Source organism: Heteronotia binoei, chromosome 3 (assembly GCF_032191835.1).
Source record: "Heteronotia binoei isolate CCM8104 ecotype False Entrance Well chromosome 3, APGP_CSIRO_Hbin_v1, whole genome shotgun sequence".
NCBI classification, from domain to species: domain Eukaryota; kingdom Metazoa; phylum Chordata; class Lepidosauria; order Squamata; family Gekkonidae; genus Heteronotia; species Heteronotia binoei.
Window position 1 is genome coordinate 191,547,627 of NC_083225.1, and position 63,670 is coordinate 191,611,296.

The following is a 63,670-nucleotide window of genomic DNA, read 5'->3' on the forward strand; positions in this document are numbered from 1 at the left end:
TAACGCATTTCTCTGCATTCCTTGTACAAAAGAAAAAAATTCGCTTGCTTGCTTTCTCTGCCCCTTTTCTTTTGGACGATACATATGCTGTGCTTTTGGTCACATTTATTGTACTTCTTTCTTTGTACGTTTATTTTTATTATCCACCCCTCCACACAAGATGGTGCTAAAAGTCCTTTACGCCGCTTGTTTATACCTTCACTTGCTTTGCAAAAAAACCCCAGAAATAAATACCACAATCACCCGCTTTGCTCATCTGCTGTGTTTTTGTTGGGGAAATACATGATCCTCCATCGACTTGTCTGTACTCTGGCCTTCCGGAGGCAGATTCAAGGTGCCTAATTAATATTTTGTGGCCTGAGTTCGAATGAATATCACACACAAAGACACGCGGTGGCTCAGTGGTAGAGCATCTGCTTGGTAAGCAGAAGGTCCCAGGTTCAATCCCCGGCATCTCCAACTACAAACTGTCCAGGCAAATAGGCGTGAAAAACCTCCGCTTGAGACCCTGGAGAGCCGCTGCCAGTCTGAGTAGACAAGACTGACTTTGATGGACCCAGGGTCTGATTCAGTAGAAGGCAGCTTCATATGCTCATATGTTAAGGGGAGGGACAGTGGCTAAGTGGTAGAGCATCTGCTTGGTAAGCAGAAGGTCCCAGGTTCAATCTCCAGCATCTCCAACTAAAAAATGGGGAGGGACAGTGGCTCAGTGGTAGAGCATCTGCTTGGTAAGCAGAAGGTCCCAGGTTCAATCCCCGGCATCTCCAACTCAAAAGGGTCCAGGCAAGTAGGCGTGAAAAACCTCAGTTTGAGACCCCGGAGAGCCACTGCCAGTCTGAGTAGACAAGACTGACTTCGATGGACCCCGGAGGGTCTGATTCAGTAGAAGGCAGCTTCATATGTTTATATGTTCAAAGGGTCCAGGCAAATAGGCGTGAAAAACCTTAGCTTGAGACCCTGGAGAGCTGCTACCTGTCTGAGTAGACAAGACTGACTTCGATGGACCCAGGAGGGTCTGATTCAGTAGAAGGCAGCTTCATATGCTCATATGTCTCTCTAAATTGTAAAAGTGCCCTATCTCTCCGTGTGCTGCCCTCAATTTTTGCCATTAGTGTAATCAAATCAATATTAATGCATAGATAATCCATTGTGACAGCCTTGCGATCTTTGCCGGCGTAAAGACGGCCTCTCTTTCTTTCTTGTCTTGGATTATGAGAAATAAATGTTAAGGACAAATATCCACCTCCTGGGACTTTCTTTTTTAACTGTGTAGGCTACAAACACATCCCTGCAGATGGTAAGTTACGAGAGCCAGTTGGTGTGAGAGCCAGTTTGGTGTAGTGGTTCAGTGCGTGGACTCTTATCTGGGAGAACCGGGTTTGATTCCCCCCTCCTCCACTTGCACCTGCTGGAATGGCCTTGGGTCAGTCATAGCTGTGGCAGAGGTTGTCCTTGAAAGAGCAGCTGCTGTGAGTGCCCTCTCAGCCCCACCCACCTCACAGGGTGTCTGTTGCGGGGGAGGAAGATAAAGGAGATTGTGAGCCATTCAGAGTGGAGGGCGGGATATAAATCCAATATCTTCATCTTCTTCATCTAAGTTTGCAAGACAGGGCAGCCAACTGTGGGGAGGGAAATTTCTGGAGATTTGGGGTGGAGCCTAGGGTGGTGCAGAGTGGTAAAGCAGCAGTACTGCAGTACTGTGATCTGAACTCTCTGCTCACGACCTGAGTTCTGTCCCAGCGAAAGCTGGTTCAAGTAGCCGGCCCAAGGTTGACTCAGCCTTCCATCCTTCCGAAGTGGGTAAAATGAGTTCCCAGCTTGCTGGGGGGAAAGTGTAGAGGACTGGGGAAGGCAATGGCAAACCACCTCGTAAAAAATCTGCCATGAAAACGTCGTGAAAGCAACGTCACCCCAGAGTCGGAAACAACTGGTGCTTGCACAGGGGACCTTTCCTTCCCTAGGGAGGGCAGGGTTTCAGGAGGGGAGAGAATTTGGTGGCCATGTGATGTCACAGGAAAGCTGCCCTTCTCTCCAGGGGAACTGCTCTCTGAGGTCTGGAGATCAGTCATAATCGGCGGTTTTTTGTAGCAGGAACTTCTTTGCATATTAGGCCAACGCACCCGATGTAGCCAATCCTGGAGCTAACAGTGGGGTTGCCAAATCCAATTCAAGAAATATCTGGGGACTTTGGGGGTGGAGCCAGGAGACATTGGGGGTGGAGCCAGGAGTAAGGTTGTGATGAGCATAATTGAACTCCAAAGGGAGTTGTGGCCATTACATTTAAAGGGACTGCACACTTTTCAAGTGCCTTTCCTCCATTGGAAATAATGAAGGATAGGGTCGCCTTCTCTTGGGGGCTCATAGAATTGGACCCCCTGGTCCAGTCTTTTTGAAACTTGGAGGGTATTTTGGGGAGAGGCCCTGGGTGCTATGCTGCAAATTTGGTGCTGCTACCTCAAAAAACAACCCTCTCAGAACCCCAGGTACCCACAGATCAAGTCTCCATCAAACCCAATGGGAATTGGTCTCAATAGGGAATAATTGAGTGCCCAGCAGACATTCCCCCCCCCTTCCCTGCTTTCTGATAACTCTGAAGCGGGGGGAGGGCCTCCAAACCAGGGGATCCCCTGCCCCGCCTAGGAATTGGCAACCCTAGCTTCCAGTAGGCCCAGTACTAAGAGCCCTGTAAGCTCTTGGAGGATTGGCTACATCAGGGGTGTGTGGTCCAGGGGTGGAATTCTAGCAGAAGCTCCTTTGCATATTAGGCCACACCTCCCTGATGCAGCCAATCCTCCTGGAGCTTCCAGTAGGCCCTGTAGGAAGAGCCCTGTAAGCTCTTGGAGGATTGGCTACATCAGGGAGGTGGGCCCAGGGGTGGAATTCTGGCAGAAGCTCCTTTGCATATTAGGCCACACCTCCCTGATGTAGCCAGTCCTCTTAGAGCTTACAGTAGGCCCAGTACTGAGAGCCCTGGATGCTCCAGGAGGATTGGCTGCATCAGGGGTGTGTGGCCTAATATGCAAAGGAGTTCCTGCTACAAAAAAAATGCCCTGGTCATAATTCCAGGAGATCTTCAGGCTGCACCTGGGTCGCGTTGCCACCTCTGGAAATCGCTGGGTATTTGAGAGAGTGGAGCCAGGGGAGGGGAGAGTTTGGAGAGGGGAGGGGAGGGCATACTGTCAGACCCAGGGCCAAGGAAAAGACTAGTAGAGTTCAAGATCTTTATTCCAGCTTCATGGGCATACACAAGCATTGTCAGAACTGACAAGCCCGCCAGTTTTCCCAGCTTATAAACCTTTGCCCTGACCGTTATAATTCAAGCCAAAGCGTGCCAAGCTAAAGCAGGGGTTTTGCGCGGGGTTTCTATTAAGCTCTCATCACTACAGGCGTCGTTATCAGTTCTCGGGTCGCTTCTCCTCCTGTTTGCGGCCTTGGTTACGTAGCAACTAGCCAGCTCCCAGACGTACCATCCTCCCTCCAGATAAGCAACAAGCAGCAACTACATCAAAGCAGCATAGCTAGCATAAGCATAGTATTGTATAGCGGATACATATGACAAGAGGAACAAGAGGGAGTGACTCTTGATTTTCTGCCCCCCTTAAGGTCCCCTTCCCTGGGTTTGTTAGGATGTTTGCTGTAAAATTCTTGACCAATTGCGTTCAGTTGGGCTGAATTTTTGGGACAAGTATGCGCAAGGATGCAATTGACTATCTGGCCCCTCTTGGAGCAATACGGCGGCGCAGGCAACGTCGCTCGCGTCATATTGCACCACAACCCTTTTGTTTTCATCGGGGTGTATTAGGCAAGGCTCGGAGATAAACCAGGCTTTCAGTCCATCAAATGCTTTTTGACACCTCGGGAGGCTGGAACTACCCTTTGTGGCTTGCGGCCCCTTCCCCTTGGTTTTCAAAAGTTCTGTGAGGGGTAGGGTGACCTCGGCAAAGTTATTAATGAACCCCCTATAAAAATTTGCGAACCCGAGAAAACTCTGGAGCTGTTCGAGGGGGTTCCCAGTCCACCACTGCTTGTACCTTGGCTGGGTCCGTTCCCAGTCCCCCCCGTGGAGATGCGATAACCCAAAAAGTCGAGCTCCGTTTTGTGGCACTCGCACTTTTGACAGTTTGGCAAACAATTTATGCTTCTACAAAGTCTGTAGCACCTCCCTCACCAACTGGATATGTGAGGGCAGGTCTTGCGAATATATCAACATGTCATCCAGGTAGCAGACCACGTCCTTATAAAGGTACTTGTGTAACACCTCATTGATTAGGTTCATGAATACTCCCAGGGCACCTTTGAGGCCAAACGGCATGACCAAATACTCGTATTGACCCAGTGGTGTGTTAAAGGCAGTTTTCCACTCATCCCCTTCCTTGATGCGCACCCAGAAATAAGCGTCTCGGAGGTCAAGGTGAAAATTTTCCCTTGGGACACCTCCCCTAGGAGATCCCATATGAGGAGGATGGGGTTCGCATTACTCGTGGAGATCGCGTTCAAGCTGCGAAAGTCATAAACTGCCATCTTTTTTCTTCCTGAACAACACCGGGGCGGCGTGGGGGGATTTGGCGGGTCGTATGAACCCCCTGCGCAGGTTGAGTTCCAGGAATCTTTGTAGCTCCTCCCTCTCCCCCCGACTCATGGAGTATAGTTTGGCTTTGGGCAGTGCTCCCCCTTCACCAATTCAATGGCACTGTCAGTGGGTCTGTGAGGGGGGAGTTCCTCCGTCTCCTGGGAGTCGAATACCCCTTGCAAATCTTGATACTTGGGGTAGATTGGGTACTTCCACCTTGGTGACACAAAGTTTCTCGAGCTGGGGAGGGGTGTGTGGCCCCCATTCTTTGTTCCATCGGTGACTCTCGCACACCGGATCTGTAAATGGCGCTCCTGCGTCACTGGATGAGCGAGTCGTGAGGCTGAGGACAGCTGAGGACACCAAATTCCAAGTCTTCCTCAGCCTGTAAGCTCCTGGAGGATTGGCTACATCAAGGGGTGTGTGGCCTAATATGCAAAGGAAAGGTCCCCTGTGCAAGCACCAGTCGTTTCCGACTCTGGGGTGACGTTGCTTTCACAAAATTTTCACGGCAGACTTTTTACGGGGTGGTTTGCCATTGCCTTCCCCAGTCATCTACACTCCCCCACCCCCAGCAAGCTGGGTCCTCATTTGACCGACCTTGGAAGGATGGAAGGCTGAGTCAACCTTGGGCCGGCTACCTGAATCCAGCTTTTGCCGGAATCGAACTCTGGTCGCGAGCAGAGAGTTCAGACCACAGTACTGCAGTGCAGCTGTTTTACCACTCTGCGCCACGGGGCTGCTAATATGCAAAGGAGCTCCTGTTAAAAAAAGCCCTGGTATTAGGTCACACACCCCTGATGTAGCCAATCCTCCTGGAGTTTACAGTAGGCCCTGTACGAAGAGCCCTGGAAGCTCTTGGAGGATTGGCTGCATCAAGGGGGGGGGGGGGTGGCCTAATATTCAAAGGAGCTCCTGTTAAAAAAAAAACCCTGGTCTTCCCCAAGGCTCCACCCCAAATCTCCAGGATTTTCCCAGCCCTGAGCAGACAAACCTAGCGCATCACAGGCTCCGCCTTTCTTTAGCTCCGGCTGCCACAGCACTCCAGAATCCATCACTGGCTTAATGGGAACCAAACTGCTGAGCTGTCATGTTGCATTAAGCGAGCCCCGCTCACGCAGATGACTTCGCTTCTACGCACAATAATAAAAGGGTCTGCCGCACCAAGGAAGACTCCATTAGCCTCTGTCCCCCTCAGCGATTGAAAAGCTTCGAAAATACTGTGTGCGTGGGCTACCAGGGAACACTGGGTTGTGTAGGGGGAGTCGAATTTAAAATTTATTTTTTAAACAAAAAAACTTGCTTTCTGGCTGGAGAAAACTATCCGCATCCTGAGCTTTCATGCTCGTACACGTAACGGCTGGGATCCAGGTCAAACACAGAATCTTCTAGGAACAAATGTCTCATTGCATCAAAATGAGGTGGGAGATAAATATATGATAATGGACGCAGAAACGTTGCGGGGGTGGGGAGAAGCGTTTGATACGGACACCGAAACGAATTGAAATGGAGAGACAGTTTGGGGTAGAGAGGCAGTTTGGTGTAGTCCAGGGATGTCAAATTTGCGGCCCCAGGGGCTGAATCAGGCCCCCGGAGGCGCCTATCAGGCCCGTGAGCAACTGATTGTCATCTGCTTCCTTCTCGCTTCCTTCTGCATCACAGCTTGTTTTTCCAGGCTTGCTCAATCGCACAAGAGCTACAGAGCACAACCTCTATTTTCTCCATTGGCTGAGACTCCTCCCTTGGGGAGGAAGGGGGGAGGGAGAGCTTGCTTTGCCAGGCTCTCTCAATCCTACAGCAGAACTACTGAGCCAAGCCTCTCTTCCTTCTATTGGTCTCCTGGGGAAGGAAGGAAAGAGCCAGAGCTTCCTTTGCCCAGTTCCTTGGATCGCATGGGAGAAATACAAAGAAGTCACCTTTAAGACCAATGAGTGCTAATGTTTTAAGCATGTTTTATTTTAAGCTTTTTTTAAAAAAAAATGATATTCACCGGTGTCCTTTATACAGTTTATATCTCTGCTACCTGACATTACGTTTTATGAGACACCCGGCCCGGCCCAACAAAGTCTCATTTATGTCAAATGCGGCCCTCATAACAAATGAATTTGATACTTCTGGTGTAGTGGTTAAGTGCGGGGACTCTTATCTGGGAGAACCGGGTTTGATTCCCCCCTCCTCCACTTGCACCTGCTGGTGTGACCTTGGGTCAGACCCAAGTTCTCTCACAGATGATCTGTTCAAGAGCAGTTTTGTCAGAGCTTTCTTAGTTCCACCTACCTCACAGGGTGTCTGTTGTGGGACGGGAGGGAGGGGGGAGGGGGAAAGAAGGGAGGGAAGGAGGGAGGGAAGGAGGAAGGGAGGGCGGGGAAAGGAAGGAGGGAGGGAGGGAGGGGGAAAGAAGGGAGGGAGGGAGGAAGAAAGGGAGGGAAGGAGGAAGGGAGGGAGGGGGAAGGAAGGAGGGAGGGAGGGGGAAGGGAGGGAAGAAGGGAGGGGAAGGAACGGAGGGAAGGAGGAAGGGAGGGGGAGGGAGGGGGAAGGAAGGAGGGAGGGAGGGAAGGCGGGAGGGGGAAGGGAGGGAGGGATGAAGGGAGGGAGGGGGAAGGAAGGGAGGGAGGGAAGGCGGGAGGGGGAAGGGAGGGAGGGGGAAGGGAGGGAGGGAAGAAGGGAGGGGGAAGGAAGGGACGGAAGGAGGGAGGGAGGGGGAGGGAAGGAGGGAGGCGGGAGGGAGGGGAGTAGAAGGAAATCAACTTTAAATGCATTCTCCAAGCTGCTGGCTGGCTTAGCTTGGAGATGTGATTTCAAGAGAGAAATGTCTTCTCCAAGCTGGCCAACAGGGCAGTGGAAGCTTCAAGAGCCACACAATATATGTGAAAGAGCCACATGTGGCTCCTGAGCTGCAGTTCCCCCCCCGCCTTATACTCTATTGAGGTGCCTCCCCCATCTCTGCTCTCCGCTGCCTCCACCCCCCAATGTCCAGGAATTTCCCAGCTCAGAGTTGGCAACCGTCCTGGAGCAGCCTTGCCGCTGTGGAACGAATGACGGCCTCTGTTTTGCTTGCAGGACCCCTGAGGAAACTGTCGGTGCTGCATCCCAGGAACCCGTCTCCGTAGGCCAAGACCAGCCTACAGCAGCAAACCCCCGGCTTTCTGCTCCGGAGCCAGCCGCCGAGACGAGCCCGTCGCCTGCGCAGAACACGCCCAGCCTTATTGGAATAGAGTTACAATAATAAAAATCAGTAGACCTGACTGGTGCTGGATCTTTGGGTGACTTTCAGTTGCTGCTGAGATTCCTCTTCAAGCCTTTGTGGTCTTTTTTTCCCCCACCCCTCCCTCCTTCCCTCCCGCTCCTCACCCCACCTCCTCACCCCACCATCCAGGATCTAGAACGGATTGATGACTCTCAATCCTCATTTCTAGAGTTGCCAGATCCAATTCAAGAAATATCTGAGGACGTGGGGGGGGGGGCGGGGGTGGAGCCAGGAGACGTTGGGGGTGGAGCCAGGAGACATCGGGGGTGGAACCGGGAGCAAGGTTGTGACCAAGGCGCTTTTTGTAGCAGGAAGTCCTTTGAATAATAGGCCACACCCCTCTCATGTAGCCAATCCTCCAAGAGCTTCCAGGGCTCTTCGTACTGGGCCCACTGTAAGCTCCAGGAGGATTGGCTACATCAGGGAGGTGTGGCCTAATATGCAAAGGAGCTTCTGCTAGAATTCCACTCCTGGTCCACACACCCCTGACGTAGCCAATCCTCCAAGAGCTTACAGGGCTCTTAGTGCAGGGCCTACTGTAAGCTCCAGGAGGATTGGCTGCATCAGGGGGTGTGGCCTAATATGCAAAGGAGCTTCTGCTAGAATTCCACCCCTGGGCCACACACCCCTGATGTAGCCAATCCTCCAAGAGCTTCCAGGGCTCTTCTTACAGGGTCTACTGTAAGCTCCAGGAGGATTGGCTACATCAGAGAGGTGTGGCCTAATATGCAAAGGAGCTTCTGCTAGAATCCCACCCCTAGGCCACACACCCCGATGTAGCCAATCCTCTTGGAGCTTCCAGGGCTCTTAGTACTGGGCCTACTGTTAGCTCCAGGAGGATGCGCTACATCAGGGGTGTGTAGCCTAATATGCAAAGAAGTTCCTGCTACCAAAAAAACCTCTGGTTGTGATAAGCTTAACTGAACTCCAAAGGGAGTTCCAGCTGTCAAATTTAAATGCCTTTCCTCCACTGGAAGTAGTGAAGGATACAGACACTTTTTGGGGCTCCATTATCCTCCCAAGCAGCCATGTCATCCTGAGGAACTAATCTTTGTAGTCTGGAGACGAGCTGCAATTCCAGGAGATCCCCAAGTCCCAACTGGAGGCTGGCCTCCCTCCCTGCGAGTTTAAACTCCAGGGTTCTGTTCTATAAGCACAATGATCTCACCCTTCTTCTGAGGACATCACCATAGTAGCACAATCTTCTATATCTTCTCCCCCCACAACAGGCACCCGGTGAGGTAGTTCGGGCTGAGAGAGCCCTCACAGAAGCTGCCCTTTCAAGGACAACCTCTGCCAGAGCACTGGCTGACCCAAGGCCATTCCAGCAGGTGCAAGTGGAGGAGTGGGGAATCAAACCCGGTTCTCCCAGATAAGAGAGCTCTGGCTGACCCAAGGCCATTCCAGCAGGTGCAAGTGGAGGAGTGGGGAATCAAACCCGGTTCTCCCAGATAAGAAAGCTCTGGCTGATCCAAGGCCATTCCAGCAGCTGCAAGTGGAGGGGTGGGGAATCAAACCCAGTTCTCCCAGAGAAGAGAGCTCTGGCTGACCCAAGGCCATTCCAGCAGATGCAAGTGGAGGAGTGGGGAATCAAACCCGGTTCTCCCAGATAAGAGAGCTCTGGCTGACCCAAGGCCATTCCAGCAGCTGCAAGTGGAGGAGTGGGGAAACAAACCCGGTTCTCCCAGATAAAAGAGCTATGGCTGACCCAAGGCCATTCCAGCAGGTGCAAGTGGAGGAGCGGGGGAATCAAACCCAGTTCTCCCAGAGAAGAGAGCTCTGGCTGACCCAAGGCCATTCCAGCAGGTGCAAGTGGAGGAGCGGGGGAATCAAACCCGGTTCTCCCAGAGAAGAGAGCTCTGGCTGACCCAAGGCCATTCCAGCAGCTGCAAGTGGAGGAGTGGGGAATCAAACCCAGTTCTCACAGATAAGAGAGCTGTGGCTGACCCAAGGCCATTCCAGCAGGTGCAAGTGGAGGAGCGGGGGAATCAAACTCAGTTCTCCCAGAGAAGAGAGCTCTGGCTGACCCAAGGCCATTCCAGCAGGTGCAAGTAGAGGAGCGGGGGAATCAAACCCGGTTCTCTCAGAGAAGAGAGCTCTGGCTGACCCAAGGCCATTCCAGCAGTTGCAAGTGGAGGAGTGGGGAACCAAACCCGGTTCTCCCAGAGAAGAGAGCTATGGCTGACCCAAGGCCATTCCAGCAGCTGCAAGTGGAGGAGTGGGGAAACAAACCCGGTTCTCCCAGATAAAAGAGCTATGGCTGACCCAAGGCCATTCCAGCAGGTGCAAGTGGAGGGGTGGGGAATCAAACCCGGTTCTCCCAGAGAAGAGAGCTCTGGCTGACCCAAGGCCATTCCAGCAGCTGCAAGTGGAGGAGTGGGGAATCAAACCCAGTTCTCACAGATAAGAGAGCTGTGGCTGACCCAAGGCCATTCCAGCAGGTGCAAGTGGAGGAGTGAGGAATCAAACCCGGTTATCCCAGATAAGAGAGCTGTGGCTGACCCAAGGCCATTCCAGCAGGTGCAAGTGGAGGAGTGGGAGAATCAAACCTGTTCTCCCAGATAAGAGAGCTATGGCTGACCCAGGGCCATTCCAGCAGCTGCAAGTGGAGGAGCAGGGAATCAAACCTGCTTCTCCCAGATAAGAGAGCTATGGCTGACCCAAGGCCATTCCAGCAGCTGCAGCTGCAGGTGGAGGAGTGGGGAATCAAACCCGGTTCTCCCAGATAAGAGAGCTCTGGCTGACCCAAGGCCATTCCAGCAGTTGCAAGTGGAGGAGTGGGGAATCAAACCCGGTTCTCTCAGAGAAGAGAGCTCTGGCTGACCCAAGGCCATTCCAGCAGTTGCAAGTGGAGGAGTGGGGAACCAAACCCGGTTCTCCCAGAGAAGAGAGCTATGGCTGACCCAAGGCCATTCCAGCAGCTGCAAGTGGAGGAGTGGGGAATCAAACCTGGTTCTTCCAGATAAGAGAGCTATGGCTGACCCAAGGCCATTCCAGCAGCTGCAAGTGGAGGAGTGGGGAATCAAACCCGGTTCTCCCAGATAAGAGAGCTGTGGCTGACCCAAGGCCATTCCAGCAGCTGCAAGTGGAGGAGTGGGGAATCAAACCTGGTTCTCCCAGATAAGAGAGCTCTGGCTGACCCAAGGCCATTCCAGCAGCTGCAAGTGGAGGAGTGGGGAGTCAAACCCGGTTCTCCCAAATAACAGTCCGCACACTTCACCACTGCACCAAACTGGCTCTCTGCTGAAACATGCTGGCTGAAACAAAAAGTCTTCATTGCCAGGTGGAAACAGAGATGGAAGCAGGACAGAGGGGCACTTCCATTCATTGGACTTTTTCTTTCCTTTGCCCTGCAATCTCAGTCCCCTCCTCCGCATTACTATTAATGACAGGAAAGTGCTTCGCATTTGGTGACCATCAACCTTTGTGACATATCTGGGTCAAAACTGGGTTTTCTCCCCCTCTTCTCTGAGCATGAATAATAGAAGTATCATCTTCCATTTTTAATGAGAGATGCATTATTTAAATAGATCCATTAATGATGCATAGCTGAATCAGCACCTGGGAGATGAATGTCTTGTCTGTCATTTTGTGAAAATGGAAATCTCAGAGTGCTTTTGTGTGTGAACGAGACAGAAGGGGTGGAGGCAGTTTGGACACAAGAAGCAGAATTGCCATGTCCAGGTGATTCAGTTTAAGAACATAAGAGAAGCCATTTTGGATCAGGCCAACGGCCCATCTTGTTCAACACTCTGTGTCACACAGGGGCCCAAACCCAGGGGTCATGAGGAGGTTCACCAGCAGAGCCAGAACTCCAAAAGCCTTCCCACTGTGCCCCCCAAGCACCAAGAAGACAGAGCATCACTGCCACAGACATAAGAACATAAGGGAAGCCATGTTGGATCAGGCCAATGGTCCATTCAGTCCAACACTCTGTGTCACACAGGGGCCAAAGACCCCCAGGTGCCATCAGGAGGTCCATCAGGGGGGCCAGGACACTATAAGCCCTCCCACTGTGCCCCCCCCCCAAGCACCAAGAATACACAGCATCTTTGCTTCAAATGTAAGAACATAGGAGAAATCTAGTACAACACTCTGTGTCACACTGTGGCCTAAACCCAGGTGCCATCAGGAGGTCCACCAGTAGGGACAGGACACTAGAAGCCCTCCCACTGTGCCCCCCCCCCAGCACCAAAAATACAGAGCATCACTGCTCCAGACATAAGAACATAAGGGAAGCCATGTTGGAGCAGGCCAATGGTCCAATCAGTCCAACACTCTGTGTCACACAGGGGCCAAAACTCAGGGGTCATCAGGAGGTTCACCAGCAGAGCCAGAACTCCAGAAGCCTTCCCACTATGCCCCCCCCAAGAAGACAGAGTATCACTGCCACAGACATAAGAACGTAAGAGAAGCCATGCTGGACCAGGCTAATGGCTCCTCCAGTCTAACACTCTGAGTCACATAGTGGCCAAAAAACCCAGGTGCCGTCAGGAGGTCCACCAGTGGGGCCAGAACTCCAGAAGTCCTCCCATTTTCCCCACCCAGAGCTGGCAACCCAATGTAGTGGTTATTAGGATGGTCAGCTCTGCATTGTAAAATCTTTGGAGATTTGGGGGTGGAGCCTTTGTGGTCAACGTTTGGGGAGGGGAGGGACGTAAGGTTGCCAGGTTTGTGTTGGAAAATACCTGGAGACTTTGGGGGTGGATCCAGGAGAGGGTGGGGTTTGGGGAGGGGAGGGGCCTCAGCAGGGTACAATGCCTTGGAGCCCACCCTTCCAAGAAGCCCTTTTCTCCAGGGGAGCTGGTCTCTGCCAGCTGGAGATCAGTGGTCAAATGGGAGGTCTCCAGGTCCCACCCGGAGGCTTATACAGCAACACTACAACGTCGCATATGATGGCATCTTCTCAAGAATTCACGAATACAAGGTATAAAGCGCAGAGAATAACTTTTCAAAAGCGCTTGGAGTTGATCATGTCCATTGCCGCCTTAAGACGCTTGGAGACTATTCACCCGACTCCGCGGGACAAAGAAAGGGCCAGCGTCAACCGTGTTGCAAATGCAGAGAGTCCTTGTTTTTCAGAAAAAACCTTTTTGATTTTAAGGGAAGCATTGAAATACGTGTTAGAACGATGCATTGTGTCGGTTACAGATAAGTGGAAAACGTCTCTCGGGTGAAGACACTTGAAACAGTATTGCAGGCTTTCCTCTTAGAGGCTGATGACTATCCACTATATATCAAACTTCTTTAACGGATGAAAGTGTAAAGAAACGTCTTAAAATCAAAAACTTTGTTTCTGAAAAACAAGAACTATCTGCATTTGCGACACGGTTGACACTGGCCCTTTATTTGTCCCGCGGAGTCGGGTGAATAGTCTTCAAGCGTCTTAAGTCGGCAATGGACATGATCAACTCCAAGCGCTTTTGAAAATTTATTCTCTGCACTTTACACCTTGTATTCATAAGAACATAAGAGAAGCCATGTTGGATCAGGTCAATGGCCCCTCCAGTCCAACACTCTGTGTCACATAAGAACATAAGAGCAGCCCTGTTGGATCAGGCCAGTGGCCCATCCAGTCCAACACTCTGTGTCACATAAGAACATAAGAGCAGCCATGTTGGATCAGGCCAATGGCCCATCCAGTCCAACACTCTGTGTCACATAAGAACATAAGAGCAGCCATGTTGGATCAGGCCAATGGCACATCCAGTCCAACACTCTGTGTCACATAAGAACATAAGAGAAGCCATGTTGGATCAGGCCAGTGGCCCATCCAGTCCAACACTATATGTCACACAGTGGTCAATATATGTGTGTGTGTGTATACACACACACACACACATACATATTTTTATCCAATCCCCTCTTAAAGCTGGCTATGCTTGTAGCCGCCGCCACCTCCTGTGGCAGTGAATTCCACATGTTATCACCCTTTAGGTGAAGAAGTACTTCCTTCTATCCGTTTTAACCTGACTGCTCAGCAATTTCATCGAATGCCTGCGAGTTCTTGTATTGTGAGGAAGGGAGAAAAGGACTTCTTTCTCTACTTTCTGCATCCCAGGCATAATCTTGTATCATGAATTCTTGATAGTATGCAATACTATGCGACGCTGTAGTCTAAAAATTAATTAATTGTATTTCTGAAGTCATTTTGAAGTCGTTTTCATGATTTATTCGTTATTTTCCACAGTTGTTTGTGTTGTGCAAGTTGCTTTGTCCTAGTAACTCTAGGCTTCTCCACCTGGAGAACCCTAGAAGGACCAATGGGGGTCTTGTGTCACAGAATTCCCCCCTCCTCAGCAGCCATTTTCTCCAGGGAGACTGACCTCTTGTTGCCTGGAGATGAGTTTTAAGGGCAGGAGATCTCCAGGCAGCACCTGGAGTTTGGCAGCCCGACTGCTGACAGATGCTTATCGTATTTCCTTTCTATGCTTCGTTTTGCATTTCACAGCAAGATGTGCTTTAAACAGCCAGAGAAGCGTCCTTCTGTTCTAGTCCCATTCTGGCACGTCAGCTTTGCCTTTTGGCTCGGCAGTTTCGCGGATTTTAGCTCTGATTCATTTCCTTAATAATCCTTTTCTCCACCCTAATCGGATCGGCTAACTCGATTTCTTTCTGCTGAGTAACTCAGACAGTGCCACTGCTGTCCGCTCTGCCCATCTCTCATGGAAACTGCCGGGAAAACAGAAAGCTGCCCATCCACAAAGGCGTGGCTGATGCAGACCTCTTCAGACCAGGGCTCATTTCATAGAACAAGAGGTACTGGAACTCATTGGCACAACACATTAGCGCAATTTGAATCTGCTATGCACCCCTGACATCACCGGAAAGTGCACTAAATTCTATCAGCTCAGCATCTACCTTAAAACGCTTCTTAAATTAGAATGATCGTAATAAAACCTGACTCCCTGGAGACCAAGTCCTATGAGGAAAGGCTGAAGCAGCTGGGGATGTTTAGCCTGGAGAGGAGGCGGCTGAGAGGTGATAGAATCACCATCTTCAAGGACTTGAAGGGCTCTCTTATAGAGGATGAGGGGTCTGGAGACCAAGTCCTATGAGGAAAGGTTGAAGGAGCTGGGGTTGTTTAGCCTGGAGAGGAGGCGGCTGAGAGGTGATAGGATCACCATCTTCAAGGACTTGAAGGGCTGTCTTATAGAGGATGAGGGGTCTGGAGACCAAGTCCTATGAGGAAAGGTTGAAGGAGCTGGGGATGTTTAGCCTGGAGAGGAGGCGGCTGAGAGGTGATAGGATCACCACCTTCAAGTCCTTGAAGGGCTGTCCTATAGAGGATGAGGGGTCTGGAGACCAAGTCCTATGAGGAAAGGCTGAAGCAGCTGGGGATGTTTAGCCTGGAGAGGAGGCGGCTGAGAGGTGATAGAATCACCATCTTCAAGGACTTGAAGGGCTGTCTTATAGAGGATGAGGGGTCTGGAGACCAAGTCCTATGAGGAAAGGTTGAAGGAGCTGGGGTTGTTTAGCCTGGAGAGGAGGCGGCTGAGAGGTGATAGGATCACCATCTTCAAGGACTTGAAGGGCTCTCTTATAGAGGATGAGGGGTCTGGAGACCAAGTCCTATGAGGAAAGGTTGAGCTGGGGATGTTTAGCCTGGAGAGGAGGTGGCTGAGAGGTGATAGGATCACCACCTTCAAGTCCTTGAAGAGCTGTCATCTAGAGGATGAGGGGTCTGGAGGTCAAGTCCTATGAGGAAAGGCGAAAGGAGCTGGGGATATTTAGCCTGGAGAGGAGGCGGCTGAGAGGTGATAGGATCACCATCTTCAAGTCCTTGTAGGGCTGTCATCTAGAGGATGAGGGGTCTGGAGGTCAAGTCCTATGAGGAAAGGCGAAAGGAGCTGGGGATGTTTAGACTGGAGAGGAGGCAGCTGAGAGGTGATAGGATCATCATCTTCAAGTCCTTGAAGGGCTGTCCTCTAGAGGATGGGGTGGAATTGTTTTCTGTGGCCCCAGAAGGTAGGACCGGAACCAACAGGTTGAAATTAAATCAAAAGAGTTTCCGGCTCAACATTAGGAAGAACTTCCTGACCGTTAGAGTGGTTCCTCAGTGGAACAGGCTTCCTCGGGAGGTGGTGGGCTCTCCTTCCTTGAGGTTTTCCAACAGAGGCTAGATGGCCACCTGACAGCAATGAGGATCCTGTGAATTTAGGGGGAGGTGTTTGTGTGTTTCCTGCATTGTGCAGGGGGTTGGACTAGATGACCCTGGAGGTCCCTTCCAACTCCATGATTCTGATTCTATATTTTTTTATTTGCTTTCCCCTCTGTGGCCACAGTGGTAGGATGTAGATTTCCATCCGTCTGCTTTAGATGTTTGGGTTACTTCCCTGCTTTTGGTGGAGGGAAAATATTAGAAAGTTGGTCAGACCTTAAAGTTCAGCAAAATTCTCACAGAGGGTTTGAACCGTGGAGCCCAGCAGCAAGTATTTTTTTTGGGGGGAGGGGTACAGAAAGAAAGAGCACAATAAAATTTAGAGGTTCTGGAGCTCTGCTCCGGGGTGCTCCTGCCCAAAATGAGGCCTGACCCAGACTAAGATCCCGACACCCAGCGACAGGACTTAAAAAAAAAAAAAGCAGCAACACAGTTCTAGCTGGCTTGTCATTAAGGGTGTGGCCTGATATGCAAATGAGTTCCTGTTGGGCTTTTTCTACAAAAAAGCCCTGTGTGAGATAATGGTGATGTCAAGGGATGTGGCCTGATATGTGAATGAGTTCCTGCTTGGCTTTTTCTACAAAAAAGCCTTGTGTGAAACAATGGTGATATCAAGGGGTGTGGCCTGATATGCAAATGAGTTTCTGCTACGCTTTTTCTACAAAAAAGCCCTGTGTGAAACAATGGTGATATCAAGGGATGTGGCCTGATATGCAAATGAGTTCCTGCTAGGCTTTTTCTACAAAAAAGCCCTGTGTGAAACAATGGTGATGTCAAGGGATGTGGCCTGATATGCAAATGAGTTCCTGCTAGGCTTTTTCTACAAAAAAAGCCCTGTGTGAAACAATGGTGATGTCAAGGGATGTGGCCTGATATGCAAATGAGTTCCTGCTAGGCTTTTTGTACTAAAAAGCCCTGTGTGAAACAATGGTGATGTCGAGGGGTGTGGCCTGATATGCAAATGAGTTCCTGCTAGGCTTTTTCTACAAAAAAGCCCTGTGTGAAACAATGGTGATGTCAAGGGATGTGGCCTGATATGCAAATGAGTTCCTGCTAGGCTTTTTGTACTAAAAAGCCCTGTGTGAAACAATGGTGATGTCGAGGGGTGTGGCCTGATATGCAAATGAGTTCCTGCTAGGCTTTTTCTACAAAAAAGCCCTGTGTGAAACAATGGTGATGTCAAGGGATGTGGCCTGATATGCAAATAAGTTCCTGCTAGGCTTTTTCTACCAAAAAAGCCCTTTGTGAAACAATGGTGATGTCAAGGGATGTGGCCTGATATGCAAATGAGTTCCTGCTAGGCTTTTTCTACAAAAAAGCCCTGTGTGAAACAATGGTGATGTCAAGGGATGTGGCCTGATATGCAAATGAGTTCCTGCAAGGCTTTTTCGACTAAAAAGCCCTGTGTGAAACAATGGTGATGTCGAGGGGTGTGGCCCAATATGCAAATGAGTTCCTGATGGGCTTTTTCTACAAAAAGCCCTGTGTGAAACAATGGTAATGTCAGAGGTGTGGCCTAATATGCAGATGAGTTCCTGCTGGGCTTTTTTTTTTTTTACAAAAAAAGCCCAGCCCAGCAATAAGATTTGCACAAACCCTACATTCACAAAATGTCAATATAAGGAATGAATGGCTGCAAACATAGATGCGATCAGTGCCACCTGATATTCACAATCTAACAAACACCAATGAGAGGCCTGCAAGATTTGACTTGGTGCATAAATTATAGAAGATGGGTAATAGTATATCAACAGGCTTTAGTTATTGTGCGGACCTATCATTGAAATGGGGCAAAAGACCAGAACTCAGATGCAGCCTGCCAAACTATTTCCCATCTCTCACAGGAACGGGAGCATTGTGCTTTCCAGGGAGATGTGACTGAGATCTTTGAACTCTCCCCATCTGAGAGCCAGTTTGGCGTAGTGGTTACATGCGCAGACTGTTATCTGGGAGAACCGGGTTTGATTCCCCCCTCCTCCACTTGGACCTGCTGGAATGGCCTTGGGTCAGCCAGAGCTCTCTTCTCTGGGAGAACCGGGTTTGATTCCCCACACCTTCACTTGCAGCTGCTGGAATGGCCTTGGGTCAGCCAGAGCTCTCTTATCTGGGAGAACCGGGTTTGATTCCCCACTCCTTCACTTGCAGCTGCTGGAATGGCCTTGGGTCAGCCATAGCTCTCTTCTCTGGGAGAACCGGGTTTGATTCCCCACTCCTTCACTTGCAGCTGCTGGAATGGCCTTGGGTCAGCCATAGCTCTCTTATCTGGGAGAACTGGGTTTGATTCCCCACTCCTCCACTTGCAGCTGCTGGAATGGCCTTGGGTCAGCCAGAGCTCTCTTCTCTGGGAGAACCGGGTTTGATTCCCCCCTCCTCCACTTGCAGCTGCTGGAATGGCCTTGGGTCAGCCATAGCCCTCCTATCTGGGAGAACCGGGTTTGATTCCCCACTCCTCCACTTGCAGCTGCTGGAATGGCCTTGGGTCAGCCAGACCTCTCTTATCTGGGAGAACCGGGTTTGATTCCCCACTCCTCCACTTGCAGCTGCTGGTATGGCCTTGGGTCAGCCAGAGCTCTCTTATCTGGGAGAACCAGGTTTGATTCCCCACTCCTCCCCTTGCAGCTTCTGGAATGTCCTTGGGTCAGTCATGGCTTTCACAGAGCTTTCCTTGAAAGGGCAGTTTCTGTCAGAGCTCTCTCAACCCCACCTACCTCACAGGGTGTCTGTTGTGGGGTGGGGGAAGGTAAAGGAGATTGTGGCCGCTCTGAAACTCTGAGATTCAGAGTGTAGGGCAGGGTATAAATCCAATATCTTTTCCCAGCTAGCCCTGGTGAATTAGACCCAGGGTCGTCTGGATCAGCATCCCGTTTCCCACAACAGGCATCCAGATGTTCTCAGAAGTGGTAATTAAATGGCAGAGCCCTGGCATCTTGCTGTTGGACAAGCCAAAGAGACTTCAGTTGGCAGAAGGCAGGCGCAACAGCAGCCTTCCCTCCTGAGCAGATGGCTGCCCACCGGCCCTAGGAGAGAAACTCCGTTGATGAAAGAAAGCTTTGATTCTCTCTGCCATGCGCCCACATTGATTCCCTGCCTGCCGAATGGGAGCCCGCTTACTAATGAGGGGGCTGGGAAAGGGAAACAGGACCAAAGATCCTGAGATCGATACTCATTCAAAAGGCCCCTCATTCATCTTCATCGACCCAGAGACTAGAGAAAGTGACCCATTTCTGCAAAGCCATGGAAAGCAGGAGGGGAATATATAGGGAGGGATGGGGAAAAGATTGCACGCCAGTTTGGCGTAGAGGTTAAGTGTGCAGACCCTTATCTGGGAGAACTGGGTTTGATTCCCCACTCTTCCACTTGCATCTGCTGGAACGGCCTTGAGTCAACCATAGCTCTCTTATCTGGGAGAACCGGGTTTGATTCCCCACTCCTCCACTTGCAGCTGCGGCAATGGCCTTGGGTCAGCCATAACTCTCTTATCTGGGAGAACTGGGTTTGATTCCCCACTCCTCCACTTGCAGCTGCTGGAATGGTCTTGGGTTAGCCATAGCTCTGTTATCTGGGAGAACTGGGTTTCATTCCCCACTCCTCCACTTGCAGCTGCTGGAACGGCGTTGGGTCAGCCATAGCTCTGCTATCTGGGAGAACCGGGTTTCATTCCCCACTCCTCCACTTGCAGCTGCTGAAACGGCCTTGGGTCAGCCATAGCTCTGTTATCTGGGAGAACTGGGTTTCATTCCCCACTCCTCCACTTGCAGCTGCTGGAATGGCCTTGGGTCAGCCATAGCTCTTTTATCTAGGAGAACTGGGTTTCATTCCCCACTCCTCCACTTGCAGCTGCTGGAATGGCGTTGGGTCAGCCATAGCTCTGTTATCTGGGAGAACCGGGTTTGATTCCCCACTCCTCCACTTGCACCTGCTGGAATGGCCTTGGGTCAGCCATAGCTTTGGCAGAGGTTGTCCTTGAAAGGGCAGCTGCTGTGAGAGCCCTCTCAGCTCCACCCACCTCACAGGGTGTCTGTTGTGGGGGAGGAAGATGAAAGAGATTGTGAGCCACTCTGAGATTTGGAGTGGATGGTGGGATATAAATTCAATTTTTAAAAAACTGATTAGGCGTCTTCAGCTCCCGAAGCACGGGACACATGTTTGAGACGGTAAAAACACAACTGTAGTGTATTTGGTCTCTCACAAAGAAGCATGCCCCGCAAGGCTTCATTTACAAAACACTGACTTATTTATTGACCCGTTTAGTGGACCATACGTTGAATGTGAGTCAACAGCGTGATGCAGTGGTTAAAAAAAAGGCAAATGCAATTTTGGACTGTATTTAGAGTAGTAATAGTATCCAGATCACGCGAAGTGATGGTATCGCTTTACTCTGCTCTGGTAAGACCTCGCCTGGAGTCTTCTGTTCAGTTTTGGGCACCACATTTGAAGAAGGATCTAGACAAGCTGGAAGGGGTCCAGAGGAGGGCGACGAAGATGGTGAGGGGTCTGGAGACCAAGTCCTATGAGGAAAGGTTGAAGGAGCTGGGCATGTTTAGCCTGGAGGTTGGCAACCCAGATTTCAGCCCGTGTGTAAATGCACACAATTGGAGGGTCGCTGTCTGTTACATCACTCACTTTGATCATAATGTAATGGGCTACAGGGGGGGGGTCCTATCTACGGCAGGCGGCAATATAAAGATGTTGAAGATCATTTCTCCCCCCTCATACTGGACTGTTCGGCCCAGAGGAAAAGAGAGCTGAAAAACTAGTGTGTGGAAACTGAGGAAATTCAAGACTCAGAAGCTGATGAAGGTTTGTTTTGAGGGGGGGGGACTAAATATGAGGAAAGGGTACACTGGGGAAAATGTCATGGGGGGGGGGGCTGGAGATCATAAGTTATGAAAGGAAGCCATCTTGTGGGGGAGATTTGACTACAACAGGAGTGGGCAAACTTGCTTAGCCTAAGAGCCACATAGAAGAAACATCAAATGTTCGAGAGCCGCGAGACACAAACATAGAGAAAGGTAGAGAAAGAAGTCCTTTTCTCCCTTTCTCACTATGCAAGAACTCGTGGGCATTCGATGAAATTGCTGAGCAGTTGGGTTAGAACAGATAAAAGGAAGTCCTTCTTCACCCAAAGGGTGATTAACATGTGGAATTCACTGCCACAGGAGGTGGTGGCGGCTACAAGCATAGCCACCTTCAAGAGGGGGTTAGATAAAAATATGGAGCAGAGGTCCATCAGTGGCTATTAGCCACAGTGTGTGTGTGTGTGTGTGTGTATATATATATATATATATATATATATATATATATATATATATATATATATACAGTCCAACACTTTGTGTCACACAGTGGCCAAAATTTAGTGGCTATTAGCCACAGTGTGTGTGTGTGTGTGTGTATATATATATATATATATATATATATATATATATATATATATATATATATATATATATATATACAGTCCAACACTTTGTGTCACACAGTGGCCAAAATTTATATATATATATATATATATAAAATTTTGGGCCACTGTGTGACACAAAGTGTTGGACTGGATGGGCCATTGGCCTGATCCAACATGGCTTCTCTTATGTTTTTATCAGGTGAAGGAAGGAAGGAAGGAAGGAAAATAGGTGGGGAGAAAGACAGAGGTAGAATGAAAGCAACTTTAACGTTAAATGCATTCTCCAAGCCACTGGCTGGCTTGGCTCGGAAAAGTGAGAAATGTTTTCTCCAAGCTGGTCGATGGGGTTGCAGGGGCTTCACACAACATGTGTGAAAAAGCCATATGTGGCTCCTGAGCCACAGTTTGGCCACCCCTGGACTACAATATGTGGGTTGGGGAAAACCTAGAGACTTGGTGGGGGGGCTTCAGAGGGCAGCCATTTTCTCGAGAGGAATGGATCTTGACCTTCTGGAGATCAACTATAACAGCCAGGCCCGGCGCTAGGAGTTCTGTCACTCCAGGTAAACCCCTGCGCCGCGCCTTCCCCCCTCCCTGCTCCGGTTATTTTGCGCATGCTTTGCACGTGCGCATTACGATGACATCAGAAAGCATATGTTTCGACAAGTTGGCATCGATCCCCCGTCTGGCAGAAGGCGCCTGCTCTGACCAGGAAGCTCCGTTCTGCCCTGCCCACCTAGAGGTTGCCAACTTCCCTGAAGAGGTTTACTGGTGTATCCTTTCTTCAATTAATTTACACCCCCCCCCCCACACACACACCTCTCCTCATTCTCCTCTCCTCCATTTTATCCTCACAACAACCCTGTGGGGTAGGTTAGGCTGAGAGAGTTTGACTGGCCCAAGGTCACCCAATGTGTTTTCACGGCATGCGGGCCGGAGAGAAGAGTAGGGAGGTAATGCTGGTCGCAGATGAAGAGAATTCAGAGGGTTTTTAGGGGGCGGGGGTTAAAACCAGGGGTGGAATTCTAGCAGGAGCTCCTTTCTATATTAGGCCACACCCCACTGATACAGCCCATCCTCTGAGAGCTGACAAGGCTCTTTTTTGTAATCTCTCGGAGGATTGGCTACATCAGGGGTGTGTGGCCTAATATGCAAATGAGCTCCTGCTAGAATTCCACCTCTGGTTAAAACCAATGTTCCCTCTCTGCTGTGGAATCTTGTGAGCAAAAATTCTACTTTGTGAGCTACAGCCACTCAAGTCGTGAGCGACTGCCTCAAATAGTTTGCTCTGGGGCAGTGCTGCAGTCACGACCTGAGTTCGATCCCAGCGGAAGCTGGGTTCAGGTAGCCGGCTCCAGGTTGACTCAGCCTTCCATCCTTCCAAGGTCGGTCATATGAGTCCCCAGCTTGCTGGGGGGGAAAGCGTAGAGGACTGGGGAAGGCAATGGCAAACCACCCCGTAAAAAGTCTGCCGTGAAAACGTTGTGAAAGCAACGTCACCCCAGAGTCGGAAACGACTACTGCTTGCACAGGGGACTACCTTTACCTTTTCACTCAGAGCGGTAAAGTTGCAGTACTGCAGTCCAAAGCTCTGCTCATGACCTGAGTTCGATCCCAGCAGAAGCTGGATTCAGGTAGCTGGCTCAAGGTTGACTCAGCCTTCCATCCTTCCGAGGTCGGTCAAATGAGTCCCCAGCTTGCTGGGGGGGAAAGCGTAGAGGACTGGGGAAGGCAATGGCCAACCACCCCGTCAAAAGTCTGCCGTGAAAACGTTGTGAAAGCAACGTCACCCCAGAGTCGGAAACGACGGGTGCTTGCACAGGGGGCTAGCTTTACCTTTTTAAGACAAAAATGGGTGAGCCAGAGGCTAAAAAAACTGTGAGCTCACTCACACTAACTCAGAGGGAACACTGGTTAAAACTGTTTTCCCTCCACTCTTTGCGTTTAAATAAAGGCCTTTCCTGCCAAGCCAGAGCCCTTTAAGCAGCGTCTGCAGCCAATGCGAGCAAGATCCCCTCAGAAGAAAGACTGACACGCGCCGATCTTGAGAGCCCATTCCCAGAGAAAAGAAGTACAAACGTTTACAAGATGAGCGTGCAAGAAATCGCAGAGAACTTTAAACTGCTGGTGGACGAAATGCACAGCAAGATGGCCGTCGTCCGGGAGGGGATGGAGAAAGTCTGCAAAGAGCTCGGCCAACTGGAAACCCGACGGCACTCTCTGGTGTCCTCCAGCGAGCTCCTGGACAAGGAGTTGCACAAACTCTCCAGCCAGGTGGCCCTCATGGAAGACCCAGGCAAACCCGAAGGAAGGGAGACGCCGGGGAAAACCGACCCTTCTAAGGTTCCACAGAGGAGCTGAAAAGCCGGCAGGAAGATGCTCAAAGATCACAAACAGCAGGGCACATTAAAGGAAATCGAAACTGTTTCCGACTTGCAGTTTTGTTTTTTTTAAGAAATAGTAATTAAAAAAACCCACATGGTTTCAGGGTTGGAACACTTTCCTTATGAAGAAAGGTTAAAACGCTTGGGGCTCTTTAGCTTGGAGAAAGGTCGACTGCGGGGTGACATGATAGAGGTTTACAAGATCATGCATGGGATGGAGAAAGTAGAGAAAGAAGATAAAAATATGGAGCAGAGGTCCATCAGTGGCTATTAGCCACAGTGTGTGTGTGTGTGTGTATAAATTTTTTGGCCACTGTGTGACACAGAGTGTTGGACTAGATGTGCCATTGGCCTGATCCAACACGGCTTCTCTTCTGTTCTTATGTGACACAGAGTGTTGGACTGGATGGGTCATTGGCCTGATCCAACATGGCTTCTCTTATGTTCTTATGTGACACAGAGTGTTGGACTGGATGGGCCATTGGCCTGATCCAACATGGCTTCTCTTATGTTCTTATGAGCTGAGGAAAATGGGCTGTAATGACAACAAATATATCCCAGAGAGCACTGCGTTCAGCAGATTAAAATCTGTTATCCATCCCTGGACCAAGGGAGGCCACACTAAGCTAGGGCCTTCTCAGTAGCAGCACCGATGTTATGGAATGCTCTCCCAGAGGCCATGAGAGCCCTGCGAGACCTCTCCCAATTCTACAGGGCCTGTAAAACCAAACTTTTCCAACAGGCCTACCACAACTAATGTGGGAGAAGGCTGCCACTGTTAGGTCGTTGAACAATATCATCTGCAAGACCACTAATAGAGTAATATAAGAGAACTTAGTTATGGATAAACCGCCTACGTTATAAAATCTTTCCTATAGCACCTAATATTTAGTTTTTAAATCGTTTATATATGTCTTTATTCTTTTATATTGTAATTTAACTTGTTTTTATCATGACTGTTGGCCGCCCAGAGTCTGCTTGCGGAGTGGGTGGCATATAAATCTCAAGTAAATAAATAAAATAAAACAGGTTCAGGGTGGTGAGAACCAGAGAGGATTAAGAACATAAGAGAAGCCATGTTGGATCAGGCCAATGGCCCATCCAGGCCAACGCTCTGTGTCACATAAGAACATAAGAGACGCCATGTTAGATCAGGCCAATGGCCCATCCAGTCCAACACTCTGTGTCACATAAGAACATAAGAGACGCCATGCTGGATCAGGCCAACGGCCCATCCAGCCCAACACTCTGTGTCACATAAGAACATAAGAGAAGCCATGTTGGATCAGGCCAATGGCCCATCCAGGCCAACGCTCTGTGTTACATAAGAACATAAGAGACACCATGTTAGATCAGGCCAATGGCCCATCCAGTCCAACACTCTGTGTCACATAAGAACATAAGAGACGCCATGTTGGATCAGGCCAGTGGCCCATCCAGTCCAACATTCTGTGTCACATAAGAACATAAGAGAAGCCATGTTAGATCAGGCCAATGGTCCATCCAGTCCAACACTCTGTGTCACATAAGAACATCAGAGAAGCCATGTTGGATCAGGCCAATGGCCCCTCCAGTCCAACACTCTGTGTCACATAAGAACATAAGAGAAGCCATGTTAGATCAGGCCAATGGCCCATCCAGTCCAACACTCTGTGTCACACAGTGCCCAATATATGTGTGTGTGTACACACACACACACACACACATATATATATACACACACACACTGTGGCTAATACCCACTGATGGACTTCTGCTCCATATTTTTATCCAATCCCCTCTTGAAACTGGCTATGCTTGTAGCCGCCACCACCTCCTGTGGCAGTGAATTCCACGTGTTAATCACCCTTTGGGTGAAGAAGGACTTCCTTTTATCTGTTTTAACCCGACTGCTCAGCCATTTCATCGAACGCCCACGAGTTCTTGTATTGTGAGAAAGGGAGAAAAATACTTTTCTCTACTTTCTCCATCCCATGCATAATCTTGTAAACCTCTCTCATGTCACCCCGCTGTCGACGTTTCTCCAAGCTAAAGATTGTGAGGCACTCCAAAAGGATCTGTCGAGGCTGGGCGAGTGGGCGTTCAGCGTGACACATGAGGTTCAACGTGGCCAAGTGCAAGGTAATGCACATTGGGGCCAAAAATCCTAACTCTAAATACAAGTCGATGGGGTAGAACAAAGCAGAAGTCAAGGAGCACCTTTAAGACCAACAAACTTTTATTCAGATTGAAAGCTTTTGTGTGCATGCACACTTCCTCAGATGGGGTGTGAACTGGCGGAGACTGACCAAGAGAGAGATCTTGGGGTTGCGGCAGATAATTCTCTGAAAATGTCGAGACAGTGTGCGTTTGCAATAAAAAAGGCCAATGCCATGCTGGGAATTATTAGGAAGGGAATTGGAAACAAATCAGCCAGTATCATAATGCCCCTCTCTAGATCGATGGCGCAGTCTCATTTGGAGTACTGTGTACAATTCTGGTCACCATACTTCAAAAAAGATATTATTGCATTGGGAAAAGTGCAGAAAAGGGCAACTAGAATGATTCAAGGATTGGAACACTTTCCCTAGGAAGAAACGTTAAAACGCTTGGGGCGCATTAGCTTGGAGAAACGTCGACTGCGGGGTGACATGATAGAGGTTTACAAGATTATGCATGGGATGGAGAAAGTAGAGAAAGAAGTCCTTTTCTCCCTTTCTCACAATACAAGAACTCATGGACATTCAATGGAATTGCTGAGCAGTCGGGTTAGAATGGATAAAAGGAAGTCCTTCTACACCCAAAGGGTGATTAACACGTGGAATTCACTGCCACAGGAGGTGGCGGTGGCTATAATCATAGTCAGCTTCAAGAGGGGATTGGATAAACATCTGGAGCAAAGGTCCATCAGTGGCTATTAGCCACAGCGTTTGGGCAGTGATGCTCTGTATTCTTGGTGCTGGGGAGGAGCACAGTGGGAGGGCTTCTTGTGTCCTGGCCCTACTGGTGACCTCCTGACAGCACTGGGTTTTGGCCACAGTGTGACACAGAGTATTGGACTGGATGGGCCATTGGCCTGATCCAACATGGCTTCTCTTCTGTTCTTATGTGACACAGAGTGTTGGACTGGAGGGGCCATTGGCCTGATCCAACATGGCTTCTCTCCTGTTCTTATGTGACACAGAGTGTTGGACTGGATGGGCCATTGTCCTGATCCAACATGGCTTCTCTTATGTTCTTATGAAAGGTAAATGATGAAAGTCTCTTTGGGTCACCATTGGTTGAGAGAATAAATTAAGTGGGGGAATAAATGAAGTAAATCAGGAGTGGCCAACGGTAGCTCTCCAGATGTTCTTTGCCTACAACTCCCATAAGCCCCAGCCAGCATGGCCAATGGCTGGGGCTGATGGGAGTTGTAGGCAAAAAACATCTGGAGAGCTACCGTTGGTCACCCCTGAAGTAAATGAGTGTGGGCAAGACAATCCGGTCACGAACGAGAACACAATATCCAACGTGTGTGAATGTAGCCAGAGATGCGAAGACCAAGTGAAAGCCGGTCTACTTGGAAGCAAGTCCTATTTTTTTTTCAATGAGGCTTACTCTCTGGGAAGTGTCTTAGGACTGCCTCCCCCACAGTGAAAGTTGAGAAGTCCTACTGCAGTGCTGCCAGTTACCCAGCAGGGGGAGCTCTTGCCTTAGAGATACAGCCTCAGAGCTCCACATATATCTCAGCAGGCTTTTTTTGTAGCAGGAACTCCTTTGCATATTAGGCCACACACCCCTGATGTAGCCAATCCTCCTGGAGTTTACGGGACTCATAGTAAAGGGCCTACTGTAAGCTCCAGGAGGATTGCTACATCGGGAGGGTGTGGCCTAACATGCAAGGAGTTTCTGCTACAAAAAAAAGCCATACATAAGCCACCCAAGTTTACTTTATTTTGTATTCATGGTCATTCCAACAGATGTTGCAGCCTGAAAAACTCTACCAATGGAAGAGGGGGGGGGAAGGTGCATTTTCTCCACTCATGTGTGAACAGAGACATAACACTTGTTATATTTTTTAAAAATTAAAAGGTAGTTCCCTGTGCAAGCTCCAGTCGTTTCTGACTCTGGGGTGACGTTGCTTTTACAACGATTTCACGGCAGACTTTTTACGGGGTGGTTGGCCATTGCCTTCCCAGTCATCTTAACGACGAGTGGGATTCGGCTTGCTTCCTTTGAAGGACTTCGCACTAGTATGTGTCCTAGTGTCCGGGTGATTGTTTACTGTAATTTGTGTGGGACATTCTGTAGGTAGAAGGAGTGTATCTTTAAGGAACGTCAAGTATCTACACCTATGTATATATAGCTTGTGACCGGATTGTAATCTTATCACTGTTGAAGTGTTATTGAAATTTATGGCGTCCTTACCCAGTATGTGAATGTTAATCCTGAGAAGGTATGTTTCAAGCTGATGTACACAAATGAAATTGATGTAATGGAGAGCCAGTTTGGTGTAGTGGTTAAGTGTGCGGACTCTTATCTGGGAGAACCGGGTTTGATTCCCCACTCCTCCAATTGCAGCTGCTGGAATGGCCTTGGGTCAGCCAGAGCTCTCTTATCTGGGAGAACCGGGTTTGATTCCCCACTCCTGCACTTGCAGCTGCTGGAATGGCCTTGGGTCAGCCAGAGCTCTCTTATCTGGGAGAACGGGTTTGATTCCCCACTCCTCCACTTGCAGCTGCTGGAATGGCCTTGGGTCAGCCATAGCTCTCTTTATCTGGAGAACGGGTTTGATTCCCCACTCCTCCACTGGCACCTGCTGGAATGGCCTTGGGGTCAGCCAGAGCTCTCTTATCTGGGAGAACCGGGTTTGATTCCCCCTCTTCTACTTGCAGCTGCTGGAATGGCCTTGGGTCAGCCAGAGCTCTCTTATCTAGGAGAACCGGGTTGATTCCCCCCTCCTCCACTTGCACCTGCTGGAATGGCCTTGGGTCAGCCAGAGCTCTCTTATCTGGGAGAACCGGGTTTGATTCCCCCTCCTCCACTTGCACCTGCTGGAATGGCCTTGGGTCAGCCAGAGCTCTCTTATCTGGGAGAACGGGTTTGATTCCCCCCTCCTCCACTTGCACCTGCTGGAATGGCCTTGGGTCAGCCAGAGCTCTCTTATCTGGGAGAACCAGGTTTGATTCCCCTCTCCACTCCTCCACTCGCAGCTGCTGGAATGGCCTTGGGTCAGCCATAGCTCTGGCAGAGGTTGTCCTTGAAAGGGCAGCTGCTGGGAGAGCCCTCTCAGCCCCACCCACCTCACTGGGTGTCTGTTGTGGGGGAGGAAGGTAAAGGAGATTGTGAGCCGCTCTGAGACTCTTCGGAGTGGAGGGCGGGATATAAATCCAATATCTTCATCTACCTCACAAGGTGTCTGTTGTGGGGGAGGAAGGGAAAGGAGATTGTGAGCTGCTCTGAGACTCTTCGGAATGGAGGGCGGGATATAAATCCAATATCTTCATCTACCTCACAGGGTGTCTGTTGTGGGGGAGGGAGGTAAAGGAGATTGTGAGCCGCTCTGAGACTCTTCGGAGTGGAGGGCGGGATATACATAAATCCAATATCTTCATCTACCTCACGGGTGTCTGTTGTGGGGAGGAGGAAGGGAAAGGAGATTGTGAGTCACTCTGAGACTCTGTCCTTGAAACGGCAGCTTCTGGGAGAGCCACCTCAGCCCCACCCACCTCACAGGGTGTCCGTTGTGGGGGAGGAAGGGAAAGGAGATTGTAGGCCACTCTGAGACTCTGTCCTTGAAACGGCAGCTTCTGGGAGAGCTCTCTCAGCCCCACCCACCTCACAGGGTGTCTGTTGTGGGGGAGGAAGGGAAAGGAGATTGTAGGCGACTCTGAGACTCTTCGGAGCTGGAGGGCGGGATATAAATCCAATGTCTTCATCTACCTCACAGGTGTCTGTTGTGGGGGGGGGGGGAAGGGAGGTCCTCTGAGACTCTTCAGAGTGGAGGTCCTACAACTAATAGACAAATTAAAAACTAAGAAGTCACCGGGTCCGGATGGCATACATCCGAGAGTTCTGAAAGAACTCAAAGTTGAACTTGTGGATCTTCTAACAAAAATCTACTGGAAGGTAGCAAATGTCACCCCCCATCTTTAAAAAGGGTTCCAGAGGAGATCCGGGAAATTACAGGCCAGTCAGTCTGACTTCAATACTGGGAAAGTTGGTAGAAAACCATTATCAAGGACAGAATGAGTAGGGTTATTGAGGAAGACTCAGCATGGGTTCTGCAAGGGAAGATCTTGCCTCACTAACCTGTTACATTTCTTTGAGGGGGTGAACAAACATGTGGACAAAAGAGACCCGATAAATGTTGTTTACCTTGACTTCCAGAAAGCTTTTGATAAAGTTCCTCATCAAAGGCTCCTTAGAAAGCTTGAGAGTCATGGAGTAAAAGGACAGGTCCTCTTGTGGATCAAAAACTGGCTGAGTAATAGGAAGCAGAGAGTGAGTATTAATGGGCAGTCTTTGCAGTGGAGGACGGTAAGCAGTGGGGTGCCGCAGGGCTCGGTACTGGGTCCCATGCTCTTTAACTTGTTCATAAATGATTTAGAGTTGGGAGTGAGCAGTGAAGTGGCCAAGTTTGTGGATGACACTAAATTGTTCAGGGGTGGTGAGAACCAGAGAGGATTGTGAGGAACTCCAAAGGGGATCTGTTGAGGCTGGGTGAGTGGGGCGTCACGTGGCAGATGCGGTTCAATGTGGCCAAGTGCAAAGTAATGCACATTGGGGCCAAGAATCCCAGCTACAAATACAAGTTGATGGGTGTGAACTGGCAGAGACTGACCAAGAGAGAGATCTTGGGGTCGTGGTAGATAACTCACTGAAAATGTCAAGACAGTGTGCGTCTGCAATTAAAAAGGCCAACGCCATGCTGGGAATTATTAGGAATTGAAAACAAATCAGCCAGTATCATAATGCCCCTGTATAAATCGATGGTGCGGTCTCATTTGGAGTACTGTGTGCAGTTCTGGTCGCCGCACCTCAAAAAGGATATTATAGCATTGGAGAAAGTCCAGAAAAGGGCAACTAGAATGATTAAAGGGCTGGGACACTTTCCCTATGAAGAAAAGTTGAAATGCTTGGGACTCTTTAGCTTGGAAAAACGTCGACTGCGGGGTGACATGATAGAGGTTTACAAGATAATGCATGGTATGGAGAAAGTAGAGAAAGACGTACTTTTCTCCCTTTATCACAATACAAGAACTCGTGGGCATTCAATGAAATTGCTGAGCAGACAGGTTAAAACGGATACAAGGAAGTACTTCTTCACCCAAAGGGTGATTAACATGTGGAATTCACTGCCACAGGAGGTGGTGGCGGCGGCCACAAGCATAGCCACCTTCAAGGGGTTTAGATAAAAATATGGAGCAGAGGTCCATCAGTGGCTATTAGGCACAGTGTGTGTGTATATATATATATATATATATAAAAATTTGCCACTATGTGGCACAGAGTGTTGGACTGGATGGGCCATTGGCCTGATCTAACATGGCTTCTCTTATGTTCTTATGTTCTTACCTCACAGGGTGTCTGTTGTGGGGGAGGAAGGGAAAGGAGATTGTGAGCCGCTCTGAGACTCTTCGGAGTGGAGGGCAGGATATAAATCCAATATCTTCTTCTTCTTCTTATGTAATTTTGTGATTGCGAATATTTGTAATTGCTATGTATACGAATTTTTTTACGCAGCTTGAAGAAGCTAACGCGAAAACAGGAACAATAGCACTATCCTCTTGCCTGATGGATCGCTCTGCATAATGTTGTACCATCGATTTTCTTGCATCGGGCATTTATCTGCTTGAGAAGAAGGAATTGGATTCCTGTTGATATATCGTTCCTGGGGGGGACGGAAAGCAATTGCCTTCGCTGACTGTAAAACAATTCTATTTGATACTTTTCTATAATTATGGACTCTTGGTTTCCATTTTTGGGAGGTTGAATATCACGGCAGCTTTATGCTTTGTTTTCCCGGCCACCTGGAAGTTGGCAACCCCAATACCTGGGACCCTCTGCATGCAAAGCAGGCAATCCCACCCCAGTGACAACCCACCCCCATCTGTCTGCCCTAGCAGCCCCCCCTCCCTCCCAATCAGAACAGAAGGCAGATTTTTCCATGATAATCAGCTATTAATCCTCTCCCCCGGTCGGGAATAAATTTCTCTCTTTGCCCATCCCCCTGGGGTTTGCCATCTGCAAAGAAGAGACTCCAAATTAGCAAGCCATTTGTGCTTTGAATCTCTTTGGAGTTTCCCCTTCTCAGCCCCCCTTCCACGTTAACCCTATCCTCTGTGATTCATTGCAGAAATGACATTTTTCAGTATTATGTTTGCAGGGGAGGGGGTGTGTGTGTGTGCGTGTGTGTGTGTGTTGATCTGCAGGTCAATAGCTAGATGCCAGTCCAGCAGCCCCATCAACAGCAACAAGATTTTCGGCTGTGGAAACTTTCAAGAATCAAGCACCAAGAAGACAGAGCATCACCGCCCCGGACATAAAACAGAGCCACATTGGATCTGGTCAGTGGCCCACCCAATCCAACAAACTGTGTTACACAGTGGCCAAAACCCAAGTGCCATCGGAGGTCTACCAGCAGGGCCAAGGCACTAGAAGCCCTCCCCCTGTTGCTCCCCCAAGCCCCAGGAAGACAGAGCATCACTGTCCCATTCAGTGTCTTCCATCTGTACCTTGTGGCTAATAGCCACTGATGGACCCCTGCTCCATATTTACTCACTATATGATAACGATGATATATTGGATTTATATCCTGCCCTCCACTCCAAATTTCAGAGACTCAGAGCGGCTCACATTCTCCTTTATCTTCCTACCCAGCAACAGACACCCTGTGAGGTGGTTGGGGCTGAGAGGGCTCTCCCAGAAGCTGCCCTTTCAAGGACAAACCTCTGCCAGAGCTATGGCTGACCCAAGGCCATTCTGGTAGATGCAAGTGGAGGAGTGGGGAATCAAACCCGGTTCTCCCAGATAAGAGAGCTCTGGCTGACCCAAGGCCATTTCAGCAGCTGCCAGAGGAGGAGTGGGGGAATCAAACCCGGTTCTCGCAGATAAGAGAGCTCTGGCTGACCCAAGGCCATTCCAGCAGCTGCAAGTGGAGGAGTGGGGAATCAAACCCGGTTCTCCCAGATAAGAGAGCTCTGGCTGACCCAGGGCCATTCCAGCAGCTGCAACTGGAGGAGTGGGGAATCAAACCCGGTTCTCCCAGATAAGAGCTCTGGCTGACCCAAGACCATTCCAGCAGCTGCAACTGGAGGAGTAGGGAATCAAACCTGGTTCTCCCAGATAAGAGAGCTCTGGCTGACTCAAGGCCATTCCAGCAGCTGCAACTGGAGGAGTAGGGAATCAAACCCGGTTCTCCCAGATAAGAGCTCTGGCTGACCCAAGACCATTCCAGCAGCTGCAACTGGAGGAGTAGGGAATCAAACCCGGTTCTCCCAGATAAGAGAGCTCTGGCTGACTCAAGGCCATTCCAGCAGATGCAAGTGGAGGAGTGGGGAATCAAACCTGGTTCTCCCAGATAAGAGAGCTATGGCTGACCCAAGGCCATTCCAGCAGCTGCAAGTGGAGGAGTGGGGAATCAAACCTGGTTCTCCCAGATAAAAGAGCTGTGGCTGACCCAAGGCCATTCCAGCAGCTGCAAGTGGAGGAGTGGGGAATCAAACCCGGTTCTCCCAGATAAGAGAGCTCTGGCTGACCCAAGGCCATTCCAGCAGCTGCAAGTGGAGGAGTGGCGAATCAAACCCGGTTCTCCCAGATAAGAGTCCGCGCACTTAACCACTACACCAAACTGGCATTAACGTTGTGAGCTCCTGCCTCAATGAGTATGCCCTGGGGCCATTTTTCCTGAGCGAAGACCAAAATGTGTGAGCCAGAGGCTAAAAAACTGTGAGCTTGCTCACACTAACTCAGCTTAGAGGGAACGCCGGCAACAATCCTCAGCCATCCCTATGCACCATACTCAATGAAATGACTTGATAGAAAATTATATACTATTCATTGACGTCACGCAGATGCACGTCAAATAGCATACATAGTCAATTCCATCTCTCTCTCTCTCGGCTTGACTTCACGAACGAAGATTTAAGAAGGGTGCAGTAGTCCACGTCTGCTGCAGGCTCGCTGGTGGCTGACAAGCCCAATGCGGGACAGGCAGGTCCGGCCACAGTGGCTGCAGGGAAAAGTCTGATTTGGGGGTTGGTGCTGTAGCAGCGCGATTCTTCCTCAATCTCCTTTTGTCCTCAAGACCAGCTATGCGTGCGTTCTCAAAGGAAGAGACAGCCTGGTGGATGGTGTGCCTCCATGCTTTGCGATCTGAGGCTAGGTCAGACCACTGGTGATGGTTGATGCGACAGGTGCCAAGGGATTTCTTCAAGGAGTCCTTGTACCACTTCTTTGGGTGCCCCTCTATTTCGATGGCGGTGGAAAGGTCGCCATACAGGGCAATCTTGAGAAGGCGGTGGTTTTCCATCATCACGTTTAAAGCATCACACGATTTCCCCCTGCATTTATCATTTCAAATCAATTCAATCACAAAGCATATTCTCCAGTGTATTAAATACAATCTTTTAACCTACAGCAAAGTTCCTGAAGATACTGTGAGGTTCGGAAGTCCACTAAGTCTAGACGAAAAGACCCAGAATTTGATTCTGCTTTGAATAATATCTTCTACCCAAGGCTTTTTTTGTAGCAGGAACTTAGAGTTGCCAAGTTGTCTTCAAGTACCTTTTGTACCATAGAGTCTTACGTCCCAAATGCTACAGCATCTGGGAAAACCATAGCGTTTTCCCGGAAACGCCTAGAGCGGCCCGCGTGCGTGCCGCCATTTTGATTGTGTCACTTCCAGGTGACGTCATAGGTGCCAGCAACGCAGGGGGAGGTTCCCCCAGCCGACCCAACAGGAACTTGGCAGCCCTACAGGAACTCCTTTGCATATTAGGCCGCACCCCCCTGATGTAGCCAATCCTCCTGGAGCTTACAGTAGGCCCTGGACTAAGAGCCCTGTAAGCACTTGGAGGATTGGCTACATCAGGGGTGTGTGGCCTAATATGCAAAGGAGTGCCTGCCACATAAAAAGCCCAGCTTCTACCAATGGACCGCATTTGATCATGTCCAGCAAAATTACTTTAAAGGATACCAAATGAAGATCCGGTGTGGCCTGCCTGGATGGGGTAGAACCAAGACGATGAAAGAGAATGAGTCCCTCAAGGGGGGAAATGCAGGCCTCATTTTGGGAAGAGCTAGGGTGGCCAAGTCCAATTCAAGAAATATCTGGGGACTTTGGGAGTGGACCCAGGAGACTTTGGGGGTGGAGCCAGGAGACATTGGGACTGCAGCCAGGAACAAGGGTGTGACAAGCACAATTGAACTCCAAAGGGAGTTCTGGCCCTCACATTGAAAGGGACCGCACACCTTTTCAATGCCTTCCTTCCATAGGAAATAATGAAGGATAGGGGGCACCTTCTTTCAGGGCTCATAGAACTGGACCCCCTGGTACAATCTTTTTGAAACTTGGGGGGGGTGTTTTGGGGAGAGGCACTAGATGCTATACTGAAATTTGGTGCCTCTACCTCAAAAAACAGCCCCCCCCCCCCCAGAGCCCCAGATACCCGCGGATCAATCCTCAATTATTTTCTATGGGAATGAATCTCCCTAGGGAATAAAAGAGTTCCCAGCAGACATTTCCCTCCCCTCCCCCCACTTTCTGATGACCCTGAAGCGGGGGGAGGGCCTCCAAACCGGGGGATCCCCTGCCCCCACCTGGGGATTGGCAACCCTAGCAGGAGCACACAGGAGTGGAGCTCCCAAACCTCTAAATTTTATTGTGCTCTTTCTCCCCAACCCCCTAGACCATGTAGGTAGCTGCCTATGGAGCCACATGGCCTACAGGGTACCTCTAGGTGCCCCCTCCCCACATGCCAGCCAGCGCAGCTCTATCTCCCCCCCCCCCCCCCCGCCTGAGACTCTGGTGGGAAAGAGGCAGCTCGGCCTCACTCCCGGGCTGCCTCCCCCCCGCAGGAAAAGCCTGAGAAATAACTACAGAGAGACTGTGTTCAAGACTGCTACAAAATCATGCAAATAATGTTTCTACAGTATCAACATTGTATTGTGTTCAGTTTTGTACTGCATTGTGTTTTGTATTGTATCGTGTTCAGTTTTGGGCACCACATTTTCAGAAGGATCTAGACAAGCCGGAACGGGGTCCAGAGGAGGGCGACGAATGGTGAGGAATCTGGAGACCTAGTCCTATAAAGAAAGGTTGACGGAGCTGGGGATGTTTCGCCTGGAGAGGAGGCGGCTGAGAGGTGATAGGATCACCATCTTCGAGTACTTGAAGGGCTGTCCTATAGAGAATGAGGGGTCTGGAGACCAAGTCCTATGAGGAAAGGTTGAAGGAGCTGGGGATGTTTAGCCCGGAGAGGAGGCGGCTGAGAGGTGATAGGATCACCATCTTCAAGTCCTTGAAGGGCTGTCCTATAGAGGATGAGTGGTCTGGAGACCAAGTCCTATGAGGAAAGGCTGAAGGAGCTGGGGATGTTTAGCCTGGAGAGGAGGCGGCTGAGAGGTGATAGGATCACCATCTTCAAGGACTTGAAGGGCTGTCCTATAGAGGAGGGGTGTGGAATTGTTTTCTGTGGCCCCAGAAGATTAGGACCAGAACCAGTGGGTTGAAATTAAATCAGAAGAGTTTCCAGCTCAACATTAGGAAGAACTTCCCAGAACCGTTAGAGCGATTCCTCAGTGGAACAGGCGCTTCCTCCTTGAAAGGTGGTGGGCTCTCCTTCCTTGGAAGTTTTTAAACCGAGACTGACAGCAATGAAGATCCTGTGAATTTGGGGTAGGTATTTGTGAGTTTCCTGCATTGTGCAGGGGGTTGGACTAGATGACCCTAGAGGTCCCTTCTAACTCTATGATTCTATGAACAACACATAACAAACCAATAACAAGTATCAAAAGTCCAAAAGGCTCAGTTATAAACAATGTCCTTGAAATGTGGCAGAAACTCCTCCTCCATGTATTTTGCTGGTAATAGTCCCAAATAGGTATAATCTGATGTATAGAAGACTCCTGAGACACACAACGCGATTTCTGGGTGTCTTGGCACATTTCGGAGCGTAGCCCTTCGTCAGGCAGTCTTATTCTACTGAAGGATAATTCTATTGGTCTAATTATTCACACTCATACAAGAAAATTTTCCTTTTGGGGGTCCCAATTAATACATTCTCACAGTCATGCAGCTTCACAAAATTCAAGCTCGGGTAACATAAGAACATAAGAGAAGCCATGTTGGATCAGGCCAATGGCCCATCCAGTCCAACACTCTGTGTCACACGGCCAAAAAAATTTATATATATACACACACACACTGTGGCTAATAGCCACTGATGGACCTCTGCTCCATATTTTTATCTAACCCCCTCTTGAAGCTGGCTATGCTTGTAGACGCCACCACCTCCTGTGGCAGTGAATTCCACATGCTAATCACCCCTTTGGGTGAAGAAGTACCTCCTTTTATCCGTTCTAACCTGACTGCTGAGCAATTTCATTGAATGCCCACAAGTTCTAGTATTGTGAGAAAGGGAGAAAAGTACTTCTTTCTCTACTTTCTCCATCCCATGCATAATCTTGTAAACCTCTATCATGTAACCTGCAGTCAGCGTTTCTCCAAGCTAAAGAGCCCCAAGCGTTTTAACCTTTCTTCATAGGGAAAGTGTTCCAACCCTTTAATCATCTAGTTGCCCTTTTCTGCACTTTTTTCCAATGCTATGATATCCTTTTTGAGGTGCGGTGACCAGAATTGCACACAGTATTCCAAATGAGACCTCACCATCGATTTATACAGGGGCATTATGATACTGGCTGATTTGTTTTCAATTCCCTTCCTAATAATTCCCAGCATGGCGTTGGCCTTTTTTATTGCAAACGCACACTGTCTTGACATTTTCAGTGAGTTATCTACCACGACCCCCAAGATCTCTCTCTTGGTCAGTTTCTGCCAGGTCACCACCCCATCAACTTGTATTTGTAGCTGGGATTCTTGGCCCCAATGTGCATTACTTTGCACTTGGCCACATTGAACCGCATCTGCCACGTTGATGCTCACTCACCCAGCCTCAACTGATCCCTTTGGAGTTCCTCACAATCCTCTCTGGTTCTCACCACCCTGAACAATTTAGTGTCATCCACAAACTTGGCCACTTCACTGCTCACTCCCAACTCTAAATCATTTATGAACAAGTTAAAGAGCATGGGACCCAGTACCGAGCCCTGCGGCACCCCACTGCTTACCGTCCTCCACTGCGAAGACTGCCCATTTATACTCACTCTCTGCTTCCTATTACTCAGCCAGTTTTTGATCCACAAGAGGACCTGTCCTTTTACTCCATGACTCTCAAGCTTTCTAAGGAGCCTTTGATGAGGAACTTATCAAAAGCTTTCTGGAAGTCAAGGTAAACAACATCTATCGGGTCTCCTTTGTCCACATGTTTGTTCACCCCCTCAAAGAAGTGTAGCAGGTTAGTGAGGCAAGATCTTCCCTTGCAGAACCCATGCGGAGTCTTCCTCAATAACTCGTGTTCATCAATGTGCCTACTCATTCTGTCCTTGATAATGGTTTCTACCAACTTTCCCGTATTGAAGTCAGACTAGTCCATCTAGTTCCCGGTATTAGAAGTCAGACTCTCTGCTTCCTAATAATTAGCCAGTTTTTGATCCACATGTGAGAATGTATTAATGGCTGTGAGAATGGGTTAATCGGGACCCCAAAAAGGAAAATTTTCTTATATGAATGCGTACATATGTGGAAGAACAAAAGTTTACACCAACTGTCTAAATGTTTTGAACTGGTCAGGTCCCGTTTCATGAGAAGGGGACGTTCCAGTTCTGTGTGCGTTTTGCTCCCTCTAGTGGCCAATATGATATCATACAGCTTTTTTGTAGAGCACGAGTGGCCAAACTATGGCTCATAAGAAGATCATCAGAAGAGTTCTGCTGGATTAGACCAGTGAGGGTCCATCTAGTCCAACCTCCTGTCTCACACATTGGCCCACCAGTTCCTCTGGAGGGCCAACAACAGGGCACAGAGGCTGAGGCCTTCTCAGGAATATCAGAAGAGCCCCTGCTGGATTAGGCCAGTGAAGGTCCATCTAGTCCAACCGCCTGTCTCACACAGTGGTCAACCAGTTACGAAGAAGAAGAAGAAGAAGAAGAAGAAGAAGAAGAAGAAGAAGAAGAAGAAGAAGAAGAAGAAGAAGAAGAAGAAGAAGAAGAAGAAGAAGAAGAAGAAGAAGAAGAAGAAGAAGAAGAAGAAGACGACGACATTGGATTTATATCCCACCCTCCACTTCTGAGTCTCAGAGTAGCTCACAATCTTCTTTACCTTCTCGCCCCACAACAGACACCCTGTGAGGTGAATTCTCACAGCAGCTGCCCTTTCAAAGACAACTCCTACGAAAGCTATGGCTGACCCAAGGCCATTCCAGAAGGAGCAAGTGGAGGAGTGGGGAATCAAACCCGGTTCTCCCAGATAAGAGAGCTCTGGCTGACCCAAGGCCATTCCAGCAGCTGCAAGCGGAGGAATGGGGAATCAAACCCGGTTCTCCCAGATAAGAGTCTGCACACAACCACTAGAATCATGGAATCATAGAGTTGGAAGGTACCTCTAAGGTCATCTAGTCCAACCCCCTGCACAATGCAGCAAACTCACAAATACCTACCCCAAACTCACAGGATCTTCATCGCTGTCACTACACCAAACTGGAGGGCCAACAACGGGGCAAGAAGGCCAAGGCCTTCCCAAGAACATCAGAAGAGTCCTGCTGGATTAGACCAAGCAGTTTCTATAGAGGGCCAGCAACAGAGCATAGAGGCCAAGGCCTTCTTAAGAAAAATAGAGATGCCTCACTGGATCAGACCAGTGAGGGTCCATCCAGTCCAGCCTCAGACAGTGACCAACCAGTTCCTCTGGAGGGTCAACAACAGGGCAGAGAGGCCGAGGCCTTCTCTCAGTTTTGCCTCCTGACATCCAGAGTTTTAGTGCTTCTGAATGTGGACTCAGGAAAGGCCTTCTCCTTACCAGAGGTCCGTATGGGGATGCCACTTCCCTCCAGGTGTCCTTCAGGGGGTTGTAGCAGAAGATTTTCTTCAAAAGCCCTCCCCTCCTGACAACATAAACCAAGTTGTTCCAAGTGTGTGCACTGACACACCTCAGATTAAAAGGGGTGGGAGAGCAGACTCCACCGATTGGTTGCTGTATCGTAGCACTGCACCTGAGAGAGAAGAAACACCTGGTCAGATCCAGAGGTGTAGTTTCAACTCCAACCATGTCAAGAACGTCTCCTTCCCACAGACACCAATAATAACTGACAATGGCCATGCCACACTCTCTTCATCTGAAAGAAGAAACATACTTCTCATTTCTGACCCCGGGAAGGGGTGGTAGATCACAGGCAGAGCATCCGCTCAGCATGCAGAAGGTCCCAGGTCCAATCCCCGGCATCTCCAGTTAAAAAGGACCAGGCTGGAGGTGATGGGAAAGACCTCTGCCTGAGACCCTGTAAGAAGAGCCCTGTAAGCTCTTGGAGGATTGGTTACATTGCGGGGGGGGGGGGGGGGTGTAGCCTTATATGCAAAGGAATTCCTGCTACAAAAAAGCACCCTAGTTTCAGGATGAACAAAAAGCAAATTCTCCTTTAAGAAGAAGACTGCAGATTTATACCCCACCCTTCTCTCTGAATCAGAGACTCAGAGCAGCTTACAATCCTCTATATCTTCTCCCCCCCACAACAGAGACCCTATGAGGTGGATGGGGCTGAGAGGGCTCTCACAGCAGCTGCCCTTTCAAGGACAGTGTCTCAGAGCATCCTACAATCTCCTTTCCCTTCCTCCCCCACAACAGACACCCTGTGAGGTGGGTGGGGCTGAGAGGGCTCTCCCAGAAGCTGCCCTTTTAAAGATAACTCCTACAAGAGCTATGGCTGACCCAAGGCCATTCCAGCAGGTGCAAGTGGAGGAGTGGGGAATCAAACCCGGTTCTCCCAGATAAGAGTCTGTGCACTTAACCACTACACCAAACTGGCTCTTTACACAGAGAGAGATTGAAATGTGGTAAAAATTCACTGCCAGAGGATGTCCACAGGAATGGGGATTAGACAAATTCAGGGAGGAGAGGTCTATCAATAGCTACTAGCCATGGTGGTCAATGTTCCCTCTAAGCTGCAGAGTCTTGTGAGCAAAAATTCTACTTTGAGAGCTACTGGTATTAAAGTTGTGAGCTGCTGGCATTAAAGTTGTGAGCTACTACATACATTATTGTGCTGCGGAGCTATTTTTCCTGACCTTAGAAAAAAATATGCGACCTGAAGGCTAAAAATATGTGAGGTAGCTCACGCTAACTCAGCTTAGAGGGGACACTAGTCAGGCACCATCCTTCCTGAGGTAAAACAAAGATGTGTGAGCTGGAGGCTAAAAATCTGTGAGGTAGCTCACACTAACTCAGCTTTCAGGGGACACTGGTCAGGCGTCATCCTTCCTCAGGTAAAACAAAAATGTGTGAGCTGGAAGCTAAAAATCTGTGAGGTAGCTCACGCTAACTCAGCTTAGAGGGAACACTGGTCGGGGCCATCCTTCCTGAGGTAAAACAAAAATGTGTGAGCTGGAGGCTAAAAATCTGTGAGGTAGCTCACGCTAACTCAGCTTAGAGGGAACACTGGTCAGGGGCCATCCTTCCTGAGGTAAAACAAAAATGTGTGAGCTGGAGGCTAAAAATCTGTGAGGTAGCTCACGCTAACTCAGCTTAGAGGGAACACTGGTCAGGGGCCATCCTTCCTGAGGTAAAACAAAAATGTGTGAGCTGGAGACTAAAAATCTATGAGGAAGCTCACGGTAACTCAGCTTAGAGGGGACACTGATGGTGACTGAGGGGAACTTCCACATTCAGAGGCACCAAAACTCTGAATCCCAAAACCAGGAGCAATGGCCATTTTGTAGAAAAAGAGGTGTCAGACCTCATTAGCACAACTCATTTACATAACTCATTTGCATATGCCACACACCCCTGACATCACCGGAATGGGTGCTAAATTCTATCAGCTCAGTATCGACCTTAAAATGCTTCTTGAATTAGAATTGTCATAATAAAACCTTACTCCCATCAGACTTTTAAAATTACTCTCTCCAATGTGGCCACAGTGGCATGAGGAAGATTTCCATCGGTCTGTTTTATATGTATTGGTTCTTTCCCCATTTTTTGTGGGGGGGAAATCTTAGAAAGGTTGTCGAATCTTAGAGTTCAGCAAAAATTCTCACCGACGGCAAAATTCTCACTAAAGCAAGTATTTTTAATTTTTTTTGAAAGGAGGGTAAGAAAGAAAGAGCACAATAAAATGTGGAGCTTCTGGAGCTCTGCTCCTGTGAGCTGCTGCCAAAAATGAGGCCTGGCTAGGAGGCAATATCAGAGGAAGGGCTCGGCCTCAGTGCTCTGTTGTTGGCCTTTCAGAGGAGCTGGCTGGCCACTGTGTGAGACAGGAGGCTGGACTAGATGGACCCTCACTGGTCTGACCCAGCAGGGCTCTTCTGATGTTCTCCTCAGGGGAAGGCCTCGGCCTCTATGTCCTGTTGTTGACCCTCCAAAGGAACTGGTTGGCCACTGTGTGAGACAGGAGGCTGGACTAGATGGACCCTCCCTGGTCTGATCCAGCAGGGCTCTTCTGATGTTCTCCTCAGGGGAAGGCCTCAGCCTCTATGTTCTGTTGTTGACCCTCCAGAGGAACTGGTTGGTCACTGTGTGAGACAGGAGGCTGGGCTAGATGGACCCCCCCTGGTCTGATCCAGGCCTCAGCCTCTCTGCCCTGTTGTTGGCCATCCAGAGAAACTGGTGGGCCACTGTGTGACACAGGATGCTGGACTAGATGGACCCTCCCTGGTCTGATCCAGCAGGGCTCTTCTGATGTTCTTCTCAGGGGGAGGCCTCAGCCTCTCTGCCCTGTTGCTGGCCAGAGAAACTGGTGGGCCACTGTGTGAGACAGGATGCTGGACTAGATGGACCCTCCCTGGTCTGATCCAGCAGGGCTCTTCTGATGTTCTTCTCAGGGGAAGGCCTCAGCCTCTCTGCCCTGTTGCTGGCCAGAGAAACTGGTGGGCCACTGTGTGAGACAGGATGCTGGACTAGATGGACCCTCCCTGGTCTGATCCAGCAGGGCTCTTCTGATGTTCTTCTCAGGGAAAGGCCTCAGCCTCTCTGCCCTGTTGCTGGCCCTCCAGAGAAACTGGTGGGCCACTGTGTGAGACAGGATGCTGGACTAGATGGGCCCTTCCTGGTCTGATCCAGTAGGGCTCTTCTGATGTTCTCCTCAGGGGAAGGCCTCGGCCTCTATGTCCTGTTGTTGACCCTCCAGAGGAACTGGTTGGCCACTGTGTGAGACAGGAGGCTGGGCTAGATGGACCCCCCCTGGTCTGATCCAGCAGGGCTCTTCTGATGTTCTCCTCAGGGGAAGGCCTCAGCCTCTATGTTCTATTGTTGACCCTCCAGAGGAACTGGTTGGTCACTGTGTGAGACAGGAGGCTGGACTAGATGGACCCTCCCTGTTCTGATCCAGCAGGGCTCTTCTGATGTTCTTCTCAGGGAAAGGCCTCAGCCTCTCTGCCCTGTTGCTGGCCCTCCAGAGAAACTGGTGGGCCACTGTGTGAGACAGGATGCTGGACTAGATGGGCCCTTCCTGGTCTGATCCAGTAGGGCTCTTCTGATGTTCTCCTCAGGGGAGGGCCTCGGCCTCTATGTCCTGTTGTTGACCCTCCAGAGGAACTGGTTGGCCACTGTGTGAGACAGGAGGCTGGACTAGATGGACCCTCCCTGGTCTGATCCAGCAGGGCTCTTCTGATGTTCTCCTCAGGGGAAGGCCTCAGCCTCTATGTTCTGTTGTTGACCCTCCAGAGGAACTGGTTGGTCACTGTGTGAGACAGGAGGCTGGGCTAGATGGACCCCCCCTGGTCTGATCCAGGCCTCAGCCTCTCTGCCCTGTTGTTGGCCATCCAGAGGAATTGATTGGCCATTGTGTGAGACAGGAGGCTGGACTAGATGGACTCTCACTGGTCTGATCCAGCAGGGCTCTTCTGATGTTCTCCTCAGGGGAAGGCCTCGGCCTCTATGTCCTGTTGTTGACTCTCCAGAGGAACTGGTTGGCAACTGTGTGAGACAGGACGTTGGACTAGATGGACCCTCACTGGTCTGATCCAGCAGGGCTCATCTTATATTCTTATATTATGGCTCCTACATGGGTGGAGGGGATTATACACCCCTCCCCCAATCCAATGTGCTTATGAATCCACCCATAATTTCTTCATTTAAGACTCATTCTTGCAAATCTCTCCATCAACCCGATGCCAATGGGGTTTCCAGATGGTTCGCCGCCTCTAAACAGTCCCCCAAGGACCCTTGGAGCTGCGTCAGGCGCTTCTCTGTTTCCTCTCTTTTCACACTCTCCCTTTTGCTGGGGTGAGGTTGAGGGGGGTGGAGAGGGTGTCACGCCTCTTCTCCATGGTCTTAATTGCCCAGCACGTCATAACCAGAGGAACAAAAAGCTGGTTTTGCTTGTCTCTGTCGTGCAGCTAGGAAGGAAGGAGCACTGCATTTTGCCTTTGTGGGGCCAGGCCAAAAGAAGCGATTCCTGCTATCAGCCAGAGAATTTTTGTCGGTGACTTTGCCAAGTCTGGGTTACCGAGGACTTCCCACTGAGGATGTGGACTTCTTGGTAGCTCTCCTCGTGCACCAGGTGAGGAAGCCTCCCCCAAAGAGAGGGAACGGACTCTGCAGAGGGGTGCCACAGGGTTCAGTACTGGTTCCCATGCTCTTTAACTTGTTCATAAAGGATTTGGAGTTGGGAGTGAGCAGTGAAGTGGCCAAGTTTGCAGATGACACTAAATTGTTCAGGGTGGTGAGAACCAGAGAGGATTGTGAGGAACTCCAAAGGGATCTGTTGAGGCTGGGTGAGTGGGCGTCAACGTGGCAGATGCGGTTCAATGTGGCCAAGTGCAAAGTAATGCACATTGGGGCCAAGAATCCCAGCTAAAAAAATACAAGTTGATGGGGTGTGAACTGGCAGAGACTGACCAAGAGAGAGATCTTGGGGTCATGATAGATAACTCACTGAAAATGTCAAGACAGTGTGCGATTGCAATAAAAAAGGCCAACGCCATGCTGGGAATTATTAGGAAGGGAATTGAAAACAAATCAGCCAGTATCATAATGCCCCTGTATAAATCGATGGTGCGGTCTCATTTGGAATACTGTGTGCAATTCTGGTCACCGCACCTCAAAAAGGATATTATAGCATTGGAGAAAGTCCAGAAAAGGGCAACTAGCATGATTAAAGGGTTGGAACACTTTCCCTATGAAGAAAGGTTAAAACGCTTGGGGCTCTTTAGCTTGGAGAAACGTTGACTGAGAGGTGACATGATAGAGGTTTACAAGATTATGCATGGGATGGAGAAAGTAGAGGAAGTTCTTTTCTCCCTTTCTCACAATACAAGAACTCGTGGGCATTTGATGTAATTGCTGAGCAGTCGGGGTAAAACGGATAAAAGGAAGTCCTTTTTCACCCAAAGGATGATTAATATGTGGAATTCACTGCCACAGGAGGTGGCGGCTACAAGCATAGCCAGCTTTTAGATAAAAATATGGAGCAGAGGTCCATCAGTGGCTATTAGCCACAGCATGTATATATATATATATATATGTGTGTGTGTGTGTGTGTGTGTGTGTATATATATATATATATATATATATATAATTTTTTTGGCCATTGTTACACAGAGTGTCGGACTGGATGGGCCATTGGCCTGCTCCAACATGGCTTCTCTTATGTTCTTATGTGACACAGAGTGTTGGACTGGATGGCCCATTGGCCTGATCCAACATGGCTTCTCTTATGTTCTTATGTGACACAGAGTGTTGGACTGGATGGCCCATTGGCCTGATCCAACAGGGCTTCTCTTATGTTCTTATGTGACACAGAGTGTTGGACTGGATGGCCCATCGGCCTGATCCAACAGGGCTTCTCTTATGTTCTTATGTGACACAGAGTGTTGGATTGGAGGGGCCATTGGCCTGATCCAACATGGCTTCTCTTATGTTCTTATGTGACACAGAGTGTTGGACTGGATGGGCCATTGGCCTGATCCAACATGGCTTCTCTTATGTTCTTATGTGACACAGAGTGTTGGACTGGATGGGCCATTGGCCTGATCCAACATGGCTTCTCTTATGGTATTCTTTTGTTCTTACTTGGGTTGCCAGGTGTGTGTTGAGAAATATCTGGAGACTTTGGGGGTGGATCCGGGAGAGGGCGGGGTTTGGTGGAGGGGAGGGTCCTCAGCAGAGTACAAGGCCATAGAGTCCACCCTTCAAAACAGTCCTTTTCTCCAGGGGAGCTGATATCTGTCAGCTAGAGATCAGTTGCAAAAGTGGGAAATCTCCAGTCCCCACCTGTAGGCTGTGAACCCTAGAAGGAAGGAAGGAAGGAAGGAAGGAAGGAAGGAAGGAAGGAAGGAAGGAAGGAAGGAAGGAAGGAAGGAAGGAAGGAAGGAAGGAAGGAAGGAAGGAAGGAAGGAAGGAAGGAAGGAAAATAGATGGGAAAGGGGAAAAGTGGCAAGAAAGCTACTTTAAGTGCATTCTCCAAGATACTGGCCAACAGGGCACTGGGGGCTTTGAGAACCACACAATACATGTACAAGAGCCACATGTGGCTCCTGATCTATGGTTTGGCTACCCCCGGACTAGATGATCTCTTGGTCTAATCCAGCAGGGTCCCTTTGATGCGTTTCAGGATGCACCGACGAGCAAAAGAAGAATCCAGCTCTGAAACCAATCCCAGGGCAGGTCAAAATCCATCTCTGGACCGAAGCCAAGAGAAGCTCCTCGTGAAATTCTGCCATGCCGAGCAGATTCTCCATGCGCTGGACTCCTACCGGCAGGAGGGCATTTTCACGGACGTGGTACTCACGATGGACGGGCAGGAATTCCCATGCCACCGTGCCACTTTGTCCGCCAACAGTGCATATTTCCGTGCAATGTTTGCTGGCGGCCTGAAGGAAGGGCACCAAGACATGGTTGAACTCCAGAAGATCTCTGCGCCCACCATGGGCCTCGTCTTGGACTACATGTATGGGAGGAACGTGATCCTCCAAGAGGACAACGTGGAAGGCGTCTTGGAGCTGTCCAGCTTACTTCAAATCCCCAAGCTCCAGGAAGCCTGCGTTGACTTTCTGGAAGATCAGCTCCACCCTTCCAACTGCTTGGGCCTCAGGAGGTTCGCCGACACCTTTTCCATCCCGTCCCTAGCCGAGAAAAGCAAGAGGGTGATGCTGGATGGCTTTGTAGAGGTGTCCCACCACGAGGAATTCCTCGACTTGGAGGCTTGGGAGCTTGCAGAATACCTGGCAGATGAGCGGTTGGCTGCTCCGAAAGAGGAAGCGGTCTTCGAGGCTGCCATGCGGTGGGTGCGCCATGATGCAGCCATGAGGCAAGGGGCGCTGAGAGACCTCCTGGAGCATGTCCGTCTCCCTCTCGTGGACCCCTGCTACTTCGTGGAGAAGGTGGAGACAGATGAGCTCATCCGGGCGTCCAAGGAGTGTCTCCCGTTGCTGCGGGAAGCCCGCAAAGGTTACCTCCTAGGCAACGAAGTTGGCTCTCCATGGTCTCGTCCAAGAAGGTAAGCGTGTGAATATTTAGTCAACGGTGTGAGCGTGCTGTGTGTATTATGGTTGTTGTCACCTGTATGTGTCTGTTCAGTAGAGCTGCTAACACACTGTTGCCTGTGTTTGCGCTTAGTGTGGGGTCTTCTCGAGACTTGCAGGAGGAAGACTGTACACAGTTGCTGTTAAGCTAACTATATACAAGGTTTATTTACAATATTTGTACAGACTGACAAAGTGCTCTGCCAACACATCCACTATACACACACCACACTCAGCGCAGGCATAATAAAGGTTATTACCTTTAAAGCCCTATATGGCCTAGGACCTGCCTACCTTAGGGACCATCTCTCCCCACACGTTCCCCAGAGAGTACTACGATCGGGTTCACAAAACCTGTTAGCAATCCCCGGGCCAAAGGAGGCCAGCCTGAAATCCACCAGGGATCGGGCCTTCTCGGTAATGGCGCCTTCCTGGTGGAACCAGCTGCCGGAAGAGGTACGGGCCCCGCGGGACCTAGGGCAGTTCCGCAGGGCCTGTAAGACAGCCCTCTTCCGGCAAGCCTATAACAACTAACTGACATTGAGAATATCTTCTGGATGGAACTAAAAATGACATTGAGAATATCTTCTGGATGGAACTAGAAATGCATCTACAGACCGCTGGTTTTTATTCTTATTTTTATGTCTTATTAATTATGGCTTTAACTTTATTATGTAAATGTTTTTAAGCTGAATCTATGTGAATTATAATGTTGTAAGCCGGCGTGAGCCACCTCGGTGGGAAGGGCGGGATATAAGTCTAAATATAAATAAATAAATAAATAAATGGATTAGATAGATAGATAGATAGATAGATAGATAGATAGATAGATAGATAGATAGATAGATAGATAGATAGATAGATAAATAAATAAATATACGGTAGTACATTTATACAATTTAGTACTCAGTCCCTAAGCAATACCTCATTACATCATCTTGGCTGATGCAACCCGAATGTCAGACAATGGAACTTCAAAGTAGGCAGACTTCCATTTGTTACAATGTTAAGACTTTATTTGATAGTTCATCGTTTCTGAGCACGGATACATTGGAACCGATGCTCTTGGAACAGAGCCTAGATGTTTTAACCAGATGCACATCAAAGGTTTTCTAAACAAATCTACGTTCCCACACTAGAGTGATACATTTCACACAGTTACTTTCTCTTATCTCGTCGTGGTTCCCATTCTCACAGGAACAGCTCTGCTGGCTTCCCCTGAGGCATTTTATCTTCAAAAGGTTGTCGCCTTTGTTAGTATCAAGGACAGGAATTCACAGTGGGGTTAGTAACAGCTTCACTTCTACTTTGATATGCAAGGTTTCTATTTGGGGTTAGTAGCAAATGTTAGAAAATGGAGTCGGTTAGGTCAGGCAACACATTGCAGTTTGAACACAGCATCATATCATGTCATGAAAGCTTCCCAGTGTCTGACACTGGATCAATGCCAGCTTGTTCAGCTGTCATTTAGATCCTCTAGATCTAGCTGTGACCAGTAGACTGGATATACTGACAGCCTGCCCCTGCAAAGGGAAGGGAAAGGAGATTGTGACCGCTCTGAGATTCAGAGTGGAGGGCGGGATATAAATCCAATATCATCATCTTCTTTTTCTCCTTCTCCTCCTCCTTCTTCATCCCTGTCCTCTCCATCCAGTCCAACACTCTGCGTCACACAGTGGCCAAAACCCAAGAGCCAATCCCCAGCATCTCCAGTTAAAAGGACCAGGCAAGAGGTGATGGGATAGACCTCAGTGGTAGAGCACCTGCTTGGCATGCAGAAGGTCCCAAGTTCAATCCCCGGCATCTCCAGTTAAAAGGACCAGGCAGGAGGGGATGGGAAAGACCTCAGTGGTAGAGCACCTACTTGGCATGCAGAACGTCCTAGGTTCAATCCCCGGCATCTCCAGTTAAAAGGACCTGGCAGGAGTTGATGAGAAAGACTTCAGTGGTAGAGCACCTGCTTGGCATGCAGAACGTCCTAGGTTCAATCCCCGGCATCTCCAGTTAAAAGGACCAGGCAGGAGGTGATGGGAAAGACCTCAGTGGTAGAGCACCTGCTTGGCATGCAGAAGGTCCCAGGTTCAATCTCTGGCATCTCCAGTTAAAAGGACCAGGCAGGAGGGGATGGAAAAGACTTCTTCCCAAAACCCTGGAGAGCCGCTGCCAGTCTGAGTAGACAAGGCTGGCCTTGATGGACCGATGGTCTGGTTCAGTAGAAGCAGGGGTGGAATTCTAGCAGGAGTTCCTTTGCATATTAGGCCACACACCCGTGATGTAGCCAATCCTCCAAGAGCTTATAAAAAAGAGCCTTATAAGCTCTTGAAGGATTGGCTGCATCAGGGGTGTGTGGCCTAATATGCAAAGGAGCTCCTGCTAGAATTCCACCCCTGAGTAAAAGGCAGCTTCAGGTGTTAATAGCATGAACGTACTACAGTCTCATCCCCTCTTTTTTTTTCCCTCCTCACCAGATTCATGGAATTAGCAGAGATGATCGTGGTGATTGGAGGCTGTGATAAAAAGGCTCGCTTGAAACTCCCCTTCGTGGACGTGTTCCATCCCGCGAGTGGAAAATGGAAGCCGCTCGCCAGCATGCCGGGATACACCAAATCAGAGTTTGCTGCCTGCGCTCTGAAGAACAATGTGTACATATCAGGTGAAGTGAAGGAAGGTTAAAACGCTTGGGGCTCTTTAGCTTGGAGAAACATCGACTGAGGGGGTGACATGATAGAGGTTGACAAGATGATGCATGGGATGGAGAAAGTAGAGAAAGAAGTCCTTTTCTCCCTTTCTCACAATACAAGAACTCGTGGGCATTCGATGAAATTGCTGAGAAGTCAGGTTAGAACGGATAAAAGGAAGTCCTTCTTCACCCAAAGAGTGATTAACATGTGGAATTCACTGCCACAGGAGGTGGCGGCAGCTACAAGCATAGCCAGCTTCAAGAGGGGATTGGATCAACATCTGGAGCAGAGGTCCATCAGTAGCTATTAGCCACAGGGTATTGTTGGAACTCCCTGTCTGGAGCAGTGATGCTCTGTATTCTTGGTGCTTGGGGAGGCACAGTGGGAGGGCTTCTAGTGTCCTGATGGCACCTGGGTTTTTTTGGCCACTCTGTGTCACATAAGAACAGAAGAGAAGCCATGTTGGATCAGGCCAATGGCCCATCCAGTTCAACACACACACACACACACACTCACACACACACATATATATACACACATACTGTGGCTAATAGCAGGTGCCCCTGTCCTTCGTTCTTTCCAATGGAGGGATGGCATTTAAAAGGTGTGCGGTCCCTTTAAATGTGATGGACAGAACTTTTTTTGGAGTTCAATTGTGCTTGTCACACCCTTGCTCCTGACTCCACCCCCAAAGTCTCCTGACTCCACCCCCAAAGTCTCCTAGATGCACTCCCAAAGTCTCCAGATATTTCCCGAGTCAGACCTGGCAACTCTACAAAGAGAGATGTCACTCTTCTTAGATATTTTTAACTTAAATACCTTTAGTATTTGTGTTAAAAAAACCTGCCCATGTATTGTGTACTTGGGTAATGAAAATAAAATGCATTGGATATATGTTTCTCTCCTTTTCCCCCACTCCCCATTTTCCCCTTCTGCACCCCTATTGAAAAATTAAAATAAAAATTTAAACAAAAAAAGAAAGCTCATTCCCCCCCCCTAAATTTTCTTTTTTTGCTGGTCTCTCAGAGTGCCCCTGGTTTCGAATCTAACTGTCCTTGACCTGTGTTTGCTTTGCTTTGCTTTGCTTTCCAAGGAGGTCACGTTGGAAGCAGAGATGTTTGGATGCTGAGCCCGATGTGGAACGCCTGGATCAAGGTTGCCTGCTTGAAGGAAGGCCGGTGGAGGCACAAAATGGTCACTCTCCAGGGAAAGGTGTGTTTTTCTCAGGGCGTTTTTTGGTAGCAGGAACTCTTTTGCATATTAGGCTACACCCCCCGTGATGTAGCCAATCCTCCAGGAGCTTACAGCAGACCCTGTTCTAAGAGCTACATCAGGGGTGTAATATGCAAAGGAGCTCCTGCTAGAATTCCACCCCTGGGCCACACACCCCTGATGTAGCCAATCCTCCTGGAGCTTACAGTAGGCCCTGAACGAAGAGCCCTGTAAACTCTTGGAGGATTGGCTACATAAGAGGGGTGTGTAGGGTTGCCAATCCCCACGTGGGGGCAGGGGATCCCCCGGTTTGGAGGCCCTCCCCTTGCTTCAGGGTCGTCAGAAAGCGGGGGGAAGGGGAGGGAAATGTCTGCTGGGAACTATTATTCCCTATGGAGATTTATTCCTATAGAAAATCATGGAGAATTGATCTGCAGGTATCTGGGACTCTGGAGGGGGCTGTTTTTTGAGGTAGAGGCACCAAATTTTCACTATAGCATCTAGTGCCTCTCCCCAAAATACCTCCCAAGTTTCAAAAAGATTGGACCAGGGGGTCCAATTCTATGAGCCCCAAAAGAAGGTGCCCCTATCCTTCATTATTTCCTATGGAAGGAAGGAATTGAAAAAGCGTGCCGTCCCTTTAAATGCAATGGCCAGAACTCCCTTTGGAGTTCAATGATGCTTGTCACAGCCTTGATCTTGGCTCCACCTCTAATGTCTCCTGGCTCCACCCCCAAAGTCCCCAGATATTTCTGGAATTGGACTTGGCAACCCTAGTGTGAAATCGGACAGAAGCGCTGGAGAAAAAGGGCTCAGAGCCCGGGACAAGCCTAGTACAAAATCAGTGTGTATGCTGAACAAATACGTTCAGTGCCGAGTGACTTGGGTCCTGATTCACCTGTCCTGAAGTATCACTGCCAGGATCTTCTCACCATATCCTTGGGACTGGCAAATGATCCTTCTCCTCCGTGACAGATCTACGCAGTGGGTGGATACGACGGCTTTGGCCGGCTTGACAGCGTGGAATGCTATGACCCTTTCTGCAACATCTGGACAGCTGTGACCTCTCTGGTGCAAGCTGTAAGCTCGGCTGCTGTTGCGTCTTGTCTCGGCCGGCTGTATGTGATCGGGGGCGCGGTGGACAACAGTGCCAATACCGATAAGGTAGGTGAAGGTGAAAGGACAGAGACCAAGACAATTGTACCCATCAACTGAGGGTGTGTGTGCACCAATTGGAACCAAGAATAGATCAGAAAGAAACCGATGCCATCTGAACTCACCCTCTGGTGCAGTGCTGGACTAGTAGCTGGGAGATCCAGAGCTGAATCCCCACTCTGCCACAGGAATGGGCCCAAACCACGTTGTTGCAGTTCGGTTTAAGCCGGTTTGCAAACCAAATGGGTTCGTATAGGTTCGGGAGTCATTTAAACCGACTCACGTGAAAGTGGAGGGCAGCAGAAAGCAGGGGCTTTAATGGCTTCCAGCCATGGCATTTTACCTCCTCCTTTATGCTGACTGTATATTTCCTTGGCCAGCAGAAAGGAAAGAGTGAATTGCCTTCCAGGGGTACTTCACTCTCTCTTTTCTGCTGGCTGCGACTCTCCCCACCAGCCAACTTCCGGTTCTCTTTGGGCTGGGGAAAGCCCCACCCAGTTAAAAGGAGGGGATAAAGTGCCTTCCAGGGGTTTGGGCTCTGCTGTCTATGGCTCCCTCTTCTGCTGGTCACTGTGTGAGACAGGATGCTGGAATAGATGGACCACTGGTCTGATCCAGCAGGGCTCTTCTTATATTTTCATGAAGACCTTGGTCTCTATGCCCAGGTGTTGAATCCTACAAAGGAACTGTTGGCCACCGTGTGAGACAGGATGCTGGAATAGATGGACTATTGGTCTGATCCAGCAGGCCTCTTCTGATGCTCTTACGAAGGCCTTAGCCTCTCTGCCCTGTTGTTGGCTCTCCAGAGGAACTAGTTGGCCACTGTGCGAGACAGAATGCTGGACTAGATGGACCACTGGTCCAATCCAGCAGGGCTCTTTTGATGTTCTAATGAAGGCCTCGGCCTCTCTGACCTATTGTTGGCCCTCCAGAGGAACTAGCTGGCCACTGTGTGAGACAGGAGGCTGGACTAAATGGACCACTGGTCTGATCCAGCAGGGCTCTTCTTATGTTCTTATGAAGACCTTGGCCTCTATGACGTTGTTGGCCTGCAGAGGAACTGGCTGGCCACTGTGTGAGACAGGATGCTGGGCTAGTTGGACCACTGGTCTGACCCAGCAAGGCTCTTCTGATGTTCTTAATGGAAGATAGAATAGAAAATGGCCCCTCTGAGTGGTTAAGGCAGACACCACCTTGGTGTGCAAAGCAAAAAGAATTGCAACCCCATATGAGATTTGGGAGAGTGTATTTGACATGGAACACGTTTGGTTTGGAAACAATATAAAAGCCAAAGGCGGTGTCTCATGAGATGCCTGAAGAAGCCTTCTCCAGCATTAGACTCTTAGTCCATCAGGGTCATAATTACCTGCTCAGGCTGGCAGCCGCTATCCAGGGTATCAGGCTGAGAGGTCTTTCCCATCACCTGCTGCCTGGCCTTTTTTAACTGGAGATGCCAGGGATTGAACCTGGAACCTTCTGCATGCAAAGCAGATGCACCGCCAGTAAACCACCTCCACTTCCTGGGGTAAAAAGGAGAAGTCAAGGACAGCCAGTTTGGTGTAGTGCAGGGGTGACCAAACTTGCTTAATAAGAACATAAGAGAAGCCATGTTGGATCAGGCCAACGGCCCATTCAGTCCAACACTCTGTGTCACATAAGAACATAAGAGAAGCCATGTTGGATCAGGCCAATGGCCCATCCAGTCCAACACTCTGGGTCACATAAGAACATAAGAGAAGCCATGTTGGATCAGGCCAAGGGCCCCTCCAGTCCAACACTCTGTGTCACATAAGAACATAAGAGAAGCCTTGTTGGATCAGGCCAAGGGCCCCTCCAGTCCAACACTCTGTGTCACATAAGAACATAACAGAAGAGAAGCCATGTTGGATCATGCCAATGGCCCATCCATTTCAACACTCGGTGTCACATAAGAACATAAGAGAAGCCATGTTGGATCAGGCCAAGGGCCCATCCCGTCCAACACTCTGTGTCACATAAGAACATAAGAGAAGCCATGTTGGATCATGCCAATGGCCCATCCAGTTCAACACTCTGTGTCACATAAGAACATAAGAGAAGCCATGTTGGATCAGGCCAATGGCCCATCCAGTTCAATACTCTGTGTCACATAAGAACAGAAGAGAAGCCATGTTGGATCAGGCCAATGGCCCATCCAGTTCAACACTCTGTGTCACATAAGAACATAAGAGAAGCCATGTTGGATCAGGCCAATGGCCCATCCAGTTCAACACTCTGTGTCACATAAGAACAGAAGAGAAGCCATGTTGGATCAGGCCAATGGCCCATCCAGTTCAACACTCTGTATTACACAGTGGCCAAAATACACACACACAGTGTAGCCAATAGCCACTGATGGACCTCTGCTCCGTATTTTTATCCAATCCCCTCTTGAAGCTGGCTGTGCTTGTAGCCGCCACCACCTCCTGTGGCAGTGAATTCTACATGTTAATATAAGAGCTAAGTAGAATAAATGTCAGATGTTTGAAAGCCACAAGACAGGAAGGAAGGAAGGAAGGAAGGAAGGAAGGAAGGAAGGAAGGAAGGAAGGAAGGAAGGAAGGAAGGAAGGAAGGAAAGGAAAGGAAAGGAAAGGAAAGGAAAGGAAAGGAGAAGAGAGAGAGAGCGGGGGGATGGAGAGGTGAAAAGAAAGCAACATTAACTTTAAATACATTTTCCATGCTTGGAGAAATGATTTAAATAAGTGATTTAAGGAGAAGTGATTTAAAGAGACAAATGCCTTCTCCAAGCCCGCTGATGGAGCGATGGGGGCTTTGAGAGCCATACAATAGGTGCAAAAAAGCCACATGTAGTTCCCAAGCCACAGTTTGTCCACCCCGGGTGTAGTGGTTAAGTGCACAGACTGTAATGTGGAGAAATGAGTTCGATTCCCCATTTCTCCACATTCACCTACTGGGTAATCTTGGATCAGCCCCAGTTTTTTGAAAAGCTGTTCTGCTCAAGAGCAGTTTCTGTCAGAGCTCTCTCAGCCCCACCTCCCTCACAGGCCATCTGTTATGGGGAGAGGCAAGGAAAGGAGATTGTACGCCGCTCTGAGACTGCAGGTGAAGCGTGGGGTATAAATTCAACCTCTTCCTCTTCCCCTTGATGAAGAGTCAGCGGCAATTGCTAGTTATTCTTGACACGGTTGGAGTTTGTGACTACACCTTTGGACCTGACCCGGCGTTTCCTCTCTCAGGTGCAGTGCTACGATCCCGCGACCAATCAGTGGAGTCTTCGGTCTCCCGCTCCTTTTAATCTGAGGTGTATCAGTGCCATCACTTTGAACAACTTGATTTATGTCGCCGGAGGGCTTTTGAAGGAAATCTTCTGCTACAACCCCCAAAAGGACACCTGGTGTGAAGTGGCATCTCTGTGTGGACCTCTGGTAAGGAGAAGGCATTCCAGCCTCCTGCCTCACACAGCGGTCAACCAGTTCCTCTGGAGGGCCCACAACAGGACCTAGGGGCCACAGTGTTCATAAGAACCTCAGAAGAGCCCTGCTGGATCAGACCAGTGAGGGTCCATCTAGTCCAGCCTCCTGTCTCACACAGTGGCCAGACAGTTCCTCTGGAGGGCCAACAACAGGGCAGAGAGGCTGAGGCCTTCCCCTGAGAGGAACATCAGAAGAGCCCTGCTGGATCAGACCAGTGAGGGTCCATCTAGTCCAGCCTCCTGTCTCACACAGTGGCCAACCAGTTCCTCTGGGGGATCAACAACAGAGCAGAGAGGCCAAGGCCTTCCCCTAAGAACCTCAGAAGAACCCTGCTGGATCAGACCAGGGAGGGTCCATCTAGTCCAGCATCCTGTCTCACACAGTGGCCCACCAGTTTCTCTGGATGGCCAACAACAGGGCAGAGAGGCTGAGGCCTGGATCAGACCAGGGGGGGTCCATCTAGCCCAGCCTCCTGTCTCACACAGTGACCAACCAGTTCCTCTGGAGGGTCAACAACAGAACATAGAGGCCGAGGCCTTCCCCTGAGGAGAACATCAGAAGAGCCCTGCTGGATCAGACCAGGGAGGGTCCATCTAGTCCAGCCTCCTGTCTCACACAGGGGCCAGCCAGTTCCTCTGGAGGGCCAACAACAGGACACAGAGGCCAAGGCCTTCATAAGAACCTCAGAAAAGCCCTGCTGGATCAGACCAGTGAGGGTCCATCTAGTCCAACCTCCTGTCTCACACAGGGGCCAGCCAGTTCCTCTGGAGGGCCAACAACAGGGCATAGAGGCCAAGCTCTCTCTAATATTAGGAGCATAAGAAGAGGCCTGCTGGATCAGACCAATGGCCCATCTAGTCCAGCCTCCTGCCTCACACAGTAGCCAGCCAGTTCCTCTGTAGGACCAACCACAGGGAATGGAGGCAGAGGACTTTCCCTCATGCTGCCACTGAACCAATTTGTAAATCATTTTAATCCATATTAGGGGAAAAAAGATGAAGCTGTTCAGAGGTATTGTAACATTAAAGTGTTGGATCAGGGTCTGGGAAATCCCAGTTTGAATCTCCTCTCAGGCCATGGAACATAACAGAAGAGAAGCCATGTTGGATCAGGCCAATGGCCCATCCAGTCCAACACTCTGTGTCACATAAGAACATAAGAGAAGCCATGTTGGATCTGGCCAATGGCCCATCCAGTCCAACACTCTGTGTCACATAAGAACACAAGAGAAGCCATGTTGGATCAGGCCAATGGCCCATCCAGTCCAACACTCTGTGTCACATAAGAACATAAGAGAAGCCATGTTGGATCTGGCCAATGGCCCCTCCAGTCCAACACTCTGTGTCACATAAGAACATAAGAGAAGCCATGTTGGATCAGGCCAGTGGCCCCTCCAGTCCAACACTCTGTGTCACATAAGAACATAAGAGAAGCCATGTTGGATCACGCCAGTGGCCCATCCAGTCCAACACTCTGTGTCACATAAGAACATAAGAGAAGCCATGTTGGATCAGGCCAATGGCCCATCCAGTCCAACACTCTGTGTCACATAAGAACATAAGAGAAGCCATGTTGGATCTGGCCAATGGCCCCTCCAGTCCAACACTCTGTGTCACATAAGAACATAAGAGAAGCCATGTTGGATCAGGCCAGTGGCCCATCCAGTCCAACACTCTGTGTCACATAAGAACATAAGAGAAGCCTTGTTGGATCAGGCCAATGGCCCCTCCAGTCCAACACTCTGTGTCACATAAGAACATAAGAGAAGCCATGTTGGATCACGCCAGTGGCCCATCCAGTCCAACACTCTGTGTCACATAAGAACATGAGAAGCCATGTTGGATCTGGCCAATGGCCCCTCCAGTCCAACACTCTGTGTCACATAAGAACATCAGAGAAGCCATGTTGGATCAGGCCAATGGCCCATTCAGTCCAACACTGTGTCACATAAGAACATCAGAGAAGCTATGTTGGATCAGGCCAGTGGCCCATCCAGTTTAACACTCTGTGTCACATAAGAACAGCAGAGAAGCCATGTTGGATCAGGCCAATGGCCCATCCAGTCCAACACTCTGTGTCACATAAGAACAGAAGAGAAGCCATGTTGGATCTGGCCAATGGCCCATCCAGCCCAACACACTGTGTCACACAGTGGCCAAAAACCCCAGGTGCCATCAGGAGGTCCACCACTGGGGCTTGCTGAGTGACCTTCGGCCTGTCACCGACTCTCAGCCTAAGCTACCTCACAGGGTTGTTGTGAGACATAAAACAGAGGCAAAGTAAATGATGCCAGTCGCTTTGGGTACCTCATGGAGTGAAAGGTGAGATCAATGCTCCTCTAAGCCAGGGGTGTCAAACATGCAATTCGGGGGCTGAATCAGGCCCCCAGAGGGCTCCTATCAGGCCTCTGAGAAACTGGCTGCCAACTGCTTCCTTTCCCCCCTCTCTTGCTTCCTTTCTGCATAACGGCTTGCTTTGCCAGGCTTGCTCAATCGCACAGGAGCTGCAGAGCAAAGCCTCTATTTTCTCCATCGGCTGAGTCTCCTCCTTGGGGAGGAATAACTTCCTTTGCCAGGCTCTCTCAATCGCACAGCAGAACTACAGAGCCAACACATGTTTTAAGTTTAAAAAGATATATATTTGTGTTTTGTCTGTGTTCTTTATAAAATTTATATCTCCGCTACCTAATCTTAAATAGGTACACACATGGCCTGACCCGACACGGCTCGGCCCAACCTGACATGGCCCGGTCCAACAAGGTCACATTTATGTCAAATTTGGCCTTCATAACAAATGCGTTCGATACCCCTGCTCTAAGCTGTGCGGTCTTGTCAGCAGAAATTCTACTTGGTGAACTACTGGCATTCAAGTTGTGAGCAATTGCATCAATGAGTTTGCACTGGGGCTGTTTTTCCTGAGCTAAGACAAAAATGTGTGAGCCGGAGGCTAAATCACTGTGAGCTGGCTCACACTGACTCAGCTTAGAGGGAACACCGGAGACCAGGAACGTAAATAAAGTTAATACATCAATAGTTGGGGTATAAGGAACCATGCTGGCTTGGTGAGTGAAGAACTGAAAGTGTCCTTTCTTGCCCTCTTCCAGGCGAGTTGTGGGGTGGCGGCTTCCACTGGCAAAATCTACATCCTGGGGGGCAGAGCCGAGAATGGAGAAGGCACTGAGAAAGCGTTCGTTTTGGACGTCGCTCTGGGGAAAGTGAAACCCCAGCCCCCTCTCCCGCACTGTACCAGCGACCTCGTCTGCGTGACCATCCTCCAGCATGTGAGCAGATAACGGAGCGATCGGGTTGCCAGCCTCCAGGTGGGGCCTGGAGAGCTCCAAAATTGTGACTGATCTCCAGGCTTCAGAGACCAGTTCCCCTGGAGAACATGGCCGCTTCAGAAGGCAGACTCTATGGCAAGGGTAGGCCGACTGTGGAGCTACATGTGGGTCTTTCACACATACTGTGTGTCTCTCAAAGACCCCATCACCTGGTAGCCAGCTTGGAGAAGGCACTTGTCTCTTTAAATCACTTCTCCAAGCCCAGCCAGCCAGCGGCTTGAAAAAGGCATATAAAGTTTAAGTTGCCTTCCTTCCTTCCTTCCTTCCTTCCTTCCTTCCTTCCTTCCTTCCTTCCTTCCTTCCTTCCTTCCTTCCTTCCTTCCTTCCTTCCTTCCTTCCTTCCTTCCTTCCTTCCTTTCCTTCCTTCCTTCCTTCCTTCCTTCCTTCCTTCCTTCCTTCCTTCCTTCCTCCCTCCCAGCTCTCAAACGTCTGATGATCATAACTTGTGGCTCTCAAACATCTGATGTTTATTCTATTCATAAGAACATCAGAAGAGCCCTGCTGGATCAGACCAGGGAGGGTCCATCTAGTCCATCATCCTGTCTCACACAGTGGCCGCCCAGTTCCTCTGGAGGGCCAACAACAGGGCAGAGAGGCTGAGGCCTTCCCCTGAGAAGAGCATCAGAAGAGCCCTGCTGGATCAGACCAGTGAGGGTCCATCTAATCCAGCCTCCTGTCTCACACAGTGGCCGCCCAGTTCCTCTGGAGGGCCATCAACAGGACACAGAGGCCGAGGCCTTCCTAAGTACACAAGAAGAGCCCTGCTTGATCAGACAAATGGTTCACCTACTCCAGCCTCCTATCTCACACGGTGGCCGACTAGTTCCTCTGGAGGGCCAACAACGGGGCAGAGAGGCCAAAGCCTTCCTAAGAAGATCAGAAGAGCCCTGCTGGATCAGACCAGTGGTCCACCTAGTCCAGCATCCTGTCTGACAAAGTGGCCTGCCAGTTCCTCTAGAGGTCCAACAACAGGGCATAGAGGCTGAGGCCTTCCTAAGAACATAAGAAGAGCCCTGCTGGATCAGACCAGTGGTCTATCCAGTCCAGCCTCCTGTCTCAAACAGTGGCCAACCAGTTCCTCTGGAAAGCCAACAACAGGGCAGAGAGGCCGATACCTTCATAAGAACATCAGAAGAGCCCTGCTGGATCAGACCAGTGGTCCATCTAGTCTAGCATCCCTGTCTCAAACAGTGGCCAGCCAGTACCTCTGGAGGACCAACAACAGGGCAGAGAGGCTGAGGCCTTCCCCTGAGAAGAACATCAGGAGAGCCCAGCTGGATCAGACCAGGGAGGGTCCATCTAGTCTAGCATACTGTCTCACAGAGCAGCCAGCCATAGGGTTGCCAATCCCCAGGTGGGGGCAGGGGATCCCCCGGTTTGGAGACCCTCCCCCCGCTTCAGGGTCGTCAGAAAGCGGGGGGAGGGGAGGGAAATGTCTGCTGGGAACTCTTATTATATCCTATGGAGATTTATTCCCACAGAAAATCATGGAGAATTGATCCGCAGGTATCTGGGGCTCTGGGCGGGCTGTCTTTTGGGGTAGAGGCACCAAATTTTCAGCATAGCATCTAGTGCCTCTCTCCAAAATCCCCCCCCAACTTCAAAAAGATTGGACAAGGGGGTCTAATTCTATGAGCCCCAAAAGAAGGTGCCCCATCCTTCATTATTTCCTATGGAAGGAAGGAATTGAAAAGGTGTGCCGTCCCTTTAAATGTGATGGCCAGAACTCTCTTTGGAGTTCAATTATGCTTGTCACAGCCTTGATCTTGGCTCCACCCCAAAGTCTCCTGACTCCACCCCCAAAGTCCCCAGGTATTTCTTGAATTGGACTTGGCAACCCTAGCCAGCCAGTTCCTCTGGAGGGCCATCAACAGAGCAGAGAGGCCAAGGCCTTCATAAGTACATAAGAACAGCCCTGCTGGATCAGACCAGTGAGGGTCCATCTAGTCCAGCCTCCTGTCTCACACGGTGGCCGACCTGTTCCTCTGGAGGGCCAACAACAGGGCAGAGAGGCCAAAGCCTTCCTAAGAAGATCAAAAGAGCCCTGCTCAAAAGACCAGTGGTCAACCTAGTCCAGCATCTTGCCTCAAACAGTGACGACTAGTTCCTCTGAAGGGTCAACAAGAGTTGGCTCTGGGAGGTTGGAGCACTGCGCATTCTGTATTGTGACCTATTCCTGGTTTTGACTTTGATGATGATATTGGATTTATATCCTGCCCTCCACTCCAAATCTCAGAGTCTCAGAGCGGCTCACAATCTCCTTTATCTTCCTCCGCAGCAACAGACACCATGTAAGGTGGGTGGGGCTGAGAGAGCTCTTACAGTAGCTGCCCTTTCAAGGACAACCTCTGCCAGAGCCATGGCTGACCCAAGGCCATGCTAGCAGGTGCAAGTGGAGGACCAGGGAATCAAACCCGGTTCTCCCAGATAAGAGAGCCATGGCTGACCCAAGGCCATGCTTGCAGGTGAAAATGGAGGAGCAGGGAATCAAACCCGGTTCTCCCAGAGAAGAGAGCTGTGGCTGACCCAAGGCCATTCCAAGAGCTGCAAATGGAGGAGCAGGGAATCAAACCCGGTTCTCCCAGGTAAGAGAGCTATGGCTGACCCAAGGCCATTCCAGAAGCTGCAAGTGAAGGAGTGGAGAATCAAACCCGGTTCTCCCAGAGAAGGGAGCTACAGTTGACCCAAGGCCATTCCAGCAGCTGTAAGTGGAGGAGCAGGGAATCAAAACCGGTTATCCCAGATAAGAGAGCTATGGCTGACCCAAGGCCATTCCAGCAGGTGCAAGTGGAGGAGTGGGGGAATCAAACCCGGTTCTCCCAGAAAAGAGAGCTATGGCTGACCCAAGGCCATTCCAGCAGGTGCAAGTGGAGGAGTGGGGGAATCAAACCCGGTTCTCCCAGATAAGAGAGCTATGGCTGACCCAAGGCCATTCCAGCAGGTGCAAGTGGAGGAGTGGGGAATCAAACCCGGTTCTCCCAGATAAGAGAGCTATGGCTGACCCAAGGCCATTCCAGCAGCTGCAAGTGGAGGAGCAGGGAATCAAACCCGGTTCTCCCAGATAAGAGAGCTCTGGCTGACCCAAGGCCATTCCAGCAGTTGCATGTGAAGGAGAGGGGAATCAAACCCTGTTGTCCCAGATAAGAGTCTGCACACTTCACCACTGCACCAAACTGGCTACTTTGGGAACCTGGCCTTTGGAACAAGTAAAAAGATGAGCAATTACATTTTTTATTTCAACATGACATTTTGGGTATGGAACTGTATATGTAGCCACTGGCAATTAGTTGCAGGAGCCGTCGGTTTCAATAAAGGAGCAATAGATCCAGCATGACAGACGGCAGATGTCTTGCCCTGGAAACCGTCTGTTTTGCTTTTCTCTCTCCCTCTCTCTCTCTCTGTGGAGCGAAGGGGGCTTATAGACGGGCACCCCGCCTGGAGCTTCAGGGGAAGGGGTTGGGCATCACGTGGCATCACCCCAACAGCACCCCTTTTCCCAGGCAACAAGGTTTGGGAGACTCCCCTTTAGGGTTGCCAGATCCAATGCAAGAAATACCTGGGTTTTTTGGGGGCGGAGCCCAGAGCAAATTTCTGACAAGCAGAATTGAACTCCAAAGCCTGCCTCCGTGGGGAGGGCGGGATATACATCAAATAAAGTAAGCAAGCAAGCAAAGGGAGTCCCGGCTGTCATATTTAAAGGGACCGCACACCTTTTCAAGGCCTTCCCTCCACTGGAAATAATGAAGGACGGGGTACCGCCTTCCATCTCTGTACGGCTCTGCTCAGCTCTGTACGGCTTTGCTCGCTGTGCCAGATTCCTCGCCTGAGGAAGCGTGCTTAAGAGCACACGGAAGCTGACGTTGTGAATAAAAATTGGCTGGCCTTAAAGGTGCCACTTGACTCTTGCTTTGTCCAAGTATGAAATTGTATGGCTTGTATGAATATTTGTTCAATCTTGATGTTTTTTTCCCGTCTATAATTAATAAGTTTAAATATTATGTCCAAAAAAGAAAAGAAACCCTTCCTCCCATCATACTTTTTACAATTACTTTCTCCTCGGTGGCCACAGCGGCATAAGGAAGATTTCCTCGGCTGGATCTCCCCCCTCCCCATTAGAAGGAAGGAAGTCTGACATAGGAAAAACTGTACCTGAACTTTTTGCCAGATGAGCCTTCTGAGTGATGGTTTTTCTGCATCGCTGTGGGCTCCCATGAAATATAAACATCCCCCTCTTTGGGACTGGGTTCCAGATTGCAGCTTTTTGTTAGCCAGAAGTTCTTGTCCACGTAGGAAAATCCCAGTTTGTAAA

The 63,670-nt window shown here is 49.7% G+C and overlaps 1 protein-coding gene across 1 annotated transcript; it reads left to right on the plus strand.

The window, feature by feature from the left end:
- Positions 1-46,611: 46,611 nt before the first annotated feature.
- Positions 46,612-59,313, plus strand: KLHL35 (kelch like family member 35). Its single transcript, XM_060235349.1, has 6 exons — positions 46,612-47,495; positions 49,989-50,173; positions 51,295-51,413; positions 52,389-52,577; positions 55,785-55,973; positions 59,125-59,313. The coding sequence occupies exons 1-6, from the start codon at positions 46,612-46,614 to the stop codon at positions 59,311-59,313; spliced, it is 1,755 nt and encodes a 584-aa protein (XP_060091332.1).
- Positions 59,314-63,670: the final 4,357 nt, after the last annotated feature.

Bases quoted from the DNA above. Each gene is read 5' to 3' on its own strand.
- KLHL35 (XM_060235349.1), top strand. From the start codon at position 46,612: ATGCACCGACGAGCAAAAGAAGAATCCAGCTCTGAAACCAATCCCAGG. The intron at 51,414-52,388 runs GTGTGTTTTTCT...CCTCCGTGACAG, and splicing joins TGGTCACTCTCCAGGGAAAG to ATCTACGCAGTGGGTGGATA. The intron at 52,578-55,784 runs GTAGGTGAAGGT...TTCCTCTCTCAG, and splicing joins ACAGTGCCAATACCGATAAG to GTGCAGTGCTACGATCCCGC.